This window comes from Carex rostrata, chromosome 13 (assembly GCF_964058835.1).
Source record: "Carex rostrata chromosome 13, lpCarRost1.2, whole genome shotgun sequence".
Taxonomy (NCBI): Eukaryota; Viridiplantae; Streptophyta; class Magnoliopsida; order Poales; family Cyperaceae; genus Carex; species Carex rostrata.
The window spans coordinates 12146780-12205077 of NC_135930.1; the positions used below are offsets into that span (position 1 = coordinate 12146780).

Genomic DNA, 58298 nt, shown 5'->3' on the forward strand with positions numbered 1-58298 from the left:
GTGCTCAATTACAATTGCAAGATACATCAAGGCCTAATTACTAGAAGAGATGCTATAGACATCTAACAGTAGACAATCAAGAATCAATCAAGAAATCACAATCAAGCAAACAATGAATACTCAAACAACAATCACACAAGTTCAACATTAGATCAAAACATCATTCAACTCAAAGAAAAGGTTTGGAGATTACATCTTAACCCTAAGAAACAGGGATCTACTCAAGCATAACAAAAGTAAACATGAAAGAGAGAGAGAATAGGCAGATCATAATGGAGCTCGAAGATCCAAGGTGGATTGGAGAGGATCTTGCAATCTTCTCTTCTTCTCCTCTTCTTCAAGCAAGCTCCAATCTCCTTCTTCTCTCTTGATCTTCGCTCTTTTTGTGTTCTGGAATGTAGAGGGGGAAAAAGCCTCCCGAATTCTGGCATAGGACCTCCTTATATAGGCAACAGAGTTGACTTTGGGCTTGTCAGATTTAATTTGAACTGGGCGGCAACAGTTGATGCGACTCGCATCAGGTGGATGCGACTCGCATCAGATGGTCTTCAGGAGAGAGCAGTGAGGGTCGCATCGCAGGTCGCTTTGGGCTTGGATGCGACTCGCACCAGGTGAATGCGAGTCGCATCAGAGCTTCCTGAAGTCTACCAATTGCCTGATTTTGCCCAATTTCGCCTGATTCCTGCAAAGTAAGAACCAAAACTTAGCAGTACCACATTCTATGGATATTCAATGTAAAAGGTACCCTTTGTTGGTTCAAAATATAGATTTTTCGTATGGAAACAAGTCGAAATGATAGGTCTAATAATGTGATAACATTGACAACCCCTGGATTGAAGTTGGGTTGTTGTCCTGGAATGCGTGGCAGCCGGATTGCACCTCTCACATCTTCAGCCCTCGGCACATTGAACTCTCGCAAGGTTCGGGGCATGAAGTCGTCCATCTCGTGCAGGGGCGGAACTCAACTTTTAGTATGGGGGAGCTAACCAACTAAACATCATATATATACTCAAAAAATATTATAATAAAATTCAAAAATTACAAAGTACAAAATAATATGATTCTTCACTATTTGATTTTATAAAACTTACAATAATTAACAAACACCAATAAATGACATGTTTAACCAAAAAAAAAAACATAGTATATTCAAACATCATATTTTTTATATTATTTTAATTTAGACCTATGTTTTGCTAAAAGATCAAATTCGACAATAATCTCATCTGAGCTAATCTTATTAGCTATTTCCTTCTCAATATAAATAAGCATGTAATCTCTAAGAAACTCATCACCCATCTTGTTTCGAAGTCCAGTTTTAACGAGCTTCATGGCTGAAAAAGCTCGTTCTGTAGTAACAGTTGAGACGAAAAGAGTAGCAGTTAGTCGAATCAACCTATCTAATAGAGGCTAATTTTTTGGTTTTTATTAATTTTTTTTTTAACTGGAGAAACTATTTTCTTTGCTTTCTATTTTTACAACTGCTTTTTTCGTTCTTCTAAACATACAATAACTTTTTTTTTCGGTTTTCGCATGCATGTTGTCTTCTTCCAATTTTAACCTGTAAATTTCTATATTTTAATATTAAACCACTTTGACCGGTCACGCCAAACCATTCCAAAAAGAATGCTCTATATTATAATATTACACAACTTTGGTCACGGGTCATGTGAAACCGTCTAAAAACAATTAAAAATTGATGTTACTTTTGCGCTTGCAACCCTCTAAATTTTATGTATCATCATAGGGGGGATGAGACATACAAAATATAAACTTTAGTAAAATTTCTAGGTACTAGTTAAAAAAAATGTTGGAGTTTACTGAGCCACCTTTCAATTACATTATCTTCCGCCCCTGATCTCGTGGTCAGACTGATCGGTCAGCTCTGCTTCTCTGTCTTTGTCCTCCTCTCGCTCACGCCTGTCCTCTCTGCTCGGATGTTCGGACATCTTTTCTTCAATGCGGGTCGCGTCTGATGTGACTCGAGTCGCGTCTGATGTGACTCGAGTCGCGTCGAGAGAGGTCTGAGCAGGGACAGTGTCGTCTGGAGGAGTTTCGTCAAAGAGTGGCCCTCTGCTTCTCAGTTGGTATTTCAATCTGAACTTTCCTGCAGGAGGTTGTTTAAGAGCCAGTTTTTAGTAATAAGAAAGAGTAACGTAAAGGAAAAGATACAAGTTAAAATCTAGATTAGCTAAGATAAGCAAAAAATCCAGAAAATGATAGCCGTCCCCGGCAACGGCGCCAAAAACTTGTTCGCGTGAAAGCGCAACGCAAGTTTCGGTACGCTTGGGAGCGTACCTTTTAAAACTGCGGTTACACCGTCCGATTAGGGTTGCTAATGCACAACCCTATCGAGGAGTATAATCGGGTATTGATCCACAGGGACGGTTTCTTTGTCTAGAATTTACTTATCTTGACTAAAGACTAGAAGTGAGAAAGAAGGAGTTTTGGTATTTAATTTTCCTAAAGAATCAATTCAAACAATCAAATAATGCAATAGAATAGTGACTGTGCAAGGAAAGGTATAAACTGTGTTTTGATTTAGGATAAAAGATGTTTCAAGGGTTTCAGACTTCATCTCTGATTTGCCTCTAGTGGTACGGGTCTTACCAAGTTGGTACGGCTAGGCCGCACCAACCTGGTCCGATCAAGCCGTGTGGGGCTTGGTACGGGTAGGCTGCACCACTCTTGTAAGACCCATACTGATTTACCAGAACAGAGCTTACAAGTTCGAGTTGATGCATTTCTTGCTGGTACCTCGTATTAAGCTCTTGAGAAAGGTTCAATTGACCATACCTAAGGTTCCTAAACCTCAACTCTCGTTTGTTGGTTCAAGATCTAGGTTTGGGAGTCAATTCTTCACCTTCTAGGGTTTCTAAACCTCAACTCTCGTGTTTTGGTCCAGATCCTCTAGTTGATTGATTGGAGATCTAAGGTATCATCTAATCTGTCAATTGGGGGAGAATTCAACATTTCGGCTTCAATTCGAACAAGTCTACCTAAAGGGATTGGTTTGGTTGAGAGAAGGCAATGGTCACATGACCTTGTTAGGGTTGATCTACCACTATAGGCACACCACATGCAATCACAGCAAGACAAAGCAATCAAGACAAACAAATACACAATCAATACAATCAAAAGAGTTCATACAAGATCCAAATCAAGAAAAGCAACACAAATCAAGAAAATCCATCTACAAACCCTAGAAACAATGATCAACTACTCACAAGTCATAGATCTGTCCAGAAATACAAATAAAGAGATAAAGAGAGGCATGATAGAACTAGATCGAAGATCGGGAGTGGAGAAGGGGTTGATCCGTCGATTTTCGCCTCTTCCTCTTCCTTTTTCTTCTCTCCTTGCTCCTTTGCTCTCTTTCTCTCTTTCTCTGAGCTCTCAATCTGGAATGGAATGGAATCCCTCGAAAATGGAGAGATCCCTCGCTTTATATAGCCTCTGCTAAGATTTGAATTCTGTCAGGCGGCATCTATGTACGGCCCGTACCAAGGTGGTACGACTAGGCCGTACAAGATGGGAAAGAGCTGGATCGGTTAAGTCTGGTGCGGCCCGTACCAAGCCTGGTAAGGGCCGTATCAGGGAGTCCAAAAATGCCGTTTCTTCGTGTATTTTGCTCCAATCCTACAGAAAACAAACAAACTCTCAGCAGTACCAAATTCTAAGGATATATCAATGAAATGCACATGATTTTGACAATTTAGAACGTGAATTTGGTACGAAATCAAGTCAAATATAGGCTAAATATGCGAGGTATCAGGAACCTATACCACCTCAAGAACTTCAAGACATTGCTTTTAAGGCGGTCCACCAGAGAGAGAAGAAGTGTAATATCTAAGGATTATGTTGCATTTCTTCAAGAACATGAATTCGACATTGGCATGATGGAGGATGACCCTCTTAGTCTCCGTCAGGCTTTGGAAAGTGTCAATTCTCATAAATGGATCGAGGCCATGAATGAGGAAATGAAGTCAATGTATGACAACAAAGTCTGGGATATCATCCCGTTACCTGAAGGTGTGAAGCCTATTGGTTACAAATGGATATTGAAGACCAAGATGGATTCAGAAGGTAATGTGGAAAGATATAAAACATGGCTTGTTGCTAAGGGATTTACACAGAAAGAAGGCATTGACTTTATGGAAACTTTCTCTCCTGTGTCTATGAAAGATTCCTTCAGAATTATCAAGGCGTTAGTGGCATATTTTGATCTTGAGTTACACCAGATGGATGTTAAGACTGCGTTTCTCAATGGCGACATTGATGAAAATATTTATATGGTGCAACCACCTAACTTTGAGTTTGATGACCTAAAGTAAATGATTTGCAAATTAAAGAAATCCATCTATGGACTAAAGCAAGCATCTCGACAGTGATATTTCAAATTTCATCAAGTAATTGTCTCATTTGGATTTGAGCCTAATTTAGTGGATGAATGCATATATCACAAGTTCAGTGGGAGTAAGTTTATGTTTTTGGTTTTATATGTTGATGACATATTGCTTGCCAGTAATGATATAAATATGATGTGTGAAACTAAGATATTTCTTTTCAGGCATTTTGATATGAAAGATCTTGGTGAAACATCATACGTGTTAGGCATTAAAATACAAAGAGATCAAAATAAGGGTATTTTGAAGCTTTCACAAAAGGCATACATCGAAAGAATTCTCAAGCGATATAGCATGGAATACTGTAAACTAGAAAATACCCCTGTTACAAAAGGAGACAAATTAAGTCTCAATCAGTGTCCAAAAACAGAACTCGAAAAATCAGAAATGTGTCAGATTCCATATGCTTCGGTAGTAGGAAGTCTGATGTATGCTCAGGTGTATACGCGTCTAGATATTGCGTACATTACAGGGATGTTAGGCCGGTATCTTAGTAATCCTGGTATAGATCACTAGAAAGTAGCCAAAAGAGTACTTGGGTACTTGCAAAGAATAAAGGATCATATGCTGACATATCGGAGATCAGACAAGCTTGAGGTCATTGGATATACTGATTCTGATTTTGCGGGTTGTGTGGATAGCATGAAGTCAACATCTGGTTATATTTTTATGTTGGTTGGATGAGCTATTTCTTGGAGGAGTGCAAAGCAAACTATGATTACTTCTTCCACTATTGCAGCCAAATTCATTGCGTGTTTCGAGGCATCGAACCATGGAATATGGCTAAGGAATTTTGTCACTAGGCTGCGTGTGGATACTATTAAGTTATCACTCAAGATATATTGTGACAATAATTGAGCAGTACTGTATTCCAACAACAACAGGACCTCGTCGAAATCCAAACATATTGACATTAATTAAGTTTCTTGTTATGAAAGAAAGATTTCAGAGTGGACTTATAAGTATTGAGCATATTGGTATAGCTTTTGTCACACCCCAAACCAGGAATTCTGGATTAAGGTGTGATCAATCTCACCTCATGCTTAATTAATCATTAAGCACGCAAGGCTAAGATAAACAAAATGATAAATCAAACAATAGCGGAAACATAATAATATAAAGTATCAAGCAATATGGGTCTCGTAGCGGATCCAAAATAACATCATCTAATGAAAAATGATACATGATCTATCAAGCCCGTATATATAATACAAGAAATATGGGTCTTGTAAACCTAATCAAAGCCTAACCCTAGCTAAGTCAAGTGGCGTGACCATCGGGGACAATTCCTGACAACTCCTGCTGTGGATCGCCAGATGCTGTACCTAAAAACCCACGAAACAACTTGTGGGTGAGCGACTAATCGCCCAGTATGTGACCCAGAATTATCCCCTCAGGGATCCTCTACGGTCAAAGCACTTTTGTTTATAAAATCACGTACAGTTATGATTTAAATTAAATATTAAATATACACATATATAAACCTATCTCAGTATCTAATAATACTTTTAATTAATGCCATGATGCGATTAATCTAACATGCGAAATACCCAATCAAAATACAATATCAGATAGAAATCAAGTCGGAAAAATAGTCAACCAGTGCCACAGAACCCGAGATCAGAACTGTGCACTCACTCTGCCATGGAACTCGAGATCAGAACTGTGCAGAGAAATTCGCCATGGAACTCGAGATCAGAACTATGCGGTACCGTAAAACAGTCCTACACAGAACTCGAGATCTGAACTGTACAGTCTCAAAGTAAAAACATGCCACCACGAAACTCGAGATCGGAACCGTGATGGGTTAACCAGTGCCATAGAACTCGAGATCGGAACTGTGCACTCACTCTGCCACGGAACTCGAGATCAGATTATGCAAACAAAATCAGCCATAGAACTTAAGATTGGAACTATGCGGTAGCATAAAACTGACCTACACAGAACTCGAGATCGAAACTGTGTAGTCTTAAAGTAAAAACATGCCACCACGGAACTCAAGATCGGAACTATGATGGGGTAACCGGTGCCATAGAACTCGAGATCGGAACCGTGCAGACAAAATCCGCTATGGAACTCGAGATCGGAACCATGCGGTAGCATAAAACAGACCTACATAGAACTGGAGATCGGAACTGTGCAGTCTCAAAGTAAAAACATGCCACCATGGAACTCAAGATCGAAACCGTGATGGGGTAACCCATTCTAAGCATGTAGCTCTTAATGTAGGTGTGGGAAAGCATCCCGAATCGTCCCGCGCCACAGAACTCAAGATCGGAACTGCTCGTGTAAAATGATAAAAATGATAAAAAAAGATATATAATCAAAGTTTATACATGTAATATAAATCCTAAGGCCATCCGAGAATCAAGTGACGCTCGGCTCAATGGCTGTCGGGTCGTCCCATACCAAGTGACACAAGACAGAACAAAGTTACTCGACCCTGCTCAGCTCTCACCAATGCATGCGTATGCTCATAAAATAATAATAATATATTATCTTCTACGAGAAGAAGACAAACTAATAACCCAATATTCTAATAATATATATAATATTATTTAATTAATCTACTCTTAAAATACAATAAATTCAGATTTTTCAGGGTTTATGCAATTCTACCTACCGTACAGAAAGGATAAACATGCTCTACAGTTTTAATGCATCTACTTAAAATATAAAGTGCGGATGTCAGGTCAGATGGATCGACTGGTAAGAGTACGCCCACGAAAAGAATAATTCATATATCCCACACCTGTAGGACTGGAGTCTCTGTGGCTAACCCTCAGTGAAATTAGCAGGCTCCGCATATGCTCCGAACTGTCGGTCAGTCGGATCAGTCCAATTATCAGACTCGTATGGGATCTACTGGTCTGAAATTACGTAATTTACACTAATTAAAATCTACGCTAAATTATTCTAACCCTCGCCCCAGTTAATATGTAAATTAAATTCTCGATTATTTCAATTTTATAAAGATTACCGATTCAGTCAGTCCAACTGAACTGGTTAGTTAGATATTAATTATTTATTTTCATGTCATCGAGCTTAACATTAATCTTAATTTATAATTTTGTCAAATATTGATCATTCACTTTGATCTAAATTAATCTAATTTTAATCTAAAATAATTCATAGTCTTAATAATTTAATTTGAAGATAAATTGCTTGTAAAAATTCAAATGTCGTATTATTGGCAAAATAATTACTCGTGAATTACGGTGATTTGAAACGTGTCCTACTTAATTTATATAACCTAATTTATTATATACTTTGATTCATTTTAATGAAAGGTAATTAATTTATTCGTTCAAAATTTGGTTTAGAAAGCTAATTTATAACTTGAAATTCCTAATCCTAATATTTTAACAAAACACGTCAATTGTACATTTATTTCAAAATTTATATTTAGTTTAATATAGTTTAGTTGTTTTATATTTTAGATGTGTAATTTAATTATTTCTAACTAAGTCGCGCAATTCGTTATTTTATTACTATTCTAATTCTACGTGTAATTAGTCATTTTGAGTCTAAGTCAAAAATAAATATTTTTGGTTGCTAATTAATTGTCCTTTATTAATTAGCAACGAGTTTTCGTATAATTTGAAAAATGTTCAAGTGTTGTAAATTTTAAAACTTGTTATTTATTTTATTATGTGTTGGATGTTTTATTTTATTTTCTGCATATGCCCTTTAAGGAAGCCCAAACTCCTATTCAATTTATTAATAAATTGAATTCATCTCAACAGAGAACAAAGGCCCAAAAGGCCTTTCTAATTAATTATTTTATAAGGGCCCATGTGGAAATTCATGTAACTTCCCAAAATAGACCCCATAAATCTTAATTTTACACAAGAGCCTATATTATGCAGAAAAGACCCTCACATCTATAAAATAGTACCAAGGGTCTGATTTTTATACATTCAACCCAAACTTTTCAAATTTTTCACAATTTGGTCCCTGTCATTTCAAACGTTGGTAGACACACAAAATCAGCACAGTACTAGTAGTATATTGGGCTGGTACCACTGGTACCAGCACTTCGCAAGTCAGCACAACAACACAACACAGCCAAGCAACAAGCCAGACCAGCAAAACAGAAAGACAAGGCAACAGGTTAGAGACAAAGCACACAGCCAGCAAAACAGAACAAGGCGCAGGTCAAGGCAAAGCACACACCCAGCAAAACACACAAGTGTTCCGCACATAAGACGGTTCAAGTATTAACTGGACTCTACTCAAATTAATTAAAAACTAGAAGTGAGAAAAGTTTGATTTGGTTTGTTTAAGGTTCTAAATTCAATAACAATAATTAGAATGACAAAAAGTAAAATTGGGTTTTAATCAGTTATAAAAAAGGCATTTCCTGGGTTTCTGATTTCATTTTCAATTCTGCTTCTCAGCACCTGACGCAGGCGCATGGCCCTCGAGTTAATACAACAACCATTCATTTCTGTATTGATAGTTATGTGTAGGGTTCTATTGACCATACCCGATGTTCCTAAACCTTAACTCTTGTTTATTGGCTTTAATAAACATGATACAGGAATTGCAATTTCTACCCTCTTCTCTTAGATTTCTAAACCTCAACTCTCGTTTATTGGTATTCCACCTAAGTTACTTGTTTGGTTTACTAAAGGTATCCACTATCTCTCGATATATGGAAAGTTTCACCTCTCGGCTAATAATTGGTTTTACCTCTAGGATTACAAACCTACCTCATGTACTTAGTATGGTTAAGAGAAATATCAAGGCCAAATTACAAGAAAGATGCTGCAAATATCTAACAGTAAACCAAGAATAGTTCAAGCAATTTCAACTAAGTAATTAAATTAATACTCAAACAAGCAAACACAAACATCAACACAGATTCAAATAACATGCATATAAAATAGAATATCCAACTACATCATAACCCTAGAAACTAAAAGATCTAAACTAACATAGTTAAAGAGAAAACAATATAAAATAGAAAGAAGAAAGAAATGGTAAAACTCTAAGAAGACAAGCTCCAAGCCAAGCCTCCACTTTCCAAGCCCTCGAAACAAAGTGGAGAATAATGGTGGTCTCTCAGAGATGGCCTCCTCAAAGAGGAGATGCTCTCAAAAGGTAAGATATCCTCCCCCCTACTGCCTCCCTCTCCTTTATAGCTATTTTGTGACTTGGGGAGCAAACAACCAAGGATGGAAGGTGAATCAATCAAGATCTCGTGAGATATGGCAATAAATTTTAGCTGATGCATTTTTAAAAAGGTTCCTGTGACTTGCACATTATAAATTCTAATTTACAACCTTCCTAGAATTGTAGATCTCGTTGTCCTCTTTCCAGTAAGCCTTTATTTGCCTAAAACGGAGTTCGTATGGCCAAGACATGATAAAAATACGAAAAGATGTCGAAAGCTGGAATTTCCATATTTGCTCTGTCTCCTTTCTGTGCGGCCCGCGTGGAGCCATATAGACACTACTAGAGTTCTCCAAACAACTTCAATTGGAGTATTTTATTAAGGTTCTAAATGGCCTATTATCTTACCATATATAGACACTACTAGAGTGCTTTAAACATCTTCAATTGGAGTGTTGTATTTGGGCTGTAAATGCTCTATTAACTTGCCACTACTAGAGTGCTCCAAACACCTTCAATTAGAGTATTCTATTAGGATTGTAAATGCCCTATTAACTTGCCATATAGAGACACTACTAGAGTTCTCCAAACACTTTCAATTCGAGTGTTCTATTAGGGTAATAAATACCATATTATTTTGTCATATAGAGACACTATTGGAGTGCTCTAAACACCTTAAATTGAAGTGTTCTATTAGAGGTGTAAATGACCTATTATCTGGCCATGTAGAGACACTATTAGAGTGCTCCAAATACCTTCAATTGGAGTGTTGTATTAGGGTTCTAAATGCCCTGTTATCTTTCCATATAGAGGTATTACTAGAGTGCTCCAAACATCTTCTATTGGAGTGTTGTATTTGGGTTGTAAATGTCCTATTATCTTGCCATATAGAGGCACTACTAGAGTGCTCCAAACACCTTCAATTTGAGTGTTGTATTGGGATCGGAAATGCCCTATTATCTTGTCATATAGAAACATTACTAGAGTGCTCCAAACACCTGAAATTGGAGTTTTGTATTCGGGTGTAAATGACCCATTATCTTGCCATTTAGAGACACTACTAGAGTGCTCCAAACACCTTCAAATGGAGTGTTGTATTAGGGTTCTAAATGCCCTGTTATCTATCCATTTAGAGACACTACTAGAGTGCTCCGAACACCTTCAATTGGAGTGTTGTATTAGGGTTCTAAATGCCCTGTTATCTTTCCATATAGAGACACTACTAGAGTGCTCCAAACACCTTCTATTAGAGTGTTGTATTTGGGTTGCAAATGCCCTATTATCTTGCCATATAGAGAGGCACTACTAGAGTGCTCCAAACACCTTCAATTGGAGTGTTGTATTAGGGTTCTAAATACCCTGTTATATTTCCATATAGAGGCATTACTAGAGTGCTCCAAACACCTTCTATTGGAGTGTTGTATTTGGGTTGTAAATACCCTATCATATTGCCATATGGAGGCACTACTAGAGTGCTTCAAGCACCTTCAATTGGAGTGTTGTATTAGGATTGTAAATGCCCTATTAGCTTCCATATAAAGACACTATTAGAGTTCTCCAAACAACTTCCATTGGAGTGTCGAGTTAAGGTTGTAAATGCCCTATTATCTTGCCATTCAGAGACACCACTAGAGTGCTCCAAACATCTTCTATTGGAGTGTTGTATTAGGGTTGTAAATGCCCTATTATATTTCCATGTAGAGACACTACTAGAGTGCTCCAAACACCTTCAATTGGAGTGTTGTATTAGGGTTCTAAAGGCCCAGTTATCTTTCCATATAGAGGCACTACCAAGCTTCTAAATAGCTAGCTATAGCGAAGCTATAGCGCCGCTATAGCGGTTTTGGACCCAGAAAGCTAAGCTACGGGCTAAAACTGCGCTAATCAAGCTACGACCGCTATAGCGGTAATAGCGGTCCGCTATAGCGCGTAGCGCGTAGCGGAAATAGCGGCAATAGCGGTCCGTTATGCTACATGAGTTATGATTTTTCAAATTTTTTTTTCTGAAAACATGATTTTACAATTTTAATGGGCTTTAATGTCTAGATTGGTTTTTTTTTTTTACTTTATTAAGCTATATCAATACAATGGAACATGTGCGGGCTATACCGCTATATCAATTAAATTTTGTATCATGCATTAATATATGGTAGTGGTATATTTTGAATATAAAATATATCGATAGTTTTTGAATTAGGGATATTTTGAATGACAATTTGAACTTTGTATTGGTTTAATATGAATATTAGAATTTCTTAATTAATTTGATTTTTTTTTTCTTGATGAGACATTTTTACTAGAGTAGGGTTAAAATGCACCATTGTTTTTTGCCCCAACCATGCCCCATCTCTATATCTCCGTTTACAAAGTTCAAATAGTCGATCCAAACTGTTCATCTTGTTCTACATATTAAAATGTGCTTAGAGACCAAATTTTATATTTTTTGGAATTTTTTTACTATTTTTTTAGATAGGTACAAAATCACCGTTTTTGGATGGTCCAGATGTAGTGATTTTGTACCTATCTAAAAAAATAGTAAAAAAATTCCAAAAAATATAAAATTTGGTCTCTAAGCACATTTTAATATGTAGAACAAGATGAACGGTTCGGATCGACTATTTGAACTTTGTAAACGGAGATATAGAGATGAGGCATAGTTGGGGCAAAAAACAATGGTGCATTTTAACCCTACTCTTTTTACTATTAGTAGAAATATAAAATATATTTTTTGAAATAAAAAACGCTATTTATAATAGCTTTCGCTATAGCTCCGCTATTCGCTAAAGCTTTTTTTTTTTGTCTCCCCGCTATACCGCTATAAACGCTATTTAGAAGCTTGGGCACTACTAGAGTGCTCCAAACACCTTCTATTGGAGTGTTGTATTTGGGTTGTAAATGCCCTATTATCTTGCAATATGGAGGCACTACTAGAGTGCTCCAAACACCTTAAATTGGAGTGTTGTATTAGGATTGTAAATGCCATATTAACTTGCCATATAGAGACACTATTAGAGTTCTCCAAACACCTTTAATAGGAGTGTCGTGTTAGAGTTGTAAATACCCTATTATCTTGCCATATTGAGACACTGCCATAGTGCCCCAAACACCATCAATTGGAGTGTTGTATTAGGGTTGTAAATGTCATATTATCTTTCCATATAGATAACTATTAGAGTTCTCCAAACACTTTCAATAGGAGTGTCGTATTAGGGTTGTAAAATGCCCTATTATCTTGTCATATAGAAACACTACTATAGTGCTCCAAACACCTTCAATTGAAGTATTGCATTAGGGTTATAAATGTCCTGTTATCTTTCCATGTAGAGACACTACTATAGTGCTCCAAACACCTTCAATTGAAGTGTTGTATTAGGGTTCTAAATGCCCCGTTATCTTTCTATATAGAGGCACTACCAGAGTGCTCCAAAGACCTTCTATTGGAGTGTTGTATTTGGGTTGTAATTGACCTATTATCTTTCCATATAGAGAAACTATTAGAGTTCTCCAAACAACTTCAATTGGAATGTCATATTAGGATTATAAATGCCCTATTATCTTGTTATCTGGAGACACTACTCGAGGGCTCCAAACTACTTCTATTGAAGTGTTGTTATTTGGAGACACTACTATAGTTCTCCAAACACTTTTAATAGGAGTGTCGTGTTAGAGTTGTAAATACCCAATTATCTTGCCATATAGAGACACGACCAGAGTGCTCGAAACACCATCAAATAGACTTCGGCAGTAACTTGATTCGTGGTATAATTCTAAACTAAATTAAACTAAATTAACCTAAATGCATGGAAATTGGTCAAGTTATTGATATAAAACCCTAGGCAAAAGTATACATATTTCATGGTCATCATTAATGCCCAATTATCTTGCCATATAGAGGCACTACTAGAGTACTCCAAACACCTTCAATTGGAGTATTATATTAGGTTTGTAAATGCCCTATTATCTTGTCATATAGAGGAACCATTAGAGCACTCCAAACACTTTCAATTGGAGAGTCGTATTAGGGTTGTAAATGCCCTATTATCTTGTAATATAAAAACACTACTAGAGTGCTCTAAACACATTAAATTGGAGTGTTGTATTAGGATTGTAAATGCCCTATTAATTTGTAATATAGAGACACTATTGGAGTGTTAAGGTTATAGATGCCTTGTTATCTTGCCATTTAGACATACCACTAGAGTGCTCCAAACGCCTTCAAATGGAGTGTTGTATTAGGGTTCTAAATGCCCTGTTATCTTTCCATATAGAGGCACTACTAGAGTGCTCCAAACACCTTTTATTGGAGTGTTGTATTTGGGTTGTAAATGCACTGTTATCTTGCCATATGGAGGCACTACTAGAGTGCTCCAAACACATTCAATTTGAGTGTTGTATTATGATTGTAAATACCCTATTATCTTGCCACAAAGAGAAAATATTAGAGTTCTCCATACACTTTCAATTGGAGTGTCGTATTAGGGTTGTAAATGCCATGTTATCTTGCTATATAGAGACAATATTAGAGTTCTCCAAACAACTTCAATTTGAGTGTCGTGTTAGGGTTGTAACTGCCCTATTCTCTTGCCATATAGAGACTATTAGAGTTCTCCAAAAAACTTCAATTGGAGTGTCGTATTATGATTGTAAATGCCCGTTTATCTTGCCATATGGATACACTATTAGAGTTCTTCAAACAACTTCAATTGGAGGGTCGTATTAGGGTTGTAAATGCCCTATTATTTTGCCATTTAGAGACACCACTAGAGTGCTCCAAACACCTTCAAATGGAGTGTCGTATTAGGGTTGTAAATGCCCTATTATCTTTTCATATCGAAACACTACTAGAGTGCTCCAAACACCTTAAATTGGAGTGTTGTATTGGGATCGTAAATGCTGTATTATCTTGTCATATAGAAATACTACTAGAGTGCTCCAAACACCTGAAATTGGAGTGTTGTATTAGGGGTGTAAATGCCCTATCATCTTGCCATATAGACAGGGGCGGACGCAAGATTTCTGCTATGGGGGGGGGGGCAATAATCTGATGCAAATAGCTTATCGGGTTCAAACCCAATAGCTTATCGGGTATAATTCAACATAATTAAACCAAATTTTGGTAAATTTTGGGTTCAAGTCAATTTATCCTAATTCCATGAATAAATTAGGGTTCCAATTATATCAAATCCTACCTGTGGAAATTTAATTCTTGCATCCTAAATGAAACCAATAGAATTCATGGTCTCATCATTCAACACTCACTTCATTTACATGCATGTCAATAGAAGAATTCAACAGTACCAGTAACTGGTACAGAAACAAGGTGCTAACTGATCCAATCTCATTAGCTATATCCATTTCTGTTTTTACATCATGGACCCATCCTTAAAACACAATCCCTTTTAAATATTTCTACTAATAGATATGCCACATTATACAGGATGAGAGAATTCAACAAGGAACCCAACAATTCAAACTCAATTTAATTAAAATCTCATAAACTGATACAAATGGCGAAACAACCAAGGTTTAGCTGGAACCAAAATTTATATCAAATCCAAAATTTATACCAAAGTTTTGAGTCAGAGAGAGAGAGAGGGCTCCGCCAATTTTGCGATTGAGAGAGAGAGGTCGAGTCAATTTCGCGAGCCAAAAGGGAGTCAGAGAGCGAGAGGGAGACCATCGGCTGATTGGCATCGTGACTGAGTCAGAGTCTCAGAGAGCGAGAGAGAGATCTCGCGAGTCGCGTCGCCTATCGTGATTCAGAGAGGCAGTGGCGCAGAGCTATCGCCAATCGCGATTCAGCGATTCAGAGAGAGAGAGAGAGAGGGCCTCGCGTCGCCAATCGCGTTTCATCGTTTGGGCTCCGCCAAAACACACATTTGGGCTTCTGGGCTCCGCCAAAATTCAAAAGTCTAGGCTATAGAATAGAAACTGGGCTTTAAACAACAGGGAGGGGCAATTTCAATTCCAGGGAGGGGCAGAGGTCAGAAAACCCGATTTTTAGCACTATTTTTGAAAATCCAGGGAGGGGCAGCTGACCCCCTCTGTGCTACAGTGGGTCCGCCCATGCATATAGAGACACTATTTGAGTTCTCCAAACAACTTCAATTAGAGTGTCGGGTTAAGGTTGTAAATGCCCTATTATCTTGCCATTTAGAGACACTGCTAGAGTGCTCCAAACACCATCAAATGGAGTGTTGTATTTGGGTTGTAAATGCCCTATTATCTTTCCATGTAGAGACACTACTAGAGTGCTCCAAACACCTTCAATTGGAGTGTTACATAAGGTTGTAAATGCCTTATTATTTTGCTATATAGAGACTCTATTAGAGTGCTCCAAACAACTTCAATTGGAGTGTCGGGTTAAGGTTGTAAATGCCCAATTATCTTGCCATTTAGAAACACTACTAGAGTGCTCCAATCACGTTCAAATGGAGTGTCGTATTAGGGTTGTAAATGCCATGTTATCATTCCATGTAGAGACACTACTAGAGTGCTCCGAACAACTTTTATTGGAGTGTTGTATTTGGATTGTAAATGCCTTATTATCTTGCCATATAGAGACTCTATTAGTGTTCTCCAAACAACTTCAATTGGATTGTCGTATTGTGATTGTAAATGCCCTTTTATCTTGCCGTATGGATACACTATTAGAGTTCTCCAAACAACTTCAATTGGAGTGCCGTGTTAGGGTTTAAAATGCCCTATTATCTTGCCAACTAGAGACACTACTGGACTGCTCCAAACACCTTCAATTTGAGTGTTGTATTAGGGTTCTAAATGCCCTGTTATCTTTCCATATAGATGCCCTACTAGAGTGCTCGAAACACCTTCAATTAGAGTGTTGTATTGGGGTTGTAAATGCCCTATTATCCTGCCATATAGAGACACTACAAGAATGCTCCAAACACTTTTAATTGGAGTGTTGTATTAGGGTTGTAAATGCTCTATTATCTTGTCATATAGAGACTCTATTTGAGTTCTCCTAACAAGTTCAATTGGAATTTCGTATTAGGGTAATGCCCTATTATATTGTCATTTGGAGACACTACTAGAGTGCTCCAAACAATTTTAATTGGAGTTTCTTGTTAAGGCTGTAAATGCCCTATTATCTTGCCATATAGAGACACTACTAGAGTACTCGAAACAGCATAAATTGGAGTGTTGTATTAAGGATGTAAATGCCTTATTATCTTGCCATATAGAGACTCTATTAGAGTTCTCCAAACAACTTTAATTGGAGTGTCGTGTTAACGTTGTAAATGCCCTATTATCTTGCCATATAGAGTCACTACTGGAGTGCTCGAAACACCTTCAAATGGAGTGTTGTATTAGGGTTGTAAATGCCCCGTTATCTTTCCATGTAGAGAGAATACGAGAGTGCTCCAAACACCTTCAATTTGAGTATTGTATTAGGGTTCTAATTGCCCGGTTATCTTTCCATATAGAGGCACTACTAGAGTGCTCCAAACACCTTTTATTGGCGTGTTGTATTTGGGTTGTAAATACCTTATTATCTTGCCATTTAGAGACACTACTAGAGTGCTACAAACACCTTCAAATGGAGTGTTGTGTATTAGGGTTGTAAATGCCCTCTTATCTATTCATTTAGAGACACTACTAGAGTGCTCCAAATACTTTCAACTGGAGTGTTGTATTAGGGTTGTAACTGCCCTATTATCATGCCATATAGAGACACTACTAGAGTGCTCCAAACACCTTAAATTGGAGTGTTGTATTAGGGTTGTAAATGCCTTATTATCTTTCCATATAGAGACTCTATTAGAGTTCTCCAAAAATTTTTAATTGGAGTATCGTGTTAAGGTTGTGAATGCCCAATCTTGCCATTTAGAGACACTACTAGAGTGAAATGTTGTATTAGGGTTGTAAATGCCCTGTTATCTTTCCATGTAGAGACACTACTGCTCCAAACACCTTCAATTGGACTGTTGTATTAGGTTTCTAATTGCCATGTTATCTTTCCATATAAAGGCACTACCAGAGTGCTCCAAAGACCTTCTATTGGTGTTGTATTTGGGTTGTAATTGACCTATTATCTTTCCGTACAGAGAAACTATTAGAGTTCACCAAACAATTTCAATTGGAATGTCATACTAGGGTTATAAATGCCCTGTTATCTTGTTATCTGGAGACACTACTAGAGGGCTCCAAACTACTTCTATTGGAATGTTGTATTAGGTTGTAAATGTCCTATTATCTTGCCATATATAGACACTACTATTGTTCTCCAAACACCTTTAATAGGAGTGTCGTGTTAGAGTTGTAAATGCCCTTTTATCTTGCCATCTAAAGACACTATTAGAGTTTCTCCAAACAACTTCAATTGGAGTATCGGGTTAAGGTTGTAAATGCCCTATTATCTTGCCATTTAGAGACACAACTAGAGTGCTCCAAACACCTTCAATTGGAGTGTTGTATTAGGATTGTAAATGCCCTGTTATCTTACCATATAGAGAAACAATTAGAGTTCTCCAAATACTTTCAATTGGAGTGTCTTGTTGGGGTTGTAAATGCCCTATTATCTTGTCATATAGAAACACTACCAGAGTGCTCCAAACACCTTCAATTGGAGTGTCCTATTGGGGTTGTAAATGCCCTATAATCTTGCTATATAGAGACACTATTAGAGTTTGTCCAAACAACTTCAATTGGAGTATCGTGTTAGGGTTGTAAAAGCCCTATTATCTTGCCATCTAGAGACACTACTGGAGTGCCCCAAACACCTTTAATTTGAGTGTTGTATTAGGGTTATAAATGCCCTGTTATCTTTCCAAGTAGAGACATTATTAGAGTGCTCCAAACAACTTCAATTGAAGTGTCTTATTATGATTGTAAATGCCCGTTTATCTTGCCATATGGATACACTATTGGAGTTCTCCAAACAACTTCAATTAGAGTGTCGTATTAGGGTTGTAAATGCCCTATTATCTTGCCATTCAGAAACACCACTAGAGTGCTCCAAACACCTTCAAATGGAGTGTTGTACTAGGGCTGTAAATGCCCAATTATCTTTCCATGTAGAGACACTACTAGAGTGCTCCAAACAACTTGAATTGGAGTGTTCTATTAAGGTTGTAAATGCCTTATTATTTTGCCATATAGAGACTCTATTAGAGTTCTCCAAACAACATCAATTGAAATGTCGTATTACGGTTGTAAATGTCCTATTATCTTGCCATTTAGAGACACCACTAGAGTGCTCCAAACACCTTAAATTGGAGGGTTGTATTTGGGTTGTAAATGCCCTATTATCTTGCCATATGGGGGCACTACTAGAGTGCTCCAAATACCTTCTATTGGAGTGTTGTATTAGGATTGTAAATGCCCTATTATCTTGCCATATAGAGAAACTATTAGAGTTCTCCGAACACTTTCAATTGGAGCGTCGAATTAGGGTTGTAAATGCCCTATTATCTTGCCATATAGAGACACTACTAGAGTGCTCCAAACACGTTAAATTGGAGTGTTGTATTAAGGTTGTAAATGCCTTATTATTTTGCCATATAGAGACTCTATTAGAGTTCTCCAAACTACTTTAATTGGAGTGTCGTGTTAAGGCTGTAAATGCCCTATTATCTTGCCATATAGAGACACTACTAGAGTACTCGAAACAGCATAAATTGGAGTGTTGTATTAAGGATGTAAATGCCTTATTATCTTGCCATATAGAGACTCTATTAGAGTTCTCCAAACAACTTTAATTGGAGTGTCGTGTTAACGTTGTAAATGCCCTATTATCTTGCCATATAGAGTCACTACTGGAGTGCTCGAAACACCTTCAAATGGAGTGTTGTATTAGGGTTGTAAATGCCCCGTTATCTTTCCATGTAGAGAGAATACGAGAGTGCTCCAAACACCTTCAATTTGAGTATTGTATTAGGGTTCTAATTGCCCGGTTATCTTTCCATATAGAGGCACTACTAGAGTGCTCCAAACACCTTTTATTGGCGTGTTGTATTTGGGTTGTAAATACCTTATTATCTTGCCATTTAGAGACACTACTAGAGTGCTACAAACACCTTCAAATGGAGTGTTGTGTATTAGGGTTGTAAATGCCCTCTTATCTATTCATTTAGAGACACTACTAGAGTGCTCCAAATACTTTCAACTGGAGTGTTGTATTAGGGTTGTAACTGCCCTATTATCATGCCATATAGAGACACTACTAGAGTGCTCCAAACACCTTAAATTGGAGTGTTGTATTAGGGTTGTAAATGCCTTATTATCTTTCCATATAGAGACTCTATTAGAGTTCTCCAAAAATCTTTAATTGGAGTATCGTGTTAAGGTTGTGAATGCCCAATCTTGCCATTTAGAGACACTACTAGAGTGAAATGTTGTATTAGGGTTGTAAATGTCCTGTTATCTTTCCATGTAGAGACACTACTGCTCCAAACACCTTCAATTGGACTGTTGTATTAGGTTTCTAATTGCCATGTTATCTTTCCATATAAAGGCACTACCAGAGTGCTCCAAAGACCTTCTATTGGTGTTGTATTTGGGTTGTAATTGACCTATTATCTTTCCGTACAGAGAAACTATTAGAGTTCACCAAACAATTTCAATTGGAATGTCATACTAGGGTTATAAATGCCCTGTTATCTTGTTATCTGGAGACACTACTAGAGGGCTCCAAACTACTTCTATTGGAATGTTGTATTAGGTTGTAAATGCCCTATTATCTTGCCATATATAGACACTACTATTGTTCTCCAAACACCTTTAATAGGAGTGTCGTGTTAGAGTTGTAAATGCCCTTTTATCTTGCCATCTAAAGACACTATTAGAGTTTCTCCAAACAACTTCAATTGGAGTATCGGGTTAAGGTTGTAAATGCCCTATTATCTTGCCATTTAGAGACACAACTAGAGTGCTCCAAACACCACCAAATGGAGTCTTGTATTAGGGTTGTAAATGCCCTGTTATCTTTCCATGTAGGGACACTACTAGAGTGCTCCGAACACCTTCAATTGGAGTGTTGTATTAAGGTTGTAAATGCCTTATTATTTTGCCATATAGAGACTCTATTAGAGTGCTCCAAACAACTTCAATTGGAGTGTCGGGTTAAGGTTGTAAATGCCCAATTATCTAGCCATTTAGAGACACAACTAGAGTGCTCCAAACACCTTCAAATGGAGTGTCGTATTAGGGTTGTAAATGCCCTGTTTTATTTCCATGTAGAGACACTACTAGAATGCTCCGATCACCTTTTATTGGAGTGTTGTATTTGGGTCGTAAATGCCCTATTATCTTGCCATATGGAGGGACTACTAGAGTGCTCCAAACACCTTCAATTGGAGTTGCATTAGGATTGTAAATGCCTTATTATCTTGCCATATAGAGAAACTATTAGAGTTCTCCAAACACTTTCAATTGGAGTGTCGTATTAGGCTTGTAAATGCCCTATTATCTTGCCATATAGAGACACTACTAGAGTGCTTCAAACACCTTAAATTGGAGTGTTGTATTAAGGTTGTAAATGCCTTATTATTTGGCAATATAGGGACTCTATTAGAGTTCTCCAAACTACTTCAATTGGAATGTCGGGTTAAGGTTGTAAATGCCCTATTATCTTTCCATTTAGAGACACTACTAGAGTGCTCCAAACACCTTCAAATAGGGCTGGGCAAAAAAACTCGAAGTCGTAACTCGCTCATTTACAGCTCGTTTAACTCGGCTCATTTACAACTCAGCTCATTTACAACTCGAGTTGGCCCCAACTCGCTCATTTATAATTCGAGTTACATAAAGTTACATAGTTTTGGTCACAATAAATCTCAAAATAATCAAACCCGAATCTCTAGACTGTTATTTGTGCTTTGAGATTCGTGTGAAATATGTTTGAACTTGTATTGTAATACTATCACTGGTTAAACGAGTTACAAACGAGTTGTGAGCCAACTCGAGTTGATAACGAGCTGAGTTTGAATTTGTGTTGTACTACTATCACTGGTTAAATGAGTTATAAACGAGTTGTGAGCCAACTCGAGTTGATAACGAGCTGAGTTCAAGTTGGCTCTACAACTCGTTATTATCATCTCAACTCGAGTTGGCTCGCTCGTTTATTAAACGAGCCGAGTTCGAGTTGGGGGTAACTCGCTCAAACTCGGCTCATTTACAGCCCTACCTTCAAATGGTGTGTTGTATTAGGGTTGTAAATGCCCTGTTATGTTTCCATCTAGAGACACTAATAGAGTGCTCCAAACACCTTCAATTGAAGTGTTGTATTAAGGTTGTAAATGCCTTATTATTTTGGCATATAAAGACTCTATTAGAGTTCTCCAAACAACTTCAATTGGAGTGCCGGGTTAAGGTTGTAAATGGCCTATTATCTTGCCATTTAGAGACACTACTAGAGTGCTCCAAACACCTTCAAATGGAGTGTCGTATTAGGATTGTAAATGCCCTATTATCTTGCCAGCTAGAGACACTACTGGAGTGCCCCGAACACCTTCAATTTGAGTGTTATATTAGGGTTGTAAATGTCCTGTTATCTTTTCATGTAGAGACATTACTAGAGTGCTCCAAACAACTTCAATTGGAGTGTCGTATTATGATTTTAAATGCCCGTTTATCTTGCCATATGGATACACTTTTAGAGTTCTCCAAACAACATCAATTGGAGTGTCGTATTAGGGTTGTAAATGCCCTAATATCTAGCCATTTAGAGACACCACTAGAGTGCTCCAAACACCTTCAAATGGAGTGTTGTATTAGGGTTGTAAATGCCCTATTATCTTTCCATGTAGAGACACTACTAGAGTGCTCCAAACACCTTCAAGTGCAGTGATGTATTAGGGTTCTAAACGGCTGTTATCTTTCTATATAAAGGCACTACTAGAGTTCTTCAAACACTTTCAATTGGAGTGTCGTTTCAAGGTTGTAAATGCCCTATTATCTTTTCATATAGGAACACTACAAAAGTGCTCCAAACATCTTAAATTGGAGTGTTGTATTAGAGTGTAAATGCCCTATTATCTTATCATATAGAGACACTATTCGAGTTCTCCAAACAACTTCAATTGGAGTGTCGGGTTAAGGTTGTAAATGCCCTGTTATCTTGCCATTTAGAGACACTACTAGAGTGCTCCAAACACCTTCAAATGGAGTGTTGTATTAGGGTCGTAAATGCCCTGTTATCTTTCTATGTAGAGACACTACTAGAGTGCTCCAAACAACTTCAATTGGAGGGTTTTATTAAGGTTGTAAATGCCTTATTATTTTTCCATATAGAGACTCTATTAGAGTTCTCCAAACAACTTCAATTGGAGTGTCGTGTTAAGGTTGTAAATGCCCTATTATCTTTCCATTTAGAGACACCACTAGAGTGCTCCAAACACCTTCAAATGGAGTGTTGTATTGCGGTTCTAAATGCCCTGTTATCTTTCCTTATAGAGGCACTAGTAGAGTGCTCCAAACAATTTCAATTGGAGTGTCGTATTATGATTATAAATGCACTTTTGTCTTGCCATATGGATGCACTATTAGAGTTCTCCAAACACCTTCAATTGGAGTGTCGTATTAGGGTTATACTTGCCCTATTATCTTGTCACATAGAAACTACTAGAGTGCTCCAAACACCTTAAATTGGAGTGTTGTATTTGGGTTGTAAATGCCTTATTATCTTGCCATATAGAGACTCCATTAGTGTTCTCCAAACAACTTCAATTGGATTGTCGCATTAGGATTGTAAATGTCCTTTTATCTTGCCATATGGATACACCATTAGAGTTCTCCAAACAACTTCAATTGGAGTGTCGTATTAGGGTTGTAAATGCCCTATTATCTTGCTATATAGAGACACTATTAGAGTTCTCCAAACAACTTCAATTGGAGTGCCGTGTTAGGGTTTAAAATGCCCTATTATCTTGCCAACTAGAGACACTACTGGACTGCTCCAAACACCTTCAATTTGAGTGTTGTATTAGGGTTCTAAATGCCCTGTTATCTTTCCATATAGATGCCCTACTAGAGTGCTCCAAACACCTTCAATTAGAGTGTTGTATTGGGGTTGTAAATGCCCTATTATCCTGCCATATAGAGACACTACAAGAATGCTCCAAACACTTTTAATTGGAGTGTTGTATTAGGGTTGTAAATGCTCTATTATCTTGTCATATAGAGACTCTATTTGAGTTCTCCTAACAAGTTCAATTGGAATTTCGTATTAGGGTAATGCCCTATTATATTGTCATTTGGAGACACTACTAGAGTGCTCCAAACTACTTCAATTGGAATGTTGTATTAGATTGTAAATGTCCTATTATCTTGCCATATAAGGACACTACAAGAGTGCTCCAAACACATTCAATTGGAGTGTTTTATTAGGGTTATAAATGGCCTATTATCTTGCCATACATACACTATACTAGAGTGCACCGAAGACCTTCTATTGGAGTGATGTATTTCGATTGTAAATGCCCCTATTATCTTGCCATATAGAGGAACTACTAGAGTGTTCCAAACACCTTCAATTGGAGTGTTGTATTAGGATTGTAAATGCCCTATTATCTTGCCATATAGAGGCACTACTAGAGTGGTCCAAACACCTTCAATTGGAGTGTTGTATTAGGATTATAAATGCCCTATTATCTTGCCATATAGAGAAACTATTAGAGCTCTCCAAACACTTTCAATTGAAGTGTCGTGTTAGGGTTGTAAATGCCCTATCATCTTGTCATATAGAAACTCTACCAGAGTGCTACAAACACCTTAAATTGGACTGTCGTGTTAAGGTTGTAAATGCCCTATTATCTTGTCATTTAGAGACATTACTAGATTGCTCAAAACACCTTCAAATGGAGTGTTGTATTAGGGTTGTAAATGCCCTGTTATCTTTCCATGTAGAGACACTACTTGAGTGCTCCAAACACCTTCAATTGGAGTGTATTATTAGGGTTGTAAATGCCATATTATCTTTCCATATAGAGGCACTACTAGAGTGCTTGAAACTCCTTTTATTGGAGTGTTGTATTTGGGTTGTAAATGCCCTATTATATTGCCATATGGAGGCACTACTAGAGTGCTCCAAACACCTTCAATTGGAGTGTTGTATTTGGATTGTAAATACCCTATTAACTTGCCATATAGAGAAACTATTAGAGTTCTCCAAACAACTTTAATTGGAGTGTCGTGTTATGGTTGTAAATGCCCTATTATTTTGCCATTTCGAGACACAACTAGAGTGCTCAAAACACTTTCAAATGGAGTGTTGTATTAGGGTTGTAAATGCCCTCTTATCTTTCCATGTAGAGACACTACTAGAGTGCTCCAAACACCTTCAAGTGGAGTGTTGTATTAGGGTTCTACATGGCCTGTTATATTTCCATATAGAGGCACTACTAGAGTGCTCCAAACACCTTCTATTGGAGTGTTGTATTTGGGTTGTAAATGCCCTATCATCTTGCCATATGGATGCACTACTAGAGTGCTCCAAATACCTTCAAGTGGAGTGTTATATTAGGATTGTAAATGCCCTATTATCTTGTCATATAGAGAAACTATTAGAGTTCTCCGAACACTTTCAATTTGAGTGTCGTATTAGAGTTGTAAATGCCCTATTATCTTGCCATATAGAGACACTACTATAGTGCTCGAAACACCTTAAATTGGAGTGTTGTATTAAGGTTGTAAATGTCTTATTATCTTGCCATATAGAGACTCTATTAGAGTTCTCCAAACAACTTTAATTGGAGTGTCGTGTTAAGGTTGTAAATGCTCTATTATCTTGCCATATAAAGACACTACTAGAGTGTTCCAAACACCTTCAATTGAAGTGTTTTATTAGGGTTGTAAATGTCATGTTATCTTTCCATGTTGAGACACTACTAGAGTACTCCAAACACCTTCAATTGGAGTATTGTATTAGGGTTTTAAATGCCATGTTATCTTTCCATATAGAGGCACTACTGGAGTGCTCCAAACACCTTCTATTGAAGTGTTGTATTTGGGTTGTAAATGCCCTATTATCCTGCCATATAGAGACACTACAAGAATGCTCCAAACACTTTTAATTGGAGTGTTGTATTAGGGTTGTAAATGCTCTATTATCTTGTCATATAGAGACTCTATTTGAGTTCTCCTAACAAGTTCAATTGGAATTTCGTATTAGGGTAATGTCCTATTATATTGTCATTTGGAGACACTACTAGAGTGCTCCAAACTACTTCAATTGGAATGTTGTATTAGATTGTAAATGTCCTATTATCTTGCCATATAAGGACACTACAAGAGTGCTCCAAACACATTCAATTGGAGTGTTTTATTAGGGTTATAAATGGCCTATTATCTTGCCATACATAGACTATACTAGAGTGCACCGAAGACCTTCTATTGGAGTGATGTATTTCGATTGTAAATGCCCCTATTATCTTGCCATATAGAGGCACTACTAGAGTGGTCCAAACACCTTCAATTGGAGTGTTGTATTAGGATTATAAATGCTCTATTATCTTGCCATATAGAGAAACTATTAGAGTTCTCCAAACACTTTCAATTGGAGTGTCGTGTTAGGGTTGTAAATGCCCTGTCATCTTGTCATATAGAAACTCTACTAGAGTGCTACAAACACCTTAAATTGGACTGTCGTGTTAAGGTTGTAAATGCCCTATTATCTTGCCATTTAGAGACATTACTAGATTGCTCAAAACACCTTCAAATGGAGTGTTGTATTAGGGTTGTAAATGCCCTGTTATCTTTCCATGTAGAGACACTACTTGAGTGCTCCAAACACCTTCAATTGGAGTGTATTATTAGGGTTCTAAATGCCGTATTATCTTTCCATATAGAGGCACTACTAGAGTGCTTGAAACTCCTTTTATTGGAGTGTTGTATTTGGGTTGTAAATGCCCTATTATATTGTCATATGGAGGCACTACTAGAGTGCTCCAAACACCTTCAATTGGAGTGTTGTATTTGGATTGTAAATACCCTATTAACTTGCCATATAGAGAAACTATTAGAGTTCTCCAAACAACTTTAATTGGAGTGTCGTGTTATGGTTGTAAATGCCCTATTATTTTGCCATTTCGAGACACAACTAGAGTGCTCAAAACACTTTCAAATGGAGTGTTGTATTAGGGTTGTAAATGCCCTCTTATCTTTCCATGTAGAGACACTACTAGAGTGCTCCAAACACCTTCAAGTGGAGTGTTGTATTAGGGGTTCTACATGGCCTGTTATATTTCCATATAGAGGCACTACTAGAGTGCTCCAAACACCTTCTATTGGAGTGTTGTATTTGGGTTGTAAATGCCCTATCATCTTGCCATATGGAGGCACTACTAGAGTGCTCCAAATACCTTCAAGTGGAGTGTTATATTAGGATTGTAAATGCCCTATTATCTTGTCATATAGAGAAACTATTAGAGTTCTCCGAACACTTTCAATTTGAGTGTCGTATTAGAGTTGTAAATGCCCTATTATCTTGCCATATAGAGACACTACTATAGTGCTCGAAACACCTTAAATTGGAGTGTTGTATTAAGGTTGTAAATGTCTTATTATCTTGCCATATAGAGACTCTATTAGAGTTCTCCAAACAACTTTAATTGGAGTGTCGTGTTAAGGTTGTAAATACCCTATTATCTTGCCATATAAAGACACTACTAGAGTGTTCCAAACACCTTCAATTGAAGTGTTTTATTAGGGTTGTAAATGTCATGTTATCTTTCCATGTTGAGACACTACTAGAGTACTCCAAACACCTTCAATTGGAGTATTGTATTAGGGTTTTAAATGCCATGTTATATTTCCATATAGAGGCACTACTGGAGTGCTCCAAACACCTTCTATTGAAGTGTTGTATTTGGGTTGTAAATGCCCTATTATCTTGTCATATAAAAACACTACTAGAGTGCTCCAAACACCTTAAATTGGAGTGTTGTATTAGGGTTGTAAATGCCATATTATCTTGTCATATAGAGACTCTATGTTCTCCAAGCAACTTCAATTGGAGTATCGTATTATGATTGTAAATGCCCTATTATCTTGCCATATGGAGACACTATTAGAGTTCTCCAAACAACTTCAATTGGAGTGTTGTATTAGGGTTGTAAATGTGCTATTAGCTTGCCATATAGAGATACTATTAGAGTTCTCCAAACAACTTCAATTGGAGTATCGTGTTAGGGTTGTAAATGCCCTATTATCTTGCCATCTAGAGACACTACTAGAGTTCTGCAAACACCTTCAATTGGAGTGTTGTGTTAGGGTTTTAAATACCCTGTTACCTTTCTATATAGAGACACTGCTAGAGTGCTCCAAACACCTTCAATTGGAGTGTTTTATTAGGGTTGTAAATGCCCTGTTATCTTGCCATATATAGACTCTACTAGAGTGCTCCAAACACCTTCAATTGGAGTGTTGTACTAGGGTTGGAAATGCCCTATTATCTTGCCATATATAGACACTGCTAGAGTGCTCCAAACACCTTAGATTGGAGTGTTGTATTAAGGTTGTAAATGTCTTATTATCTTGCCATATAAAGACTCTGTTAGAGTTCTTCAAACAATTTTAATTGGAGTGTCGTATTAGGGTTGTAAATGTCATATTATATTACCATCTGGAGACATTACTAGAGTACTCCAAATACCTTCAATTTGAGTTTTGTATTAGGACTGTAAATGCCCTATTATCTTGCTATCTAGAGACACCACTAGAGTTCTCCAAATACCTACAATTGGAATGTTATATTAGGGTTGTAAATGCCATATTATCATGCCATATAGAGAGACTCTATTAGAGTTCTCCAAACAACTTCAATTGGAGTGTCGTACTTGGGCTAATGAGAATAAAATTTGGTACCAAGAGCAAGTGAAACCTAGAATAGAATTTGGTATTTACAAATTGAAAATAGAAAACGAAAGCAACAATCAAAGTAATTGAGATGGAGAAAAGAAACACCGAGAAGATGAATTGGGAGTTAGAGATCAATTAAAAAAACCTTACTAACTATGTAGTCAAAACAAATGGAGTTACGTTAGAGCAGAGGAATTAAAAAAAAAATAGAATCCATTTTAATTATTTTAATGAAACAATCTCCATTAATTTGGTTTTTATAAAAAGCAGCTTCATCGATTCTATTGCGGAGGAAAAATTTTAATTTAGTTTTAAGGAATCTGTGATCAATTATTTCTACTTATTTCCTCCTCCAACGATCTCTAGGATCAGTGGAGCTGCTTTTTATAAAAATCAAATTAATAATGCTTTGTTTCATTAAAATAATTTAAATAAATTATATTTTTTAAAAAATCAAGGAGAGAGACTGGATTTGTTCAATTGAGGGAACGGGTCCAACGGCAGCCAGAGCAAAGAGAGATATATCAAAAATTAAATCCTAAAATTAAATTCTAAAATTAAGGACGACTACTTATTTTAACGTAAACTCCCCCGCTCCGAATTCGCATCCTCTGATATGGAAGATCTCAACCGTTCAAATACGTTTTGCACGAATCTCAAAGAATAAATAATACTAGCCCTCTACGCTATGAATACTGTCCCCGAATAGGCATCGTACATGTCAGTCCCCCGCTCCCCACTATAAAATTAAGGAAGTGTCTAATTGTCCACAGCCTTTTGTCCATTATTTGTCCACAGCTTTGACTTGCGCGAATACTGTAAAATTACTTCTACATGCTGTATAATTATACAATATATCACATAAAATATATCAGTTAATCACAAAATGTTGAGATTTATGTTTATTGCATTATAGAGAAATTACAGGGTCGTTTTAGTAAGAAGTGAATTATAGTGAATTGTAGGGACCCGTTGTTAAGATGTAACGCCTATAAGGCATGAAGGAAACAAGGAATAAAATAACAATTCATTTTAAACCATTTCTTTACAAAACATCCAGCAACTATTTGAAGTGGTCCCATGATAGTTAGAAAAAAATTACAACTTGCACAACAGGACAAAATAAATATACTTTCAAACTGTACTTTTAGAAATTACAGTTATAGGAAGTTATTGGCAGTTAGAGTTAGTTATTAGCGGTTATTAGCGGTTATTGGCAGTTAGAGTTAATTATTAGCGTCCACACTGGGTTGAATCTTGTATACTGTAAAATTAAATCTTGTATACTGTAAAATTGAATCTTGTATACTGTAAAATTAAATCTTGTATACCGTAAAATTTTCAATTGAATCTTGTATACTGTAAAATTGAATCTTCTACACAGTAAAATTTACAATTGAATCTTGTATACTGTAAAATTGAATCAGCAGAACTGTAAAATTGAACCTTGTATACAGTAGAATTTTCAATTGAATCTTGTATATTGTAAAAATTAAAACTTGTATACAGTAGAATTTTCAATTGAATCTTGCATACTGTAAAATATATACTGTAAAATTGAATCTTGTATACTGTAAAATTTTCAAATAATACTATAAATTTTCAATTGAATCTTGTATACTGTAAAATTTTCACATAATACTGTAAATTTTTAATTGAATTTTGTATACTATAAAATTTCTAAAACTAAAACATAAAATAATATCATCTATACTGTAAGATAAAATGTAACAAATGCTACATTTCAGTTTAAACTACAACCTACAAAGAATCATGTATACTGTAAAATTGCAAAATATAAACCAAAAAATAATACCATGTATACTCTAAAATTGCTAAATCTATACATACATCCAATCACACAAAAAATCTGTTCATCACAAAACAACATATGTTCACCACAAACAACATTTGTTCAACATAAGATAAAAATATTCACCGCAACATTCAGAATAGCATAATAGCAACAAAAAAACTATGGACAAATAACTTTTACATTAAAAACCTCTTGTGTTCATTGTTCAGATGAGTAAGAAGCCTCTCTATCATCTCTTTCCTCCAGATTTTCACAAGATGAATACTGTAAAATTACAAGATGAATACTGTAAAATTATAAGATAAATACTGTAAAATTAACAAATCAATACTCCATATCGCCTTTCTATCATCTCTTTCCTCCAGATTTTCACAAGATGAATACTGTAAAATGACAAGATGAATACTGTAAAATTAACGGGGCAATACTATAAAATTAACATATCAATACTCCATATCGCCTCTCTATCATCTCTTTCTTCCAGATTTCTACAAGATGAATACTATAAAATGATAAGATGAATACTGTAAATTAACAAGGCAATACTGTAAAATTAACATATTAATACTCCATATCGCCTCTCTATCATCTATTTTCACAAGATGAATACTGTAAAATGACAAGATGAATACTGTAAAATTAACGGGCCAATACAGTAAAATTAACAGATCGATACTCCATATCGCCTCTCTATCATCTATTTCCTCCAGATTTCATTTGAAATGCTAGATCTATTACTGCATACAACGAAAACAACAAATTCAACAGAAATAACTTACTAGATTTGAATTTTTCCGTGCTCTTCAACAAAAATAACTTCTATTCGATCGCGCTCCACGATTGAAGGTTCCATTGCAATCATGTATAAAAAACGAGATCGAATCAGTAATCTCAATTAAAATCGACATTGCAAAGGAAAAATGAATCAGAGAAGGTAAATACAAAAAAACAACAATTACGATTTCGTTGCCGTCACGGTCGATCCAGATTATTCTTCCGATCCGATCCGATCATCTATTTTTTAGGCTGATCAAGTAATGCAAGAAAATAATAACCAATTCGATAAAAAAAAGAGAAGGAGAGATCGGAATGAGAGATGAGAAAGAGAGAAGGAGATCAGAACTTTGATTTGTTTTGTTTGAGAAAGAGAGAAAGATAAAAGGAGATTGGAACTTTCATTTGTTTTGTTTTGTGCTAAAAAAGATATGAGAAAGAGAGAAGGAGAGATCAGAACTTTTTGAGGGATCGGGTGTTTAAATAGCAAGACGATGTGGGGACCGACAGTTAGAACGGGAGTTGGATAAGGTTGTGAACAGATGGTGGACAAAACCCAGTAGACAGAAACATTTTCTCTGAAATTAATAAACGTACCGTTTAACGGAATTCCCATTTGTTAGAGTTCGATTAAAGAACTAAACCCTAAGGTTTCTCTCTATCCAACGAAAGAGAAAGCGATCGAGAAAAAAATGGGAAGAAGGAAGGTTGTGTTGGAGCATATCTCCAATGGCTCCTCTCCTGCCTCCACGTTCAAGAAGCGGCAGGCATCGATAATAAAGATAGCTGAGCTCAGCAAGCTTTGTGGAATAGATGTTTGTGTTGTTGTATCCGCTGGGTCCGATGACAAGGCACCTGTGGTGTGGACCCCACAGGAGCAGGCTGCTCATTATCTCTCGTCTCGAAAGTCAGCCGGAGGTTGTGTGGAGCAAGAAGCAGTCAGGGCAGGTGGGAAAAATGCAACACCAGTTGCAAAAGATCGAGCGCGAGACCGACAATATCTTGAAGGATATCTCTGATGGTTTCGGCGGTGATACGGCATTTTCTGACAGTGCAGCGAACCTAACAGCATTGGTCAAGATCGGCAGCTAAAGGAAGTGCAAGACAGGATCATTTTTTTTAAATCTGCACCGGTGCAGCACCATCCTGCCGCGCGCCCTTGATGTGGGATATGCTACAGGTTCTAGAGAGGTCATGCTACCAGCTCATGTAGTTTGGTCAAGCCCCGAGTATGGTATGGAGCCTGGCTCCATTTATGAGTTAATAGGCACTACCACCGGTTCTTTCCCTACTGAGTGCATGGTGGAGGTCGGGATGCCGGGATTACTAGATACGATTGATATGGAGAAAGATCCTGTCATGGAGTCTGTTGGTGCTGATAGGACAAATTTAGTCAATTTACCGCTGGTGTTACCATCAGAGGAAGAGATGTCGGGATTACTGGATGAGTCTACAGGAAGCGATTGGATCTCTAATGGGGGTTCCTTTTATGGAGTGGAATGATGTGATGAAAGACTGGTCGTTAAAGTTCAGCACTTGCAATGTGGCACCGCTCCCCGACCTTGCTGATCATTTTGATGTGGGATGTGCCACTACAAGCTCAAGGGAGACCATGCTACCAACTCATGTAGATGTAGTTTGGCCGAGCACTGAGTATGGTACGGAGCAAGGCTCTACTTTTGGGTCGATACGCGCTAATGCCAGTTCTTTCCCTGCTGGGTGCACGACTGAGGTTGGGATGCCGGGATTACTAGAGCAAGATCTCGTCATGGAGTCCGTTGGTGCTGATGGGCCAAATTTAGTCAATTTACAGGGAGCTTTAACATCAGAGGAAGAGATGCCCGGATTTCCTACAGAGAGCGATTGGTTCTCTAGCGGGGTTCCCTTTTCAGAGTGGGATGACATGATGAAAGACTTGATGTAAGACTAAGAGCCAAGCACTGCTGATATTGTAGCACCGTTCCCCATCTTGCTGAATTTGAATTTGCTGTTGATGATCAAATCGATGATGAGACCATACCAATGCTAGGGAGACGGATTAGAAAATCAATCAAATAAAAAAACCGAAGAATAACAAAAACAGCATTTAGTTAGGAAATCACAAATTATATACACGAATCCTTGCACTATTAATTGTACCTCCAGTCTCTCAATTACAACAGAACTTCAGAACGTTCTGAATACAGCACAAGGAACTACTTTTATTGCAAATAAAAAGTCCACATTAAGAGAATGCTAGATCATACAACAACTGGTTTGAGGGCTCAAACCTGAATCAGCCACTAATCATACAACCCATGCGGATGTCAACCAAGTCAATGAAAAGCCATCAATTTGATTAAAGACTATCTATCTTTAAAATGTAAATATTATGGACCTATGAAGCCTGAGTTACAATAACCTGACACTGCCTCAGCTTCTGTAGCTCGTAGAGCAAGGCTAAAGCAGCTGAATCTTGGGCACGTTTTTTGTCGGCACGGCCATCACCGGGGAGTTTTATCTCCCCTGAAAATGGTAGATGCAAGGTAACTATCGAGGTGAAGATCAGGGGCCCACCTTTCCCACCAGCACTGTATATATCCCATTTTTTGAACGAGAAAAAAGAATTAACATAGAGAATCTGAAGAATATCTAAACATACAAATTTTTGTTCGATACTTTATTTATTACTTAATTATCCTTCTTTTATTTTTTTTGTAAAACCCTTGTCAGACTGGTATACGAAAGGTAATTCTGTTACACATGTATTATTGCTTTCTAATTTACCTCTGTCTCTCTTCAGTGAAGTCAAAGACGGGCATTGGCCACTCTTTCTTTTTGCATAGATCAAACAATGCTATCCGTGGCCCGCCTTTGTTTGAGCCAACATTCACTAATACTGCATAAATAATACACATTAGCACCAATGCTGCTGACTAAATATTAAGTAGCTTTGGAGCACTAATGACATGGAACTAGTCAACAAGATCAAGCTACAAGGTTGGTCGTTTGTACAAGGGTTGCATATCATACTGACAGCTTGTGTAGGTTTTCAAACGCCAGAAAATAGAAATACCAATTTAAAATAGAAGAGGTACAAATTTGTATCGTAATGTTTGATTAGTAGGTCATACTGGGTGCATCAAGGTCCGAATCAAGAAGCCCATTCCTGTAGGGCGGCACTGGTGCATCCAAATCCATGGCAGTGATGTGGGACTCTTCAGGGTCCTTTGTTCCTTTTGCAACGCAATCAAGCTGCTTCACTTGGGTTTCATATCTGGAGTGCATGACCCCTTGTTTCTGGCATTTATAAAAGAATAAATAAATCCAGTAATTGTTAATCCTCAATTGGTGCTTGCTTTCGGCAAGTAAAATTTCGACTAGATTTAGCCTTAATTGCATGTTGAGTGTTAGTGAATTGCCTTGATTGCATGACTCGTTGTTTCTGTCATTTTGGGTCAAATTGCAATATTCTACAATCAGGTCTCATGCTGGAATATAACAGGCTATTTCAATTTGGGACTGAAAATCATTACCTCAAGATCCTTCAACAAAAGGGAAGCAGCTTTTCCTTTTGCCTCTTTTGTGTTCCTCTCAATTGCCCTTCTTGTGACACGTAATTCTGGCAATTGTACTTCTAGCACAGCTGTCACCATTTCATCTTTCCTTTTCATGCAAGTTGTCCCCAGATAGTAACCCTGGTGGCTACACAACTCACTCAGCTCACGAAAAGGAGGCAACTCAAGGCTTTCAGGTGTGACTAGTGGTGATAACAAAGATTCAACAATTTCCCATACTTGAGTTAGATTGAATTTCGTGTCGATCAGTATTGCCCCAATTATGCTTTCTATAATGTCTCCAAGTACCTGAATGCATATAAGAATTAGGAAAAAAGGAGCAGTTTAATATAAATCAGTCACCTTCTGTTGTAAATTAGTATTTTCACACATAATTTTTCCAAGGCAATTGGCTGAATGATACTAAATACCAGGGTTAAGGCAAGTAACATATCAATCATCAGTACCCACCTCAATCATTCAAAACCTCAAGCTGACATAAATTTTACTCGACTAGGACAAAAAGCCTGACTCAAACAAAAACAAACGACAACCCAAAACAGATCATATTCTGTCCAACCCATTGAATCCTGACTCTGATCTGAACCTGAAATTATGCAAACCCATTCGACAAAACCTAGTGTACTCATATACCCAAGCTAGTTGAAAGAACAAGGACAACTACAATTTCACAAGAAATTTTTTACTTATTCAGGTCTTTGAATATAACAACTAAGCATTTCTCTCAGGATGAAGCAGTTCTGTAACGAACACTGCCTGTACCATACCAGTCTGTCCAGGGAGTAATATATAATGTGAAATCTAAACACAAAGCTAGCTCACCTTTGGCCCTTTGGGGGCGGTTTTTGCTGGGTCAGGACTGTTTTGAGACTCTCCAAGTGCCCTTATATAATCTGTTATCTGCTGTAAGAGAAGTCCAGAGCCATGCTGGAGATGCAGGTGAAGTTTGTGCCTAACAGCAGTCTGAGCAAAAGTTTCATTATTTACTGAGGCAGACCTGAGATCTGTCAGTTCTCCCGGGTCCACATTAGTGTACTTCTCATACAGGTGTCTTGTTATGAGAATATCCAACACAGAATCCCCCAAGAACTCAAGTCTCTGCATGAAGAATGGAAAATTTAATTTCCGATATCACTCTTCCTTTAGTTGTACGATAGCTAGCTTAGATGATTTTGGCTAGGCCTGATTATTGTTGCCTGCTAGTTGAGGATGACTTATTGGGTCCACGGATTGAATCATGTCAAGGTTTCAAATACCAACATATTTATAAAGGCAAAAGTAGAAATGCAATATTTACCAAAAATCAGCCATGTTACTTTAGAAATGTGTCAGGGAAAGCGAATCGCCGACTATGAGTGGGGCCAGCTCACAGCATCTTTTATAGACCTCCTGTTTGTGTCCAGAGGGACATGACCTAATTGTTTTATTAAACAAAATAATGCTACACAACCCAACCTATTGAGACCACAACTTAAAAGTCACTAGTGCTGATGCATGATGGTAATCACAATTAGAAAACGGAAACAGCCTTGCATTACAAATTGAAACATCAATCACAAGAAGCAGGAGATCTATTACGGAATAATGGAGATCAGATTACCTGATAGCAGTAAGTAATAGCAGGATCTTGCTGGGTTGGATGCATGATGGCCTCAAGCAACAGGCCCTTCACTGCAAACTTGTACCCAATTTTTTCTTCAATGATTCTTATCTCATCAATCTTTGGTGCATAGTCCCGCAAAGATGCCGTTTGTATTGCATTTGAAATAGCTTCGTCTCCAATCATTGCATCTATACCTGTCATGTTTATAAGGCAAAATAACACAAGTTTACTCATTTGCTCGGAACTTTAATGTCAAACAAGTGCAGTCATCCTATTTAACTGAAAAGTTGAAAAAGATTCCGCCAAATCCTTGTCAGGAAAGAATATGATGATAATGTGTATAGGCCTCAAATATGAATATGCTTATGCAGTATCTAGTACTAACGTCCATCAATACAACAGCTAGTAACAGTACAAAAAGAAATATCAACAAATTATTAGCAGCGCTCCAATAAGTAAATATAGGAAACAAGCTTCATTTTATTAAAAAAAAAATGAAGGTCTACATACCTAGCCATTTCAAAAATGCGAATGCAGCATCAAGGCCGCCACCAACAAAGTATGCACCAATCAGGGCCTCAACGCAGTCCGATATAGTCTTGGAGCACATCCACCGATGCCCCTTGTCACATGTCTTTCCGAGAACCAAAGAGTTTGTGTCGTCTTGTATCAAGTAGACCTCTTCAGTCGAGCCTGTCAGTTTGCACTCACACGGTGAAGGGAATATAGTGACTTGACCTGGGGCCAGCCACCGCCTAGGTTCGAATGCTTCATCACGGATGTAGGCCTGTCAATTATCAACATAGTTTTTTACAAAAAAAAATGGAAGTAACAATGGGAACTGTTGCAAATTCAGCCCATTTTTCACTGTAATTTGCAACTAACAACTCTGAAATGAGTTAGGCTAATATGACACTAGTGTTATATCAAACTAAATAACACCACATCTTAAACCCTTAGATCTGCTTTAAGATTCGTACTATCCGCTTTTACTGTTCAAGCACTTCATTTTGTACGAATCTTAAAGCAGATCTAAGGGTTTAAGATGTGGTGTTATTTAGTTTGATATAACACTAGTGTCATATTAGCCTAACTCCTCTGAAATTAACATGTGAAGTTGACATTCAGTACACAATGACAACAAGGTCCTCTGTGTTAACTGAACGAAATCTATTCAAAATTAATTCATATAATTCTGAAATTAACATGTAGATTTGCCTTAGTTGAATCTGTCCAATTAAGCAGAGAAATTTTACAAAAGAGAAACAGCCAGAGATCAGGAAAATGTAAATATTTAAGGAATTCACGACCACAACAGTGACTAACAAGTTGAATGTTACTTGCAGATATATTCAAGTACATCTGACCTTAGTTGCAAATATGAAAAATGTAGGGCAATTTTTTTCTTGAATTTTAAAAAACACAATGTTTGGTGTTATCTGCAAGAAAGCCATAATCATTGATTATCACACAGCTTGGCAATGTAGAAACCTGAGAGGTACTTATCCAAGCTGGTTGGTGCTAATATGAATTGTGACTTACAGCCTCCATTTGTAACACACACACACGCGCGCAAAAGAAGAAAGAAAAAAAAGAAAGAGAAGATAACAAAACATGGTAGTTCCAATACCTAACTCAACAGTAAAATATATGACTTGTCTACCTTACTGACTAATCACCCCATTGAAATTAGATACTATACCATAGGGGTGCAAACAGATCGGATAGTGGTAAAACTATATCCGTATCCGCTTTTATATCCAGATACGGATACGGATCGGATATTAGACGGATACGGGTACGGATCAGATGAATACAGATACGGATATCTGCTTTTTATAATAGTGAATTATATAAATTTTTTCATAATATATATTAAACTATATGATATATATCTACTATTCGGATACAGATAATTAAAATTTAAAACCATATCCGTATCCGTATCTGCACGGATATTCGGATATCGGATATCCATATCTAATTTTCAGATACAGATCCGGATACATTCAGATAATATCCAACCCGTTTGCACCCCTACTATACCATTTGATATAAGTTTAGTATTGATTACCTGTATGTTTTGTCTAACTCCCAGCCTATAAAGGGTCGCATTGCATATAATCTGAGTTCTTGTATTAGACAACTGCCCCTCATGCTTGTTCGGGTATTTGAAAAAGACAGAACAACTAACAGCATATTTTAAAACAGAATCGCCCAACAACTCGAGCCGCTCAAAAGAAAAATCTTCACTTGCTCTTAGTGTTGAAAGCGCCTCCAATATCTAGAGAGAGAGAGAGAGAGGGAGGCAGGGGAAGAGTAAAACTAATAGTGATTAGGTTGAGTGTTAAGGTCCAACTTGAAGCATCAGCATCAAATAAGAACAACCTGGCTTATATGCAATTTCATATTTGCAAAAATTTACATCCCGCTAGACCTAGTTATGCCAGCCTGTCCAGTGCTTTGTTACACTCAATAATGGCCACAGCAACATGTGAAAGAAAAATAACAATACAAAAGTTGCTCTGTTATATTTCCTAACTGTGCTGGTGCTAGCTGTTACCCTAACAAGCCAGATTGCTAGTTGTTATCCTAAACTATTCTATCCCCATAAAGAAGGAAAGGAATTTGTAAAAGAAAATAAGAAAATTCAGAGTTTGTGGGGGATTGCAGAAGGCACCAATACAAAAATGAGCACAACACAGACAGTCGTTATGAAAATTAAAATAGACCACTGTGCCCTTGATTCAATAATTACAGACATTCTGAATTATTTAACCTTCATCCTGTGGCAGGTAAAAAAATGACATTTTCTAACTTGGATTCCTCTAATCCTAGTTTGGTAATTCCATATTTTCCTCTTACAATTTTTAACATTCCCTGAAATTCAAACCTGAGTTTGGTCATGAAATGAACAACGATTTTGTGCACATACATTAAAACACATTGAGTTTGTTCGAGAAAATCTTAAGTTCTGAGACAAAGTCGTTAAAGTCACTAGCTTCTATTAAATTAGACCATTCCGGACTGTTTGGCAATGTTATCTACTGCAAACCCAAAAAGCCTACGTAACCAATATTATTTGGCAAGAACCTTGTAACTAATTATACTATATATTGTACAGATTACCAAAGAACTGGGTATGCAACAATCTGTAGGGTTGTATCCAACTTCCTTGCGCAGTTGACTAGCGAGTATTAGTGACTCAATCCGATACATCATGGAAGGTAACAAGTAAAATGACTTGAGAACATCCACCGGTACGTCTATGTGTATCAATAGCTCAGGAGGCATGTGCGCATGGAACTCTGGCTTCTTTGTTGCTCCCAATTTTTTGTGCTTTTTGTTCTCGCTAGCTCCGTCTTGAAATTGAAAACAAATCAAATATTTAAAGAAATGAGAAGTACATGAATAAACATGGACACATTTAACTGAATAAAAGCCTGAGTCAAACATACCTGAACTTGAAAGAATAAATGATAAATCTCCCTTTTCAAGTAAAATTTGGGAGAAAAAGTTGGTACACTACAGAATTATCAGCTTCTTTGACTATAAAATTTGGTAATATATGAGGATCCACTGATACTTAAATTTATCATGATAGTACAATTTGAGATGTATATACCTGCTTCATTAGCATGTGCATAGAGAAGGTTGTGGGCATTATGGCTGTGCTTTAGTAAAACCATTGGTTGGCTAGGGTGCTGAAGTACAACATCATACCTGCATATTTAATTTTTTTTTGTCAGAAAGTAGAAAATGAAATATTTTTATATGAAATGTAGAGATAAAAAATAGAAATACAATTACCAGAGATCCACAAAGTTTTCATTTGGTCAGTTTACAGATTTACCATTTAATTGTGTATATATCAATCACGAATGCACTAAGCTGCAACAGACCAAACCATTTTCTAGCCAGTATATCAGTACTGATATAAACAGCTCTTTCACACTATCCATGTCCTGAACATAGTTTTTATGCCTCAAAATGCAAGACAATTAAATAGTGAGAGGCATTTTACTGGGTTGATGTGTACATACGCCTTAGAAAATTAAACACTTTTTATTTGATCTTTTTTTTGAAATACCATGATAAAAGCACTTTTTATTTGATCATTGGAAGTATTAAGATAGTCTCCATTAGGTGGTATGAGGACAGTACCATATATGCAGGGTTAGGGCCTTGTTTTGTATGAAAAATACTAGTACATGGATAACAATAATCAGTATACTATAAATCATATACCGGTTTAGATGCAGTACTACAAAGTAACGTATTTCTTATAAAACTTAAATATAGATTTTAAGTTCTACAGACAAAATAGTAACTTCATAAAGCTAGTAATTCAGATAACTTTGTCTGCATTAAAAAATAACCTACTTTTTGACCAAATATTCCTTGAAACTCGTGATCTCGCAGTCTGACTTAGCAGCAACCTTGTCAGACCTATTTAGTAGTCAATTGCATATTTACTTCAAGAAAGCAGTTTCTTTTTCTTGTATACATGTATGTATTTCAAATACTATTCCATAGGTTTGCAACTATTGTATTCAACAAGTATCTGTAGCTTAGGTTGACATATCACATACAAGGAATTTAAGAAAATAAATTTGATATACATGATTTTACGAATAATGCCCAATTGGTAGGTTTTCACCTCACAAAAACTAAATAATTATTTTTCCATGCTCCAAGATTAGATGGATAATTTCCTATATGGAAAATCCAAAAGCCAAATTCATTGCTCAAATCTGTTAAAGGCCTTTTACCAAAGAGCACATTGCTGTATTTATGGATAATTTACAAGAACCAAGGCTCCTGTAGGGTCACAACTGGTAGTATTGGAAAAAGATGTAGATATTTATTTCAGAATTAGGTAGACTAGACTATGTATAGGCAATTCTTTAGGATTCGTACCACCAGGGGTTCACATTGACTCCTAGGTTTTACCATTTGTATATAGACCAGAAAGAATCAGAATGAAAACCTACTTCTTGCTGAAATACTCGGTGAATGTTGGGAACTCAGCACCTGACTTTTCAGTGACCCCATCAAAAGGGCTGTCAGCAGTCATATCCGGTAAAACCTCCAGAACAAGGTAAATCTTCCCAGAATGCACTGCCATAACCACTGCATCTTTAAGCTTGCTCATCTCAACCTTTTTATTTGCCAGACAAACCTCCCCCTCTTTGCGATTTTTTTCAATGCTAGAGAAAGTGCCCCCTGGGTTCAGATATGCATCCTTCACAAACTGAACAGCCGAGGCGGCTGATTCAATCCCTCTCCAGTTGATGTGCACAGTTTTATTACAACCGGAGTCAATTGGAAGGAGAAGGTACATGTTAGCAGGGCTCCAGAGCGACATTTCAGGTTGTTCATTTAGTAAAAAATTTCTCAACTGGCCGGCCGATTTCATGCCCATTATTAGCCGACCAAATAAGCCGTTAAAGAATAACTCTTGAAATCTCTTTGCCTTCTCTAGCTGATGCAAATAGTCAAAAAATACATAACCTATCAGCTTAGCATTACCAAACTCGAGAAAAATGATGCAGAATAATGTTATAGTTGGTTCTGCAAGCTGTTCCTGATGCACTTCGCACTAATACAAGTAGACTAGTACCAAAAGGCAGCTGCTACAGACCTGTTTTTGATCAAGTTCAATAAGCCCGCATGGAGAGACAGTGGCCTTGACCATCTTGTCAATCAAATAAAGGTCCAATTCTAAGGAGCCGACATCCTTGTCGAGTATTGAATCGATAAGCAGAACAAAGCTCGAGTATTTTGTCTCTGGCATATTGCACAGGAAGTCGAACCTATACCCCTGAAGTGTCACTCCAGTATTTGTGCAAGCCCAAGTTCCTGACATGGCTGAAGCAGCGACTCTACTGTGCAATTCTTTCCGTCTTGTAGTTCCTTTTTGGATTAAAATAGAGAAGTAAATAGAATGGTAGTCAAATGAATATTTACATTAAAGAAGGTCGGGATCAGAATTTTCAGAATCAGACAAAATTGATTGGAACTCCAAATCAGTCAGGATAATGACCGTGAACCAAACCTCACCGAACAAAATGCTGAATCTGACATAACCAAACACAAAGTTCCTGATACTGAAATTCAACCAATGAACAGCAAGATATTACCTGAGACCCAAAATGACCTGTTCTCAATTTTACTCACAGAAATGACCACAAACCTGAACATGGGTAAGAAATGAACAGAACCCAGTCTAAGAAGCCAAACCACATGTGATTATCACTAAATACAAGGTATTAATGAACCTGAGTAGGATATTAAAAAAACTAATTGAGATCCCCTGGACAAAACAACCAGTTCATTTGCTACATCAGACCATAACCAGGCAGCAGGTATTGAATGTCTAGCACAATTACTGTACCAGTTAGGCAAACACCTGCATAAAATCAACATTTGGCTATCTCCACCAAAGGGCCAAAGAATCAGAGCTAAGATCTGTTTCAATCTTCCCTCTGCATTAATTTTTGCAGCTTTTACTTTGAACTCTTAGGCACATCACAGAACTTCCAAGAATGTAATCCTTAATTAAAACAGAGTGAAGAGTGTCATACCTTCACCATTAGTAGTAGCAGGCCTCATTAAATCTTTCTCAGATTGGTGCTCCCCAAAGGGAACCTCGGTGCAGGGGGAGAGGTAATCATCTAGAGCACCCATCTGGTGTAGCTTTTTGCAAGCCTCAAGACAAGCACTCTGCTTAGCCTTCTGACAACTCCTCTCAGTGGGGCCCTCCAGGGTTTGAAATGCTGAGCTTGGGGGTAGGATCAGCTTGCACTTGTATGACCCGCTGCAACAGTGCTTCACCTCCAACGTCGGCCTAGGTATGTAAAACCTAGACACAAATAGATTAATGATATACCCAACAAGAAAAGCTCCCAGGTGTATGGGAAAAAAATATCTCAACATGACAAATTTGGTTATGTACCAAAAAAATCATTACCCACACAATAATTGCTGTACTTGTCATAACAAAAAATTTAGTCAGCCCCCCCCCCCCCCCCTCCAACAAAAGGAATAGGGCGATAGACGCAAGCACTCATAAAAAGAAATATAGGAAAGGAAATGAAAAGCTAGAGTCTCTCGAGAAATAGGAGATTAAAAAAAGACTGCGAGAGAGGGAGGGAGGGAGAGGTGCTAACCAAGAAAAGGTGAAAGATAGAAGCGCAGAGGAGCTGGCATAAAATGTGAGAGATGACAAAAAGCACAGCGAAAAGATAAAAAGGAGGCACAGTGCCGACAACAAACGAAATATTAAACCGGAGGAAGAACGCCAGGTTCAAGGTGCTTACCATAATTAAAATTAGGGTTTAGGTCGATTTTGTTAATGAAGGTAACAGTGTTAGGATTTAGGAAAATATTTCGCTGGGGATATAGGAATTAGTATCACATATAATCCCATTGTCGTGGATTTAAATTGGTCGAAAAATATTAACAAGCAGGTGAAATGTATCTCACACTTGCCATTTTTACTCTCTACTACCAAAAGCAATGTGTCCATTAAAGGAGAAAAGCTTATGATGGCTTTTGATAGACTCATTTGCCTGGGCAAGATCTTCCAAAAAAACTCTATATTATGCACCTCAATGGCTCTATGTTGAAGGGCTCATCACAAAGTTATCCCGATGCACAAGTGAAATTGTCATAGCCATATTGAACACACATTCGATATGGATATGCAAAGGCCACAAGGAGACTTGGTAACAGTTGCTCCTAGTGGCACTTCATAATGCTATAAACTCTATCCAGATATGGCCGACAAACATAAGATCAAGCAAGATAACCTTACAAGAGGACATCCCTGTCCTACACATTGTCTGACCTTCAGGAATCTTCAGACATATTTATTTGTTTCTATGCACTCCCCAACCCCTGTGACCACTTAATAGTCCCTCTGTTCGCCCATTTAATTTTGCTTGTGCACACTTTAAAGGTAAAAATTATATTCTATTTTTGAGATTGTAATATTGTATTCTTGATGTTGTGAAAACAAAGATATGCAAATCTGGTTCCTTTTTCAAAAAATATACCCTTTTCTTATGCATAAAAATAATAGAATATTATATGTTATACATATATAATATATGTGCATATGTACAACACAGTACAAACACACACCTACACACGTGCTCAATATTATACATAACTTTTTAAATTTTTTGAATCATAGTTATATTATAACATCAGATACTACAGTGTCTTCAAATTGCAATTTTTTTTAAAATGCATACCTGGTCAGCATCCTTCATAGTTTTCTACAGCTCTAAAAGCTAATTTTGTTGTTACTATAGAATATATTTGGAAGGAAAGGCCAAAAAAAATCTTACTTGTCTCGGGGAAGCTTTTCACAGTATCGGTAGATGATACTTATGCTTGAACTGATGGTAACTTTTGCACCAGTTGATTCAATGCAGTATTCTTTCTCCTCATCACGAGTGCAAGTTTTAGGAAAAAGTGCATCATCTGGGTCTCTCTTTATGGCGGTATCTATCATAGCATATTTGCTCCGCAATATATCAAATAGTAAATCTCTCTGCTGCACATTTCCCCTATGAAGAAAAAGATACACAAGAACAAACACGAGGTATTACTGGGTTTCAGATCAACCCCAACCCAAAAAAGAACAAAAGGAAAACCAATGTTTATTAAGAACAATTTATCGCAGTGCCAGCCATTTCAATTAGCATTTCATGAAAATTTAAGGTTGTGTAATTGCTAGAGTCTAGAGGATTGGTAAAATTGTGCTAGCAGAAATGACCAACCAACCCACATTCGAATTTATGCCATGGCAGCAAGTACCAACACTATTATATCTACTTTCAAAAGCACCACCTTTTTAAAATTTACTTTTAGTACTCTGCAAAGCAAACAAACATTTAAAGGTGCAACTTTCTCACCCACAACTACAAGATAATTTAAAAACTAACAATGATAGTAAAAATATTAGTAAAAATAATAAGAACATATGTCAATGTACCTTTCCAGCATGATAAAAAATTGAGAATCAACCTGTCGAGCCCGCCCACAAGACTGAACATAGCTCCGGACAGTCTTGGGTAAGTCAAATCTTATCACATACGAGCAATCCGGTATGTGAAGGCCTTCTTCAGCTACATCTGTGGTAAACAGTAAGTTTACCTGCAGAAGGAACAAATACAAATAACATAAGCAAAGCGTCATAGTCCAATACACAAGTACAGCTTGAAGAACAGGAAGGTATACTATCATCATTTTTTATTCCAGTCAAGACTTGCATCAGATATTACTTTTCCCAGATAATTCAAGCTGATTAGTATAAAGATTATACAGTAAAGTACACAAGTTATCATCGGAATGAGAAATTGCTTGAAACTAAAAGAACCATCTCTACAATTCATTCCAATTCTCAGAATTGAGTAAAATAAACACAGCTGATAACCACAATTTATCAGTTTTGTGCAGTCATGCCCTTACCATTCAAAAGGTGAACAAAAGCCCAACATATCAGGAACTATTTAACAACAAAAGATGAACGACAAACCATTGACCAGAAAAGGCGAAATAAAATATCAGCTCCTTGCAGCTCACAATATGTCTAATATGTCCCAATTTGAGTGTATCTTTGTTTATATCTTGATTGTGATTTTGTGGTTGCGCAAAAGTGATAATTGTAGGAAGTAACAGCACAAAATAAATATACCTTTCCAGAACGAAAAGAATCAAGGATCTCTTTCTGCTTTTTAGGGCTCAAGGAGTCAGATGAACCACCACAAAGATAAGAAAATGTGAAATGCGACAAAAAACTGATTTTTCTCATCAATTGTTTCATCACCCTGGCAGTCATTATCCTCTCCACAAATATGAGGCATCTTACTTGGCTTGATTTACTGCGATTATCTTTTTCATTTTTTTTCAGAAAAAGTATATTGAGAAAAGTACTACAGATGGGGCTCAAGAAATTGGATTTTGTTATTTGTATGTGAGTTAAAGCTTATTCAAAGTAAATTTGTAAATTAACCAAGGCAAATATACGATATAGGATTAATAACACAATACTTGGGCCAACATTGGCAGATAAGCAAATTTCAAGAAACTATATTAGATAACAACATTTCTTAAGTGGGGTCTGCTAATAAGTACCATCTGAAAACTGCAATCCTTCATTAGTACCTATATTAGATATTAATAGCAATCATCCTAACACCGTACCTGAAGGAAAGAAAAATTTGAATGAGCTCATACACCTTGGGAGAAAGATAACCCAACTCCAGTGCTTCTTTACAGCCACTTTCAGAACTTAAGAGTTCTTCATATCCTGTACAGAAGAATGGATTATTTCTGGGGCAAACATTCTGTACAACAACTAAGAGCAAGATTAATTCATAACCTTGACCACTGATTAGTCAGCCTTGCATCCCTACCAATAATAAATGGTCCAAATTTAGCTACAATTGTTGAAATGTGCCTTCAAGCTCAGAAATGCTGGTCTATCCCTCACAAGCTAAAACCATCCAGATGGCCTTTAATAAAGCATTGATCAAGCTTTTATTGTGTTGTTGAAGCATGAATGCTTCCAATATACATCAACACAAGATGCATCTAATTTTACATCAAAATAATAGTATTGTTGATTCACACTTTTAACTTCGCTAACCTCAGTTGATCCCCAAAGTGCAACCAAATAAAAGGGCACTCAAACACTATGATCCTTCAAACATGACTTACCGTCAACAAAGTTAATTTTAATTTCATCCAAAACTCTCTCAAGAAACTTGGTGCATAACACACTAGCAGCTGATACATCAGACGAGTCGCTATCTTCCTTTATTTGATGCGACTCCATGCAAAATTTAGTAGCCTGCAATAGAAAAGCAGATTTAATCTTAATTCATATTGTACATTTATATAAAATAAAAAAATGAATAAAACGATACCCTCTACTGTTTCAGTTGCATGTAAGTAATGAAAAGAGGTTTTTTCCCATCATTGAATAGGAAGAAACATAAACGACACACAAAACCAAAAAGGAAATGAACTAATGATTTTTTAAAGAATAACACTAATATCCCAATTGGTAAATTTTTATCAACTCTATGCTTAGAATAGAACACATGGGTTCAGGAGTTTAAACTGAATGCGTGCATGTAATTCATTAAAAAAAAAAACAGAAAAAAAAATTCTCTAAGTCAGGAGTGAGGAAAGCCAAGCTCAAAGCATGTGATTAGGACCATCTGAATGCATGCTTTCAGAATGAACTATGAATCCACCAATGATTGAATTTGAATGTTCATTCTGAACATATGGTTTGGTTCTTCTTCCCTCAGCCCCAACTTAGGAAATGCTTTGATTGCTCTAAACACAGTGTTCAACTAAACTGTCTGTTTGCCTGCCTGAAGATTGTCATTGCTCTTTTTGAGTATCCAGGGTAGAAAAAAATAATTGTACTAAGTAGTCTGGATAACAGGAAGTAGGACAGCAGGTCATAAATGTCATTTGCAACATTCCATGGACTAGACAAAATATTTCTTATATACATCAACAATAATAATAAAATATTTCTTGTTTTCCAAGGACGTGCATTAACATTAAAATATTAAAATAAAATAAAATCCAAAAAGTAAAGTACCTCAGTAGCACATAAAAGACCGCCCTCATCTAGGGAAACAAAGAAACGGTTTAGCCAGGTTTGAAGGTGCTTCCTGGAATTTTTAATTGTATCGTCTATATCTTTGTATTGAAAGGACGTTGCATTTTGTAAATTTGCTATTTCACCATCAAACTGCATCAGATAGAGAATTCATCAAGACAACTTTCCTAGAATATTTTTTTTCTCACTTTCAACCACAACTTGTCCATAGAGTTCAGCTTATTCCCTTGACTCCAAAATTGTTGTCTCTCCCCTGAATTATATGTCTTTATTTGTTTGATACTTTGATCACCAGATCAGTTCGTTCATGCTAAATTAGATCCATGTGGCATGTTGTAATTCAACCGTGCAACAATTGGGGTGACCATAGGTTCAAGTCGGCATATATAAACCAAACTAATAACAGAGTTCAAAGAGCATATTGAAACATTTCAGAATCAAAAGAAAACTGAACCATATGACAAGTAGGGCTCAAGGGTCCCAAATATAGATTGCGTCTTTTGCAAAAGACATCAATTATTTATAATTGTTCGAAGCAAATATAGAATTATATTTCATATGAGCAAGTAGTGATCTGACGAAATGAATTTGTTGTCTTGAACTCTTAAATAATAAACAAAAAACTAGCAATTAAGGCTAGCAAAAGGGAGCACATAGATTTTAACCACAGCTAGCCGTAAGTGGCACCATCTACCTAATCTCCTCCTTATTGCTGGAAATGAAATAGCTACTTTCTCTAGTAACAACTCCAAATTAGGTTCCTTTCCAGACAATTAGAGCAGGGAACTGGCTCCATGTACAGCAGCATGTAGAACTTATCCATCTAACTAATAACTATTATGTAGTGAATCCAAACCATACATTACAATCTTCCCTCAGAAGATGAATAACACTTTACAGTTCTTCAATAATTTCCCAAAGTCTTCCTAGCCGATTGTTTAGAAACAGTCTAATCATAGCTTGCTACTATTTTGAAAATAAAAAATACAACTAAATCTTTAGCTTTTGCAAAAGACCGAAGCTATTCAACTTTCAGGAATTGGCGTTGAGTTTGTTTTTTACATTGTGCATGTTTGCAAAAGACAAACAAAAGGATGAAATGAGCAGTTAAGTGCTGCTGTTTCTGACATTAGGTCTTCAAGGTTGCTAATTTGTTTCTTTCTCTTTTCTATCGAAAAATGAGCACTTGGACAAAAAATTTATGACAAGGGGCATTTTATGGAAGCCGTTTGAAAATTTTATGAAGTAAACTACTTAATTTTTTAAGAATTGAATTGCAGACTATTTGAAAAATGCAGTGCAACAGGAAAAATAGAAAACAATAAGGGTAAGCGATGTTGTAAGATATTGCATTGAACAAAAAAAATAATAAAAATAAGCTATATTTATGCACAACCTGAGAGAGAAGTTGTCCTAATTTTGCTCTTAAGCCATCAAAATGAACAGGATTTGAGTTGTAATATTTGTTCAGTTGCTTTGCCAAGGGAACAAAGTCCTCTAGTTCGCTTCTGTCAGTTAGAGTATATATCTGTCAAGAAGAAATGATGCTAGTAGTGTCAACACCAGACCTGTACCAAGGTAAAGAAAATTGTTTTGCACGGAACTATGGGAAGCTGGTCAAGAATAACGAAGGCTTGCGCATCCCAAATTTTGGTACCTTAATTATCAGGGGTAAAGTGTGCATTTCACCACGCAATATAATACAAAAGTACCTTGGCATTTAGAAGGCTCTCAAGTTCACTTAATTGAGCTTCACAATCTGTGAATGATGACACACCTAACATTAACAATTAAAGAACAAAAACAATTATAGGATGCTCAATAAAAGCAACAGCAATAAAGATATCATGTCGGCAAACAAATGGTGGCAACAATGGGTACCCTAAAGTCCAATACCAGTACAAAAGGATCACCATGCAAGCTGTAACCAGCATATGATTACATCCAGTACCACTGTACCAGCAATGACTGTTGCCAAACAGTATAGCAGCATCTCATTCATTACCAAATGAATGAACCCTCGTGATAAGGCTCAACCCATGCATAGAATCTCAATAAGCAAGAAAGCAGAAATGAAAATTAAGGGGAAAAGGAATGAGAGATTTCAAAAAGGAGATGATAGATAAGTCATGCACAAACTTGTTCATATTGGTATGAACTTGAGCAATACGGTATCGAAGTATTAGGAATACACTTCGAAGAGTAACACTTACCTTTTCTAATGACTGGAGAAGCAGTCATCCCAAAGACTCTTGGTTTACATTCGGCTTTATGGTAAAATTCCTGTTTTTTTATAATAACCATAAAAAATAAACTTAATGAGAAGGAAGGTTAAGAAAAGATGATCAAGAAACAGCAAAATATTTTATCAATTTTATTCCTAAAGTTTCAGTCAATAAATCTCATGTTGTAAAAAACAGATGCCTGACTAATCGGATTGGATGGCCGATCAGTTGGAAATGGTAACTTTATTATCATGAATAATGCACGCAGTGGGTATTCTGTAGCCCCAATCACCAAATTACCAACAAGTTTAATTAATCAGACACCAAATGCTTGCCAAGACCAACTACTCAGCGTAAAACATAAAAATTCAAGTCATTAAGCAACTGTTCTAAATATTTTGTTTATAATTCTAGTAGCATTTATCTTTAAATTTTAGAGGTACATTTTGCAACTATGACTTGTTCTAATATATATTTTTTTTTTTCTTTCAGAACAAGTGATTGGGGATCAAGCCACCCAACACCTTTAATATCCATCCCCCAGCCGGGTTTCAAACCTGGAACCTCACACACATATAGCCTTGCTTTTTGGCACTAGACCAAAGGCTGGTTCTCAACTTGCTCTAATATTGGCAGGTATTTTTATTGTGTACATGTATAACAGCTCAACATGAATAATTTTTAATTAAATATTTATTCTTTCACGTGTTATTATTCTCTATATAATGAACTGTAATAGACCTTTCCCGCTAGATAAGACGAATATTTACATTTAATTGGCTGCATAACGATTAGTCGCCTAACAGTACCCTGTCTATCAATCAAGTACATTCCGTCGTTTACAACATCTCCCCTTCATAATCACATAATTTAAAATTTCCCGTGTTTGCTAATTAACAAGGGCCCAGAAATTAGGTGACTATGACACAACTAGTCACTTCGCTTTAGGCATTACAATCATTTCCGAGAGATTGCTTGACTAAATGACAGCTAGAAGACAGATATACAAAAACAGGGGACAAAGTGGAACATCCAGGGAAAAATTGTCAAATAAAGTCATCAAAAGATAATGTTGAAAAGAAAACTACCGTCATGATGACAGAATATGGATGGTTGCCAGTGGCTCGATGGCACTCGTCTAAAATCATTAGATGTAGAATATCTAGTGTTATAAAAGCTTTTCTCAATGCATCCAGAAGTATTTGAGGTGTCATAACTAGAACCTGCATTTAAAAAGTTCACAAGTGTATGATTGTAGGAAGCATCTGTAACAATTACACACCTTGCAGAACCGACCAAAATATCATGTATATACACACAATTGTAAATGTCTCATACAGCCCTATAAAACATGGAAATACCTGATATACCCCCTTCCTAATTTACTTAAAAAGTGCCAAAATTACCCATCTGCAGGGTAACTTAGGCAGTTTATAAAATCAACTAGGAAACTTCCTCTCATTTAGGTTCTGTAGGAATACAAGTTGTATTCCACATTGTTGTAGCAGTGTGTGTAATAGCCCTGCTGGGAATCATCAAGCAGGGACCGTACTAGAAGTTCCTTCATCTACAGATACATACATATACAAATACAAGACTACAGGCACATTAAAGTACATGCACTGATGCACATAAACTTAGTCACATGGTTGCATTCATGGATGGAAAGTATAATAAATTAATAATGCATCATGCATAGTTGCATACTTACATTAATCTAATAGCCCGGATAAAACCAAACTAGTTTTGATTCCTTCACAGAAAAACCCTTAATTCTCTCTATGAAAAGATTACACTTGAAACATACAGTAATAGAAGAGAAATTTTTAAGAGATCTAGAGTGGTAAATAAAACCTGGAATAGGGAGAGTTCTTTCTGCCAAATCTCAGCATTCCATGTATCAACCCCCTTTGTGCCATGGTAGTACTCTACTTCAAGATTTGTGCTTTGCTTTATCACCTCATATTGCTACAATCAGCAAAAAAAATGATCACAATTTTTTTTTCGCAGTGAAAATCTTTCTCAAATAGAAATTGTTTGTTGCAGGACCCCACTGAACTCAAGCATATGCATTTGCAAGGGAATTGTTTGGAGCAATACTCTATCAAGTGCAAACAAAAAAGAAACCACAAAGGAAAAAATACTTGCATTTCTAACCCAAGCCAGTTGAAATATGCATAACACAACTGGACTTTTTCAGAGCCCCCCCTACTTTGCAAAGCTATTACCATGAAAAAGTAACTCTCCTGAACTTTTTACATAGAGACCCCTAAATATTTAAAAAATAAAAATTGTCCACTACCTGCATCACGAGATGAACAGTGGGAGCGAGAAAAATAATGACACGCCTCCCTTTTTTTTGGCTATTATTCGAAGAACTGATAAAATCACTCCAGACATGATTTATTAGCATAACCGCTATCATTGTCTTTCCCGCGCCTGTATCAAGCATCGCTATCGTGTTTCGAGTCATCGCCACCTCAAGCACCTCCAACTGATAACTGGATAAAGTAATTGAAGATAAATTTTAGTACTAATCAAAAGAAGCAGCATCATTGAAGAGCAATTTTCTATTTTCCCATTTGTTATTCCTGCCAATATTTGACAAAGTGCTTTGATTCAAAGGTCCCGGTCAGCAAAAAATATTACAAAAAATAAAAAAAAGTAACGGAAACGACATATAGAGCATTGCCTTCTTGGTTCGAGCTGTGTGCAATCTCTCTTAATCTTTTTTGTTTCCGCTTCTAGTCCGTCATCTCCAATCGCCGCTTCCGACGATCTCTTCATTTTGGAGCTCATTTTTACTTTAAATGGAGTTCGATTGTTGGTTATTGATCAAGAGAGAGAGAAGGGGAAGGTTTGGCATGGATTTTTGTTTAGTTCGATGAAGGGAAGAGGGTTTTACTTTGAATAACGTTTTTTTTTCTTTTTTTTTGAGGGTTTTACTTGAAAAACTTTTCAGAAAGGAAACGGAGGTACAAAAATGACGAGTCTCTTCTCCAATTATTGGAAACCATTAAATGGTATGGTAGCAGGTGAGTCGATCTGAACCTTCCGATATTAGATCGAGCGGTCAAATGAAAACATGTCACAATAGCGACCAGTTGGAAGGCCTGGAACAGAGTCTTGTACCATCCAGTTTTCCGATAAAATGGAGAGGATTTGAACCTTGTATTGAAGGGTTTTAGAGTGGTCTTTCACGTGAATTACAAAAAGGCAAAACGAAGCAATGTTTTTACATAACATGTAATACGCATTTCGCGGTTTCCTTTGGCATGATACTACACGAGCTGACTTGAAAATATTATCTAGTCCAACCTGATAACCTCTATCAGGATATAATACTTTTAAATGGATATACCAACCTGATAGCCTCTCCTCTGATATTATGCATGTAGTTGTCGTGATCCATCAACAGCTGAGATGGAAAAATGAATTTTTGAATTGAATATCAACCATCCAATTACATAATCTATCTTCTTTTAATTAGATAGATCTATTTTATATGTAGAAGTCTAAATTTAGTTGAAAACATACTCGCCACACGAACTGCTACATAGTTTGTCACAATTAAAATTGAATGAATCTCTAGCAATCTATTTTTTTATTTCTTCTTAGAACTATCTTTGATTCTTGCAATTAAATTATTTTTTTATTTTTTTGTTTCCTCTGGTTCAATTCTCCTCTTCCTCTATAGTTTCGACAATGAAAATGAAAACCATCAAATATTTCTAAATTTTTTTAGGGCTACTGTATATTTGTGAATAGATGAATAACATATCTTGTGCTGATGTTTATATTAAAAAAAAGATCTTATGCTGATGGAAACAATCATATATTTTCGATCTAAAGAGAAAATGAAAAATATCTAAAACTTTTGTGTAGAGAAATTATATGCACATAAATACTATTCGTATTCTATTCAATAAAAATGTATCTTCGTATTCTATTCAATCTTATAATATATCTCCGTTGCAACGCACGGACAAAATACTAGTGTGTGTATTCTCTTAGTCCAAATGCTCTGTGGCATGCATGTGGCAAGTCGCTGCCGCTCCTTTTTTTCCATCCAGTTTCAGTTTGTAAGAGAATCGGTCAATCGGGGGCGGTTGGAGGAACATCGGACCCAAACCAACATCCAATTGGAACTGTTTAATCTGCATTAATATTTGTGCAACAATTTTTAATTTGTGTGAATCAAATGTACACAAATTTTAATATAGATCGAACAACTCTAACTGAGTACACGCGCAGCGGAAGTGACGCAAATAAGCTTCAATGTAATGAATTGGAAATAGAGATGACACTTCATTAAAAGAAAAAAAATGACATTGCACAAAATCCGAACACAACACATTGTTAGAGTATTATTTTCTACTAAAATATGTTTAATAATTCATTTTCAATTATGCCAAACATTATTCCAACCATTATTTTTGGAACTATTTATAAATATAATTATTTTCTAAAGCTTAACTTTCAGTTTACAGCTGCTAATTTTATATTGGAAAAAATAGCCAGGTACAATTAGGCACCGAAATTTTTATTAATAGAAAATATAATAAAAAATATCCAGATTAGGGGACGCTTTTCGTTTTTTTTCAGATATAAGGAAAACGTTTTTAAATATCACGGCCACTGGCCGTTGTGGCTTATCACGGCCATACTTAGTGCCTTATTAACTGTTGTAACTACATTAACAATTCTAATTGAACCAGAGAAAAAAACCGGAAAAAAAACCCTGTCCGTTATGGATAGAAACGGCCAGCGCGGAAAAAAAAAAATTGCTGTCCGCGATGGATAGCAACGGCCAGCCAAAAAAAATTAAAAATAGCTGTCCGTGATGGTTTGTAACGGGCAGGGGGCGGAAGAAAAAAAAAAAAAAAAAAAAGCGGACCATGATAGCCCATATTTATTTAGCTATTTTTTTTTTCTTCCGTCAACACACTTTCATTAATAAGTTGATCCCTGACCATATTTAAATTAGCTATTTTTTTTTCTGATATGTTATCATGTATTATACAAATATTATTTTTTAGGTCTAACTTGACCCATGTAATAACAATATTTTATAATGCTCCATTTTCGGCCATTTTTATTAATAACCAAAAAAAAAAGTTTTTTACAAAAGTAACCCCAAAATCTGAGTTTTTCCAAATATAACCAAACCGCCAGGCATGCTGGCGGTCCACTTCTATAGCAGACCGCCAGGGACACGGGCGGTCCGTTTTTTTTTTTTTTTTTTTTTTAGAGATCTGATTTTTTTTCTTAATATTTTCATTTGTGGAGTTTTAGTTTTGCTTAGAGTATTTGCCAAAAAATAAAACATTTGAGTGATGTCGTAACTCTTTATAACTTTCAATTGATTTGTCAGTTGGATATCATAAGTCTAAAGATAACACTAATTAAGGACTTGACTTTGATTCAAAAAATATCAAATGTTTTATTTTTTCTACAATTAGACAACATGACTTATAAATATATCAAATGTTTTATTTTTTGGCAAATATGATGCAATATGGTCCTGCGCATGCTTCACGAAAAGGGGCGTAACTTTTGATCCGTCCGTCGGATCGGACTGAAATTTTGACATGAGCTCCACAACCCCAAATCCAAGCTAACTTATTTTCCAGCCCGATCCGACCGTCGGATATAGATTTTTCGAATTTTCTTTACAATTTCAGAGTTTTTAGGGTCTTTTCGTGCATCATTTACTGTTTTGACTTTGCACGATTAAAGTTTACTGGTACAAAATAATTGTTTGAAATTTGGGCATAAAATAATTGTTTTGTGACTGATTGTTTTGCATAAAGTATGTGTTATAAGTCATTTATGCATATGAGATTTATGATTTTGTTAATCATCAAAGTGGTCAAAAATCAGAATAATCATTTAGTGCACAAGTGACATAATGATTATTGATAGAAATTGCCAGTTATAATAATACCAATTAAACTGGCGTCACTATAGATTCGTTTCACCCATTTTCGGGCTCAGATTCGCGATCCGAGTCTTCCTTCATGGACTTTTGGACCTTTCTTTATAATTTTAGAGTTTTTAGGGTCTTTTATGTTTTTTTTTATGTATTTTCTGTTTTTAGGGTTTGTATTTAAAAAAACGTCATGTCTTTTGGTAGAAGTTAGTTCTTGATGTATCAGTTTTATTAAAGAATTGAGAATCTGTGTGATCTCAGAACCAAATCTATCTTTCCATTACTTTTTTTCCAATTTCTTGATTGTTCGTGCATCAGCAAATACCCTAAGCAAAAAAAACTAAAACAAATGAAAATATTAAGAAAAAATCAGATCTCTAAAAAAAAAAAAAAAAAAAACGGACCGCCCAGAACACTGGCGGTCGGGTCCCTAGCAGACCGCCCGTGTCCCTGGCGGTCCGCTATAGAAGTGGACCGCCAGCATGCCTGGCGGTTTGGTTATATTTGGAAAAACTCAGATTTTGGGGTTACTTTTGTAAAAAACTTTTTTTTTTGGGTTATTAATAAAAATTGGGGTTACTCAGATTTCGCTGGCCGTTGCTATCCATCACGGACAACATTTTTGGAATTTTTTTTTTCCGCTGGTCGTTTCGCTGGCCGTTGCTATCCATCACGGACAGCATTTTCGGAATTTTTTTTTTTCCGCTGGCCGTTTCTATCCATAACGGACAGGGTTTTTTTTCCGGTTTTTTCTCTGGTTCAATTAGAATGGTTAATGTAGTTAGAACGATTAATAAGGCACTAAGTATGGCCGTGATAAGCCACAACGGCCATTGGCCGCGATATTTAAAAACGTTTTCCTTATATCTGAAAAATAACGAAAAGCGTCCCCTAATCTGGATATTTTTTTATTATATTTTCTATTAATAAAAATTTCGGCAATTAGGCATGCATAAAAAAAGTACAGTTTGCAAATGCACAAGTTGGATACGCATGGGAAAAAAAAATGTCCTTGTAACCATCTTTCTTCTATCCTTTAAAAAAGTATACGTTAAATTTTGATCTTCTCGTATATAAAATATGGAACTAGATGACCTGCTCTTTGTGGTAGGAAATGCCTGCTCTTAAAGACTGATATGTGGATCTTGAGTGAATTTTAACATTCAAATATTAAATATAATTTTGTCTTGAAACTCACTCTAGATCCACGTGTGTCAATGGCTTTATGGGCAGCCCATATGGAGCAAGTGATTTGGTTCCATAGAAAACACTGTGATGCCGATCTAAAAGCTTCACACTGCATGTCCTCCTTTGTCGTTTATGATTTAATGATTTATGAGGATGATTTAAATAGTTTTATGTTTTCTTATTCTATGATCTATTTATAAATTAAATATATTCTCCATGACAAACTTGTAAATTAAATTAATAAAAAATATAACAGTTAGATTTAATCTATGTTATTATGTTATTATGTGAACTTGTACGTAAAAATTACTTCGACAGTCATTAATTTAAAAAAAATGAATGTCTATAAAGTTGTGTGCAGCTTATTTGTACAAGCGCTTAACATAAAAAACAAAGTGAAACCTAAATTATAATTTTTGTGTATTAAAATTTTAAAAATAAATGCACAACAGAGACTATAAAAAACAAAATTGATCCCTCCCCGTGATTTCTAAACCCTAACTAGTTTTTGTTTCATTTCTAAACCTTAAACTAGTATTATTTCAATAGATTTTCATTCAGGCAACGTTAATATGTATACTTGTGCTATAAAAAATTCATTTTCAAAACACACATATGCAAAATTACAATAGTATAATATAGTTCAATTCTTTCTAACAAACTTTTTTTTGTTTTATAATAGTTTTACTAACTTTTCAATTAACGGAGAGAAGAGAGAATACATACATGTTAACATGTTATGCACGAGTAAAATAATTATAATATTGGGGGAATTTCATATATCTCCCTCTAAAACTTCAATATTACGTATTTCCCCTCAAAAATTCATAATTACATATTTATCCTTCAAAATGATAAAAACTCACGTATTTATCCAAAAATAATATAACAATAAAATTTAACACTTAAAATATATTAAACAATATCAATTATTGAAATATGACCATTATACCCCTCCATTCTTTCTCTCCTTTCTATCTGGATTCTCCTTTCTGTCTATGTTCTCTCCAAAAAAAAATTAGCGTCAATCGTTGCAAAAATTTACCGCTCCAAAGAAATCTTGGCGCCAAATACTCTTTGGAGTTCCGCTCGACATAAATTTCTTCTCTCCTCCTCTTCGCCTCATATCTGATCATCCCCTCCTCTCCTCTGATTGTTCCGCGCCTCTAAGATATGGCATCGGATGAATTGCCTCTCTCTTTGT

The 58298-nt window shown here is 36.4% G+C and overlaps 2 protein-coding genes across 4 annotated transcripts; one reads left to right on the forward strand and one right to left on the reverse strand.

The window, feature by feature from the left end:
* The first annotated feature begins 31625 nt into the window (after positions 1 to 31625).
* LOC144563932 (agamous-like MADS-box protein AGL80) lies at positions 31626 to 31952 on the forward strand. Its single transcript, XM_078313389.1, has one exon. It carries the CDS (start codon positions 31626 to 31628, stop codon positions 31950 to 31952), a length of 327 nt encoding a protein of 108 aa, XP_078169515.1.
* A 1031-nt stretch (positions 31953 to 32983) lies between these two features.
* On the reverse strand, positions 32984 to 52960 carry LOC144564100 (endoribonuclease Dicer homolog 3a-like). Of its 3 annotated transcripts, XM_078313617.1 has the most exons (27): positions 52667 to 52960; positions 52277 to 52475; positions 51829 to 51942; positions 51063 to 51197; positions 49963 to 50032; positions 49462 to 49526; positions 49146 to 49277; positions 47729 to 47881; positions 46828 to 46960; positions 46312 to 46417; positions 45803 to 45989; positions 45101 to 45261; positions 44451 to 44672; positions 42681 to 42958; positions 41738 to 42009; positions 41088 to 41578; positions 40477 to 40542; positions 39719 to 39816; positions 39223 to 39455; positions 38168 to 38377; positions 36604 to 36880; positions 36091 to 36287; positions 35313 to 35588; positions 34449 to 34778; positions 34047 to 34212; positions 33700 to 33811; positions 32984 to 33503 (listed from the first exon to the last, which is right to left on the reverse strand). In XM_078313617.1, the coding sequence occupies exons 1-27, from the start codon at positions 52771 to 52773 to the stop codon at positions 33311 to 33313; spliced, it is 4983 nt and encodes a 1660-aa protein (XP_078169743.1). In that variant the 5' UTR covers positions 52774 to 52960; the 3' UTR covers positions 32984 to 33310. The 3 variants fall into 3 exon arrangements, with proteins under 3 accessions (XP_078169743.1, XP_078169744.1, XP_078169745.1); XM_078313618.1 differs by lacking the exon at positions 40477 to 40542; XM_078313619.1 differs by lacking the exons at positions 51063 to 51197; positions 51829 to 51942; positions 52277 to 52475; positions 52667 to 52960 and having other exon boundaries at positions 49146 to 49257; positions 49963 to 50010.
* Positions 52961 to 58298: the final 5338 nt, after the last annotated feature.

Excerpts from the sequence above, each read along its gene's own strand:
- LOC144564100 (XM_078313617.1), bottom strand. The coding sequence starts at position 52,773 with ATGAGCTCCAAAATGAAGAGATCGTCGGAAGCGGCGATTGGAGATGAC. Across the intron at positions 41,579-41,737 it reads TTGAACTTGATCAAAAACAG|CTAGAGAAGGCAAAGAGATT; the intron begins GTCTGTAGCAGC and ends TATTTGCATCAG. Across the intron at positions 36,288-36,603 it reads CGCATTTTTGAAATGGCTAG|GTATAGATGCAATGATTGGA; the intron begins GTATGTAGACCT and ends TAAACATGACAG.
- LOC144563932 (XM_078313389.1), top strand. The coding sequence starts at position 31,626 with ATGGGAAGAAGGAAGGTTGTGTTGGAGCATATCTCCAATGGCTCCTCT.